The sequence below is a fragment of the Phocoena sinus genome, chromosome 7 (assembly GCF_008692025.1).
Source record: "Phocoena sinus isolate mPhoSin1 chromosome 7, mPhoSin1.pri, whole genome shotgun sequence".
Taxonomy (NCBI): domain Eukaryota; kingdom Metazoa; phylum Chordata; class Mammalia; order Artiodactyla; family Phocoenidae; genus Phocoena; species Phocoena sinus.
This window is the reverse complement of record NC_045769.1, coordinates 19,978,966-20,051,054: the sequence shown is the minus strand read 5'-3', so window position 1 is coordinate 20,051,054 and position 72,089 is coordinate 19,978,966. Positions and strand designations below refer to the sequence as shown.

The 72,089-nt window shown below is 44.6% G+C and overlaps 1 pseudogene; it reads left to right on the top strand.

The window, feature by feature from the left end:
* Positions 1-18,869: 18,869 nt before the first annotated feature.
* Positions 18,870-64,720, top strand: LOC116756330 (annotated as a pseudogene).
* The last annotated feature ends 7,369 nt before the right edge of the window (positions 64,721-72,089 follow it).

Sequence of the window (72,089 nt, the reverse complement as noted above, 5' to 3'; positions counted from 1 at the left end):
CATCTGCCCTGGACCTGGGTTGCTTGCTCAGTGGAGAGTCTTGGCTACCATCACCTCATCTTCTAAAACTGCCAGATGACTCAGGCTCCCCAAAGGGCAGGAGCTGGGTTTCAGTGAGGCCCCCAGCATGTCTGTTCTGGGGTGAGTGTTCTGGTGGTTATGCAGCCTCGGCAACTCCGGCACTCAGGTCTGACCCAGCTGGATTCATGGAGGGGTAAACTCTGAATAATGAGAGGCAAATGATGGAAAGGGTCTAGCCAATAAGTCTTCTTCTCTACTCTCCAGAGTAGAGTCTCCAAAGGACTGTTCCAAGATAGTCCAAGATTATTCCTTACATTCTCTCCAAAGACTTCGCATGTGCTTAGACGCCTCACTGCTTGTCTTCTCGTAAGGCTGTGGCCAACCCCTAATGCACCACTTTGTATTTTCTTTCCCTCCTTCCCTGCCTCATCTTTACCCCTTACTCTTGCTGGCCTCGGAGTGTACTCTCCAAAACAATGTTAGCATGCTTGCCTCAGGCTCTGTGTTTAAAGAATGTAGCCTGAAACAGCCCTCATTATAGCTTCCCTCTCCCTAGCTGGAAGAAGTAATTTAGGCAGACTGCCTCCCCCCACTTGGCTGCTCTATTTCCTCCTTCTTCAAATTGTGTGCCTCCCAAATGGAAGTAGTGTAGTATATCTCTCCCGCTGTTACACCAATGAATTATATTACTTTTTTTTTCACTTCATTTATTTTTGGTTTTGTACCTCGAACTTGGAGTTTTAGTATGCCCTTGGTGGATTTATCAAAAATAAGACATAAATCCATGTAGTTGCCTTTCCCAGGATCTAGAAAGAAGTAAAATCCCATTCCCATAGACCCTGAACAAGGTCTGCATCTGTGCAGCAAAGAAAGCCCAGACCAATAGCTTCCAATGGCAGAGTTCACCCTGGGGTAGCATTTCCCAAAGTCTGATCCACAGAACACTAGTTGTGTGAGATATTAAAAATTAAATGGTTCTATTCTCAAATACACTTGGGTGCTTAAAGGTTAAACCAAATTAAGTAGTTCCCCTTACCCTGTAGGATTTTTGAGATTTTACTACAGTGGTGAATAATATTACCCTCTAAGAGAGGAGTTTGAACCTTTTGCAGAATTTACTGGGACACACATTTTTTTTCCTGAGCATCTCATAGGATTGATGCTAAACAAAATACTCAGTTCCTATGCTTACTGATGTGGGAGAAACTCTAGACACACCAGCTTTGGGGAAGAATTCTCTCTACTCTTCAGACTTTAAATTACAGAATCTTTGTGTCCCTGTTAAAAATACCATGGCTGTATATAATCGATCTTACTCTACTGCTCCTTGGGAAAGTATTAGAAGTCTACTATCTAGAGACCTATAGAAATAAGAAAGGCTGAGGTTAACCATCAAGAACTAACCCTAGGCAAAGCCTGCTTCCTTCTGCCTATTCTCTCCCATCCACAGAACGATTTTTATTCATGATCCGCCCACTTCCTTTCCAAATAATGATACAGCTACTCTCGCAACAGCAGCCCCAATAATAACCACTGTCAACCTGACTAAGCAAATCCCAGCAGGAAGAAGAAACTGAAGCACAGCTCACCTTCCCAGCCTGCATATTTCCCACACATGTCCCCACCCTTACCCAACCCAACTGAGATCAGCAGTCAGTAAAGGTTCAAGGCGTTCCGTTCTCCTCCCCACCCATCAGTGCTCCCTAAAATCACTTTTCAGTTCTAGCGTTAGTAAAGTGCAACCAGAAATTTTGCTGCTGTTAGTCCTGGGGGTTAAACATGCCATCCCTACATGAAATCTTGGGAGAGAAAGCTCAGTAAGCAAAGCAAGGCTAATGACTCCCTCCCCTCTGGTAATAAGCAGCGGAAATGAGCGGGTGGGGAAGGCCAGTGCCCCACATAAATCCACGTGTTAGCAGGCCTGCGTGAAGGGAGAAGGCTGAAATGCAAGACCAGGGCAGAGCATGAAGCTGGAGATTCACAAGAAGGAGGGTCTATAGAGATCACCTAAACCAGCTCCTACATTTTACACAGAAGAGACAGAGGTGCAAAGAGGCACCCTTGCTCGCCCAAGGCCACAGCATGCACTAGTGGTTGAGCTGGAAGAAGAACCCCAGGCTAATCTTCACAGAGCAAAATCCAGGGCAGCTCAGCCAAGCTATTTTGAACAAAAGCGTTTCTTTTGGTCCCTTAGACATTAAAGTGTGCCACCTAAGTTTGGGGAGCCAGTGACATCAGCAGTGGAATAAAGATTGCAGAGTGCAGATGTTTTTTAATCTCCCTTTGGGTGCCCCTTCTCTAGAGGCAGGGGAGGTATGCAGTACTAAGATGGAAAAATGATGCTAACATTCTTAGGAGGAAATTTGAAAGACAATCTGCATTCTAGATTCTCCCATCACAGTCAGATAACTACGCCTGATTTAACAGTTTAATTACAAGGAATAACTGTTGGAATATAGAACAAAGAGGAGCGGAGGAGAAATAAGAGGAACTTTGAGCTAAATTCCTCTCCGGTCTAACTAAGCAGAATACTCCTCCTTTCAACACTCGGGGATCTGTAGTTTCCCTTGGAAACTAGGCCAGATCCCACTCCTGGGCACCTCAGAATCTAACCCAAAGAGAGGGAAGGACATTCTATTTTGTGGCTTTTATTTATTTATTTATTTATTTTTGCGGTACGCGGGCCTCTCACTGTTGTGGCCTCTCCCGTTGCAGAGCACAGGCTCCGGACGCGCAGGCTCAGCGGCCATGGCTCACGGGCGCAGCCGCTCCGCGGCATGTGGGATCTTCCCGGACCGGGGCACGAACCCGCGTCCCCTGCATCGGCAGGCGGACTCTCAACCACTGCGCCACCAGGGAAGCCCTGTGGCCTTTATATTTTAATGTAAATTCTTGCGTAGTCATGCCGGGCACGGGGAAGACAGGCAGTACTGTAGGGATAACCCGCACCCCCGCTAGTGGGAAAGTTGTGCGGGGTCCCAAGCAGTCCCTCCGATTCCAGCCATCTGGAAACCCTGCCCTGTCTTCTGACAGCTTCCCAAGCCCTGATGCACAGACTCAGCACAGCACTCATGCTCTGTGATTGAGCGGAGGGTGGAGGGAGCTCCGGAGCCAGGGTAAGCGACAGCTCGCACGGCCAAGGAGTGTTCCCAGAGGTCCATTCCCAAAGTCGGTTCTTATTTCCTGTCCTCCTGCGGGACTGGCATTCAGATGATCCTCTCATCTCTGGCTTTTGGAAAACTACAGCCAGGAAAAAAAAAAAAAAAGTTTCCTGCCAAGGCAGCATGCTGTCAGCACAGTCCCCAACCTAGTGTGGAAACTGAGCCTCACACAATGTTCCCCTGAGGAAGCCCGAGGGCTGGGGACCTCACACACTCCACGTGTTTTACCAAGGGAAGCCAAGGTCATTTCTATCTAATGTGCCTTCTGTTTCTGTGACTCAAGGACCCCATGATCTACGGTTTGATGGCAAACAAGACAAGACTGACCAACATCTCCCAGAGTATTTCATAAACCAAAACCTTAGATACGCTCAAACACATCAAATGGTACCTCTGCATGTTTTTTTTTTTTTTTTTTAACCTGGCAGATGTGGTTCTGCAAAGCTAATGGACACATTCCCATGATGAAGGGCCGCCAATCATCATAGGGCACTTTGCTCACTCTTCCCACCATGTCCTGGGTCCAGGAAAAGCCCAAAAGAATGTCTCCCCTTCACCATTCCAACCCTCTGGCAAATGCTTGTTTGGCAATATTGTCCAAGAAAGAGGAGGATTAGGCAAGTGGAACAAATTGGGGGGATGCTAGAAGGGGCACAGACTCTCTGCCTCATCTTTTTCTGCCTTCACCTCTCTTCTCTAATGCCCCCCGACTTCCCCTTGGCCCATCTGAGCTCTCTGGGGCTCCAGTCTGCCCCCAAACCAACAGACCATCCTCTCTCAACCAAACCCTGTCCAGCAACACCTGGGTCCTATTTGTTCTGCGGGGAAGGGAAGCTGGCCAGAGCTAGGGGAAGGATGAGGTCCTTTTCTCTTCTGTATGACATGAAGTTCAGGGCCCCAGCCCACCCCAGGCCAGGACACTAAGAAAAGCAGGCCGTGGATGTGGGGCTATGATCCAAGTTCCCAGGATCGAGATGCCTCTTCTTCCGGGAGCATCCCTCTCCACCTGCACCAGGCACACAGTGGTGATCCGGGGAGAGAAGATTCACAACTGTACAACAGTTTCTCAGCATACTTCCTGGAAGCTTTCTAGAACATATTGTGAATGCCTCCTGGGTAATGTCATAAAGGCACAGAGGTTGCACATCTGAGCCAAGTTGTCACGTACTGCACACACTTCAGGTGCAGTTCATCATTCCTTGCCCCCAAGAGTCTTCAGGGGACTGATCATTAATATCCTCAGAAGGCCTGGAGACTTCCGGCTGATTCCAAAAGAGACACCCAGCCCCAGAGCCTCTCCCAGGATGGAACAGGCTGACTCCTGAATCACAATCGATTCCGACATGCCTCCCACAAATCACAAACCAGAGTTTCTTAGGGCTGGAGACAACTCAGAAATGACATAGATTCTTTCCTAGGGCCCCCAACCAGGGCCATGTCTAAAAGATCCCCAGAAAGGTGACATGGTTATTTTGAAATACCTAAAAGATTGGTAATTCAGGCTCACTAGAGTGTAGGGAAAACACTACATAACGTCTACACTGAATGCCTACAACTTTTACTGCCACCAAAACCCACTTTCTCGTATCCTCCAAAGCCTTCCTTGGCTCCCTGTTGCCCCAAGAATTAATTCCAAGCCTGGCCCTTCATTGAAAGCCCGCCTCGATCAGTACCCAATCTACAAACCTAAGCTGAATTCCCATTAAGCAGCTCCACGCACTCTGTGCCCCAGCCACGCCAGTCTGGTCATTCGTCCCCAAGCGCACTCTGAACTTGGGCCCATGCTCTTCTCCTTGCCTGCTATACAACCACCATGACCACCACCACCGCTAGCCATCTGCTCTACTCCTTTCTAAGGAACCAGCTTAACTGTCACGTGTTCCATAAAGGATTCCCCTCTAAGTGACTATTAACCACTCCTACCTTTGTATTTCCATGAAAGTAAACACCAACTTAGAGAGCAAGACAGGACAAAGGCTCATTAATTCATTCATTCATAAACATCTACTGAGCAACTAGAGTATGCCAGGCCCCCAGCAGTTTGCTAAGAACGGTCCGTCTACCAAATTGAATAAGACACGGGCGTTTGGGCCACTCACAGTGCAACAGGACAGTCCGATAAAATAACACAAACCACAGTATAACAGGACAATTGCTCTAGTGGACATGCAAATATTGTGCTGGGGCAGAGGGGCCACTGGGATAGATGATGTACATGCTTGACAAATAAATTAATTCAAACCACAAGTGCCGCTGAAGAAGTATCACCAACCACAGAAAGGGTCTTGGGACTTACGTGACTGATGTGTGTAGAAGGAACTAGGCTAGTTAGAGATAAACTCAACAGCAATGCTGACTCTGCTCCCCCCCAGAGAGGTCTTGGGGTTCTCATGGCATCTTCATGAACAAAGTCTTCCCAGATGAAATCAGACTGGGGCTTACTCAAGGTGTACGGAAAAATTCTAATGTAAATTAAAAGCCTACTTCCCCAAGTTCAATGTAACTCAGTTCAACAAATATTCCAGGGCCCTGTTGAGTGGCCCTATGAAGTCATTCTTCTGCATGAAACCAAGCCCAGGCCTTAAAGATGGGGCTCTAATTCCAGAAATCCATAGTTATTCCCAGGCAGGCTAGGAATTTTGTTCCTAAAGGACTTCCTCTGTAGCCCACAGCAAGTGCCTTTCTGCATTCTCAATTTCTCCCATGATACTCTCAACTCCAAGAAGGACTGAATCGGCTTGGTTCATTGGATTTCATATTTTCAGCCCTAGAACTCCTTACCTGGAGTAAGGAGATTTACAAATGAGTAAAACACAGCAAAACAATGCTTGTTTTGCGAGGGCAGAGACTGTGCTATTGTTCTAAATTGCTGCTGTAACAAATCACCACAAAATTAGTAGCTTAAAATGACACAAATTTATTATCTTACAGCTCCAGAGGTTAGAAGTCCAGCACAGACCTCCTGGGCTGAAATCGAGGTGTCAACAGGACTGCGTTGCTTTCCGGAGGCTCTAGGGGAGAAACCTTTTCCTTGCCTTTTCCAGCTTCTAGAAACTATCCATGTGGCTCCTTTTCTCCACCTTCGAAGCTAACAGCATTGCATCTCTTAAAACTTTTCTTCCATAGGCATATCTTCTTCTCTGACTCTCTTCCACTTTTAAGGACTCGTGTGATTACATTGGGCCCACTTAGATAATCAAAATCAATCACCCTATTTCATGGTCATCTGATTAGTAACCTCAATTCCATCTGCAGCCTTAATTCCCCTTTGCCATGTTACACAAATCTGGGGGCACGTTTTTCTCCCTACCACAGAGCCCAATGCACCAGGGTCCGTGGGAGAAGACACATTCCAGGAGGAGCTGTTCACCTCTGAGATTTCCTTACACCAGGCTGCTTGAAGGCAGGGTATGTATTGCATCCGTTTCCGGGTTTCTTTCCTTTTCTTCCTCTGGGCATAAGAGCATGCTTGTCTCCAGGCAGGCAGGCCAGAGACATCACGGAATTAACACCTTAGGGAGCAGCCTTCAACCAACAGTGGACAGGAGCTGGTGGATAAACACCCCAGCTTCTTTGCCCCTCAGTGGGACAGTTCTAAGGCAAGGTCTACACAGTCACCCAGGTGATCCCTGTGGAATTGATTGAGCCCAGTTGTCCACAGCAGTGACCTACTTACTAATACAACTTGGGTGACCCACTTGTTCCAGTCGCCCTGGGACTTTCCCAGTTTAGCACTGGAAGTCCCACATCCAAGTGGGACTCAGTCCCCAGCAAACCAGACGGCTGGTCATCCTTAACCAACCTACTCACTACCACATCTTTCCTTCCTTCCTTCCCCATCTCATTTCCCCACTCCCCACTGGTACATCCTGGTATCACCTCCCAAATCAACAACTTATCTTGGCATCTGCTTCTAGGAACAGCCGAGCTAAGACAAGCCCATGGTCCAGTTTGTGTCTAGCTGGCAGGGCTAATGCTTTATGGCCACACATGTTGTGCACCTCAAAACTCCAGGGGGTGCCATTTCCGTAGACTATGATGTGAACCATCTCCCAAGTGGAGTGCGCTAGAGGCCCTTATAACAGCTGGTATCTTTGACCGGGCCATCTGTCAGGTTGTCCTGGAATGAAATTCTCTTTTCCCCACCTCCCACCACATGGGAAAGAAACAGCACACATTACCAGAGAAAATCTTACCATAAAGAAGGAGCAGGTTTAATCCTCCCCCACACCTCTCCCCGTGGCCCCAGCCCTGCCCTGCCCTTTTCCAGATGTTCCCACTTAGTCATGCTGGGAGACTAGCAGACAAATGGCATGACTGTGCCTGGACACCCTTCACAATCGATTGAGCTGTGGCAGCTGGGCTTGCCCCCAGATGGGGAGAGCTCTGTGCAGACAGCAATTATGCATGGGAAACCAGAGAGCCTTGGGGACCGGACAGCCACAGCCTGTGCCTCTGCGATTCCCACTCAACTTCAATTAGCAGCCCTGAAAATGAGGACGGGCTCTCTAAGTTCCGACATGCTCCCCACAAACAGAAGTTTGGCCTCACCTGGGGAGACAGCCCATCCCCAGGGATGGAAGGCAGCTCCAGCAGTGGACATCTGGACACCCCTAATGAGGCCGGCCCAGGATGGGAGCTCAGCTAATTGCTCAAATCGGCCATGATGTCTGGATTCCAGCTGCCACGTCTGGCAGCCTCATTTGGATGTCTTGAGTTTACTGTGAGGTTGGGACTGAGAGACCCTTAGGAATAGGGAATGTCAGCTGGGGTTCATGCTGAAGCAATTAAGGGGACATTTGTTGTAGGTGAAGAATGGCGGGATAGTAAAATTAAAATATCACAGCTTGCTGACATCTTACCAGGAAATCCACAGTCCCCAGCCAAAATGGTCCATTCCAGGAATACGGAGTGGTGTGTGATTGCAGAGGAAGTGCGGGAAGACCAGAAAATGTGCTGGACCCTGAATTGGGAGCCTGGGTTCTCAAGATGCAAATCGACCAGATCACTGCCCTTCCTCACATTCCTCATATCACCCACCCTGAGAAACAGAAGGGCCCTACTTATCCACCCTACGGCCAGACCAGATTTACCCTGAAGCTAATGAAGTTTAAGCTTCAGGGCCCCCCACTTGTACATACCAGTTTCAAGGCCCCGGAAACAGTCCTAGAGATGTTTCACATGGTGGACTATTTTTTTGCAAAATTTGCCGAGGAAAGATATTTTAACCATAATCAGTTATGACCACTGTCTCTTTCCATTCTGACTTTCCTTCAGTCACATATCCTCTAATATCAGGTGGTGTTGGTATTTGGAGGATTTAGCTAAAAGAGAATTGAATTTAAGGTACTTTTAGTCTTGGTTTAGTGGGATAATTTTATGTGGTTCACAGTTCTTCCTGCTTTCAATTCCAGCTGCCCCATGGCAGGAATGGCTCCCAGAAATTTTCCACTCTACTGACCCACCCGGTGTCATGACATAAAGGTGCCAGGCCAGAGGTGCTATCGTGACAAAGGTATCCTATGGCACTAGAATTGGAAGTATTTGTATAATGTAGAAGAATTAAGGTTTGAAATATAAGGAGCCAGAAGCTAGGCCGTGGAAAATTATACGATCATTGGAAGCATAGAATCGTACGTGGAAGGTTCAGTTCTCATTGGTCCCTAGGCAAAAAGGAAGTATTCTCTTACCAGGAGTGCACTTGACAACTCTATGTATACAGTTACAAACACATTATACATTTAAATTTGTTTTCATAGATTTCTACATGAAATCAGAAGAGGTAACTTTGACATCAACACATGATTATAACAAAAGTGTTTTTGATCATTCCAAAAGCATTAATTCACTAACAGAGATGCATTTTAAATAAGAGAAATGAAGAGACTCTTGGATGGTTAGGTAGTTCAACTTTAAAAGAGAAGAAAATTATATAAACACATTGGAAAACAAGTTTAATTTCTTGCTGATTGTGATGGCACTGAAAAATAACAAAACTCACAATATACTACTACAACACCATGAAAGGCAAATTGGTTAATGAGTGCAGTCAATTCAGGGGGCATTTAAAATTAGTCACTGCTCAAGAAAGATTATCAACGACAAATAACAACAACAACAGAATTCGATTGAAAAATGGGAAAAGGACTTGAATAAACATTTCTCCAAAAAAGATAATACAGATGGCCAATAAGCACATGAAAAGATGGTCAACGTCACTAATCATTAGGGAAATACAGATCAAAATCACAATGAGCTACCACCTCACACACTATAAGATGGCTATGATAAAAAAAAAAACAGAAAATAACTATACTGCTGGTAGAAATGCAAAATGGTATAGCCACTTTGAAAAACAGTATGGTGGTTCCTCAAAAAAATGTAAAATAGAATTAACATATTATCTAGCAATTCTACTTCTGGGTATATACTCAAAAGAATTGAAAGCACGGTCTCGAATAGATATTTGTACACCTATGTTCATAGCAGCATTTTACACAATAGCCAAAGGGTGGAGGCAACCCAGCTGTCCATCAATGGATGAACAGGTAAGCAAAATGTGGTTGATATATACAATGGAATATTATTCAGCCTTTGACAGGAAAGAAATTCTAACACATGCTACAACGTAAATGAACCTTAAGGACATTAAGTGAAATAAGCCAGTCACCAAAAGACAAATGCTGTGTGATTTCACTTAAATGAGGTACCTAGGGTCGTCAAATTCATAGAAACTGAAAGTAGAATGGTGGCTACCAGGGGATAGGGAGAGGGGTGAAGGGGGAATTTTCGTTTAATGGATATAGCGTTTAGCGCACTAAACTGTACACTTAAAAAATGGTTAAGATGGTAAATTTTATGTTATGCATATTTTACCATAATTAAGTGTTTTAATTGTAAAAAAGAAAAATTTGAAATGCCTTAAATCTTCCAGCTCATATATGACAGAAAAGTGATTGAGATGTTCCCAAATTTAGTATTCAAAACCCAAAAAGTGACATGACATTGTCAATAAAAAGTCATAAAACTGACAAAAATGTTTACTAAGTGATCAATCATTTAGAAAGTGCATATAATCAAGGTAGAAAAAAGCTAAATAATCTTTCTGGAATTATTCTTGCTGTCAAAAATGTTACCAAATTGTTGACATATAAAAACGCAATGAAACAATATGCAGCCACAATGTAGAAAAAGCATCATGAGATGGTCTGTTAATCAATAAAACTATAAGTGTTACTTTTAGATTCTGTTATGTTCGTGGTATTTTGTCTGCATTTTTTAATTTGCAATTTGTTGTGATTTCTTTTCTCGTTCTAATTGAATGTTCACTTTGGTACAGAATTTTGTATTCATTTTCTTAAAGAGGGACCCCAAATTATACACACATAAGGCCCCATAGAACCTGCATATCCCCTTCCTTATGCCCATTGCTCAACACAGCAGTGCTCTAGGGGAAACTTGAATTATGGTCTATAACTCTACCTGCTAGAGACGGGGCCAGAGAAACCACATGGCTGTCGCTCTGCCTTGAGTTTGCCCAGCCACAGTCTGAGTCTCAGTTCTCTATCTTAAAATGAGGGGAAATTCCTTGGAATTTCCTACTTCCCACAGGCAAGGCTGGGGATTCACAGGAAATCAACATGAAACCAAAAGCAGCCTAGAGACAAAGTCATAAAAGGAAAAAAAAAGAATAAACCAGTATTTCCTGAAGCCTGTACCTCACTTATTTGAATTTTCCCAAGGTGCCTTGTCCCATTTGAACTCCCATCTATGTTTGGGCGCGGGGGTGGCAGTGGAATGACAAAGGCCATGGAACAATGACTGAGTATAAGGGAAATGGGAAGAGATCCCAGGCTAACTTGGACCCATTGAACAAGGAGAAGCCCATTCGGGATCTGCTGGGCAAGAAGGACACTTTGGAGAACTTGGTGGTCTACTAGTTTGGAGAAGAGTCAAAAGAAAATCCAAGAGTAATTAAGTTGAAATCCCTCTTCTAGATTTTTCTCTTTGGTAAGTCAAAACAGAAGAATATGGACCCAGCAGACTGTTTCAGAGCTTGAGTGTAATAGAAGATAACCCTCAAGATCAAAGGGGGAAACAGAGTAAAATTCACTCATTCAAGACTGATAGATTGGATATGGAAGATAAGAAAAAAAGTTGAATCAAGAATGATTCCTAGATTTGGGGCTCAGGCAACTAGATCGAAGGAAATGCTATGAGATAAGGGAGGCTGAGGGAGAAACAGGGCAGATGGTACATCAGGTTCCTTTCTGCACAAGTTAAAGTTGAGAAACTTGTAAGACATCCAGGTAGAGATACTAAGTCGACTGTTGGTTATAGAAATGTGAGGTTCAGAGAAGAGGTATGATTTCAAATTATATTTTTGGGAGTCATCAGAATAATGGTGGTATTTAAACCCATGAGAATGGATTTGATCATCTAGGAAGAGGAGAAAGGAGGGGAGGGGAGGAGAAACTAGAGCTAAAGGACCCAAGGATTTAGATCGCAAGCGAAGAAGCCAACACCATGTTCAGTGATTTCATGCTGGCAGCTTGAAATCAGTCATGATGGGAGTATTTACACCATGGAAACCAGCAAACACTACTAATGGGGACTTTTACCTCCTCCTGGAGAGCCAGTTGTTAAATATTTCCAGCACACCACTAAATAGTGTCATGTAAGATGCGACACATTATGTATGCCAAAGGGGAAAAAAGTTAAGGTCAAATAAACTTTGGGGAAACACAACTTACCTCTCTTGGAAATTCCCAATGCACATTAGCATATTAAAGACTCAGAGGGTTATGCCCTCCGTCTGCTTCTCTGGGTGGGGTGCTGTGTCAGGACCTTGCTTCAGAGAGCTGTGTGGATGAAAGGCTCTTGGTGCTCCAGCCAGGAGTCAGGGCTCTGCCTCTGAGGTAGGAGAGCCAACTTCAGGACACTGGTCAACAAGAGACCTCCCAGCTCCACATAATATTAAACGGTGGAAATATCCCAGAGACCTCCATCTTAACACCAGCACCCAGCTTCACTCAACGACCAGCAAGCCACAGTGCTGGACAACCTATGCCAAACAACTAGCAAAACAGGAACACAACCCCACCCATTAGCAGAGAGGCTGCCTAAAATCATAATAAGGCCACAGACACCCCAAAACACACCACCAGACGTGAACCTGCCCACTAGAGAGACAAGATCCAGCCTCATCCAGCACAACACAGGCACTAGTCCCCTCCACCAGGAAGCCTACACAACCCACTGAAACAACCTTAGCCACTGGAGACAGACATCAAAAACAACGGAACTACGAACCTGCAGCCTGCACAAAGGAGACCCCAAACACAGTAAGATAAGCAAAATGAGAAGACAGAAAAACACACAGCAGATGAAGGAGCAAGATAAAAACCCACCAGACCTAACAAATGAAGAGGAAATAGGCAATCTACCTGAAAAAGAATTCAGAATAATGATAGTAAGGATGATCCGAAATCTTGGAAGTAGAATGGACAAAATGCAAGAAACAGTTAACAAGGACCTACAAGAACTAAAGATGAAACAAGCAACGATGAACAATGCAATAAATGAAATTAAAATCACTCTAGATAGGATCAATAGCAGAATAACTGAGGCAGAAGAACGGATAAGTGACCTGGAAGATAAAGTAGTGGAAATAACTACTGCAGAGCAGAATAAAGAAAAAAGAATGAAAAGAACTGAGGACAGTCTCAGAGACCTCTGGGACAACATGAAACGCACCAACATTCGAATTATAGGGGTTCCAGAAGAAGAAAGAAAGAAAGGGACTGAGAAAATATTTGAAGAGATTATAGTTGAAAACTTCCCTAATATGGGAAAGGAAATAGTTAATCAAGTCCAGGAAGCACAGAGGGTCCCATACAGGATAAATACAAGGAGAAACACGCCAAGACACATATTAATCAAACTGTCAAAAATTAAATACAAAGAAAGCATATTAAAAGCAGCAAGGGAAAAACAACAAATAACACACAAGGGAATCCCCATAAGGTTAACAGCTGATCTCTCAGCAGAAACCCTACAAGCCAGAAGGGAGTGGCAGGACATACTGAAAGTGATGAAGGAGAATAGCCTGCAACCAAGACTACTCTACCCAGCAAGGATCTCATTCACATTTGATGGAGAAATTAAAACCTTTACAGACAAGCAAAAGCTGAGAGAGTTCAGCACCACCAAACCAGCTTTACAACAAATGCTAAAGGAACTTCTCTAGACACGAAACACAAGAGAAGGAAATGACCTATAGTAGCGAACCCAAAACAATATATAAAATGGAAATAGGAACATACATATCGATAATTATCTTAAATGTAAATGGACTAAATGCTCCCACCAAAAGACACAGATTGGCTGAATGGATACAAAAACAAGACCCTTATATATGCTGTCTACAAGAGACCCACTTCAGAACTAGAGACACATACAGACTGAAAGTAAGGGGATGGAAAAAGATATTCCATGCAAATGGAAACCAAAAGAAAGCTGGAGTAGCAATTCTCATATCAGACAGAATAGACTTTAAAATGAGGACTATTAAAAGGGACAAAGAAGGACACTACATAATGATCAAGGGATCGATCCAAGAAGAAGATATAACAATTGTAAATATTTATGCACCCAACATAGGAGCACCTCAATACATAAGGCAAATACTAACAACCATAAAAGGGGAGATCAACAGTAACACATTCATAGTAGGGGACTTTAACACCCCACTTTCACCCATGGACAGATCATCCAAAATGAAAATAAATAGGGAAACACAAGCTTTAAATGATACATTAAACAAGATGGACTTAATTGATATTTATAGGACACTCCATCCAAAAACAACAGAATACACATTTTTCTCAAGTGCTCATGGAACATTCTCCAGGATAGATCATATCTTGGGTCACAAATCAAGCCTTGGTAAATTTAAGAAAACTGAAATTGTATCAAGTATCTTTTCCGACCACAACGCCATGAGACTAGATATCAATTACAGGAAAAGATCTTTAAAAAATACAAACACATGGAGGCTAAACAATACACTACTTAATAATGAAGTGATCACTGAAGAAATCAAAGAGGAAATTAAAAAATACCTAGAAACAAATGACAATGGAGACACAACGACCCAAAACCTATGGGATGCAGCAAAAGCAGTTCTAAGGGGGAAGTTTATAGCAATACAAGCCCACCTTAAGAAGCAGGAAACATCTCGAATAAACAACCTAACCTTGCACCTCAAGCAATTAGAGAAAGAAGAACAAAAAAACCCCAAAGCTAGCAGAAGGAAAGAAATCATAAAAATCAGATCAGAAATAAATGAAAAAGAAATGAAGGAAACAATAGCAAAGATCAATAAAACTAAAAGCTGGTTCTTTGAGAAGATAAACAAAATAGATAAACCACTAGCCAGACTCATCAAGAAAAAAAGGGAGAAGACTCAAATCAATAGAATTAGAAATGAAAAAGGAGAAGTAACAACTGACACTGCAGAAATAAAAAAAATCATGAGAGATTACTACAAGCAACTCTATGCCAATAAAATGGACAATCTGGAAGAAATGGACAAATTCTTAGAAATGCACAACCTGCCAAGACTGAATCAGGAAGAAATAGAAAATATGAACAGACCAATCACAAGCACTGAAATTGAAACTGTGATTAAAAACCTTCCAACAAACAAAAGCCCAGGACCAGATGGCTTCACAGGTGAATTCTATCAAACGTTTAGAGAAGAGCTAACACCTATCCTTCTCAAACTCTTCCAAAATATAGCAGAGGGAGGAACACTCCCAAATTCCTTCTACGAAGCCACCATCACCTTGATACCAAAACCAGACAAGGATGTCACAAAGAAAGAAAACTACAGGCCAATATCACTGATGAACATAGATGCAAAAATCCTCAACAAAATACTAGCAAACAGAATCCAACAGCACATTAAAAGGATCATACACCATGATCAAGTGGGGTTTATTCCAGGAATGCAAGGATTCTTCAATATACGCAAATCTATCAATGTGATAAACCATATTAACAAATTGAAGGAGAAAAACCATATGATCATCTCAATAGATGCAGAGAAAGCTTTCGACAAAATTCAACACCCATTTATGATAAAAACCCTCCAGAAAGTAGGCATAGAGGGAACTTTCCTAAACATAATAAAAGCCATATATGACAAGCCCACAGCAAACATCATCCTCAATGGTGAAAAACTGAAAGCATTTCCACTAAGATCAGGAACAAGACAAGGTTGCCCACTCTCACCACTCTTATTCAACATAGTTTTGGAAGTTTTAGCCACAGCAATCAGAGAAGAAAAGGAAATAAAAGGAATCCAAATCGGAAAAGAAGAAGTAAAGCTGTCACTGTTTGCAGATGACATGATACTATACATAGAGAATCCTAAAGATGCTACCAGAAAACTACTAGAGCTAATCAATGAATTTGGTAAAGTAGCAGGATACAAAATTAATGCACAGAAATCTCTGGCATTCCTATATACTAATGATGAAAAATCTGAAAGTGAAATCAAGAAAACACTCCCATTTACCATCGCAACAAAAAGAATAAAATATCTAGGAATAAACCTACCTAAGGATACGAAAGACCTGTATGCAGAAAATTATAAGACACTGATGAAAGAAATTAACGATGATACAAATAGATGGAGAGATATACCATGTTCTTGGATGGGAAGAATCAACATTGTGAAAATGACTCTACTACCCAAAGCAATCTACAGATTCAATGCAATCCCTATCAAACTACCACTGGCATTTTTCACAGAACTAGAACAAAAAATTTCGCAATTTGTATGGAAACACAAAAGACCCCGAATAGCCAAAGCAATCTTGAGAACGAAAAAAGGAGCTGGAGGAATAAGGCTCCCTGACTTCAGACTATATTACAAAGCAACAGTAATCAAGACAGTATGGTACTGGCACAAAAACAGAAAGATAGATCAGTGGAACAGGATAGAAAGCCCAGAGATAAACCCACGCACATATGGACACCTTATCTTTGATAAAGGAGGCAGGAATGTACAGTGGAGAAAGGACAGCCTCTTCAATAAATGGTGCTGGGAAAACTGGACAGGTACATGTAAAAGTATGAGATTAGATCACTCCCTAACACCATACACAAAAATAAGCTCAAAATGGATTAAAGACCTAAATGTAAGGCCAGAAACTATCAAACTCTTAGAAGAAAACATAGGAAGAACACTCTATGACATAAATCACAGCAAGATCCTTTCTGACCCACCTCCTAGAGTAATGGAAATAAAAACAAAAATAAACAAATGGGACCTAATGAAACTTCAAAGCTTTTGCACAGCAAAGGAAACCATAACCAAGACCAAAAGACAACCCTCAGAATGGGAGAAAACATTTGCAAATGAAGCAACTGACAAAGGATTAATCTCCAAAATTTACAAGCAGCTCATGCAGCTCAATAACAAAAAAACAAACAACCCCCATCCAAAAATGGGCAGAAGACCTAAATAGACATTTCTCCAAAGAAGATATACAGAATGCCAACAAACACATGAAAGAATGCTCAACATCATTAATCATTAGAGAAATGCAAATCAAAACTACAATGAGATATCATCTCACACCAGTCAGAATGGCCATCATCAAAAAATCTAGAAACAATAAATGCTGGAGAGGGTGTGGAGAAAAGGGGACACTCTTGCACTGCTGGTGGGAATGTGAATTGGTTCAGCCACTGTGGAGAACAGTATGGAGGTTCCTTAAAAAACTACAGATAGAATTACCATATGACCCAGCAATCCCACTACTTGGCATATACCCTGAGAAAACCAAAATTCAAAAAGAGTCATGTACCAAAATGTTCATTGCAGCTCTATTTACAATAGCCAGGACATGGAAACAACCTAAGCGCCCATCATCGGATGAATGGATAAAGAAGATGTGGCACATATACACAATGGAATATTACTCAGCCTTAAAAAGAAATGAAATTGAGCTATTTGTAATGAGATGGATAGACCTAGAGTCTGTCATACAGAGTGAAGTAAGTCAGAAAGAAAAAGACAAATACCGTATGCTAACACATATATATGGAATTTAAGGGGAAAAAATGTCATGAAGAACCTAGGGGTAAGATAGGAATAAAGACGCAGACCTACTGGAGAACGGACTTGAGGGTATGGGGAGGGGGAGGGGTGAGTTTTGATAGGGCGAGAGAGAGTCATGGACATATACACACTAACAAACGTAGTAAGGTAGATAGCTGGGGGGAAGCAGCCGCAAGGCACAGGGATATTAGCTCGGTGCTTTGTGACAGCCTGGAAGGGTGGGATGGGGAGAGCGGGAGGGAGGGAGACGCAAGAGGGAAGACATATGGGAACATATGTATATGTATAGCTGATTCACTTTGTTATAAAGCAGAAACTAACACACCATTGTAAAGCAATTATACCCCAATAAAGATGTTTAAAAAAAAAAAAAAAAAGACAACCCTCAGAATGGGAGAAAACATTTGCAAATGAAGCAACTGACAAAGGATTAATCTCCAAAATTTACAAGCAGCTCATGCAGCTCAATAACAAAAAAACAAACAACCCCATCCAAAAAAAAAAAAAAAAAAATTCACATTCAAACTTTTCTGAATGTCTTCAAAGCATTGTTTTAGAGTTGGATCATTCTAATCAGGATTCAAACCAGGTAGGCAGGAATAAAGAGGTAGACATAGAGAATGGACTTGACATGGGGTGGGAGGGCGAAGCTGGGGCGAAGTGAGAGTAGCACTGACATATGTACACTACTGAATGTAAAATAGTTGGCTGGTGGGAAGCAGCAGCATAGCACAGGGAGATCAGCTCTGTGCTTTGAGATAACCTAGAGGGGTTGGGATAGGATGGGAGGGAGGCTCAAAAGGGAGGGGACATGGGCACATGTGTATGCATACGGCTGATTCTCTTTGTTGTGCAACAGAAACTAACACAGTACTGTGAAGCAATTGTACTCCAATAAAGATCTATTTAAAAAAAAAAAAAAAAAAAAAAAAAAAGACTCAGAGAAATCCTTCTATAAAGAAATCTATTTAACTTTTTTTTTAATAAACAAAGAGTTTTTCAAGCAATAGAGTCCTTTTTTTGTAGAATCTCTGTCACTGTCACATGAAGTTCATGCTGCTTTGGACTTTTCTTTTTACATAAAACTAAGTTGTTAGCATTGACATAGAGATAGAATTGGCCATAATAGTTCTGCTGTTCATTCCCATGGCTATTTCGAGAGGTGTGTAGATGATGAATGTTTGCAGCCATTCTTGTGACTGCTGAAAGACACTTATTATTTACGGCCAGAGTTCTGGGTGGTGATTGCTGTCATTAATAATGATAGTTTAGCCCCAAGGCTGGGGAGACGGCAGATCTGGAGTCTCTCTGCTTAGCCTGACATTCCTGTGATACAGGAGTAGGGCCTGTAAAGCTCAAAGCACTTAGTACCAGCATGGGGAGTGCTAGATTTCAAATTCTTTCCTCAGTCAAGAGCAGGCGCTTGAGGGCCCAGGGCAGGGGTCTCATTCTAAATGTGGAAACCACCACTGGCTAACAGATTGAAGCAAGGAGCTCCTGGGGACCCGGTGGGACCGAACAACTATGTTCATTAAGGGATCCAGGAAGTGGCCATGGGGGTCTTGTCCATCGACAACTTGGCAGGACACAAAGTATTTTACCAAAAGGAATCTCACAGCTGGAAGGAGCAGGTGCGGGCAGAGCAGAGCCAGTGCAAACGCTGGAGAGAGATTAAGGCAGGAAGGAAATTGGATTTTCCCAAGTTCCAAAGGGGAGGAGGAGAAAAGTGGTGAGAGAAAGAGAGAGAGGGGCTGAAATTGATTTAGGACTCGAAATAAATATTCTTAACCAGCAAAGGGGGTTATCATTTTGCATTTTAACAATTTAACAGGCCCAAAGCCCCAGCTTTAACTGAATCCATGCCTTCAACAGAGGGGGAGGTTACCAGTTGCTGAACAGGAACAACTAAAACTAAACAGAAAATTTTCACATCCTCATTCCCCCAGGAGAAGGACCTGGTGCCAGGAAAATTGCCTCTCCCAGCTGACCCTCCACCCACCCAGTGTTCCCTGTCTCTGGACAAAGTGACTCGCTCCCAGCCCTGGCCTTGGTGGCAGCCCCATCCTGCGGCTCTGGATGGATATCAGCAAGTGGCAGGTTCTCCCCAGGGCAGAGAAGAAGAAGGCCAGTACCAGAAACCAACAAGCTGCAAGGCTTTCCTTCTAGACAAGGATAAAGTGGAAGGTGGCCGCGTTTCCAGAAATCTATGGAGTTCTGTCTCTAATCTCCTTAGGTTCAACTTGGGGCCATGTTTCCTCCCCCTCTTCCTCTAACTCCAATCATTTGGAAGTAATGTTTTATTTGCTAGATTTGATTCACAAAACAAAACAAAGCAAAACACACACACACACCAAACAAACAAAAAACATGAGAAGATCAGCTAGATATAATGGCACAATAAATCATATTTTAAAAACCAATAGAAGGTCATGAAATGTTGAAAATAAAGATCTGTTGCACATTCCAAAAAAAGGCAGGGTGCTTCATCCATACACTCATGAGTCACCTTATGGCTGAGAACACAGCCTTTACTTATAAATACTGAGGGTCCCAAACGGTCTTTTCCCTCCTGGATGTTTGCCCCCCGGATGTTAGCACCACAGAAGATTTTGGAAGGGGGTTAACGTGCTTGCATTTTAAGACAAAAGCAATTACATTGGAAACTTCTCGTTATTATTCATATTTAATCTTTAAATTGTGATTGACATTCTAAAAAGTCATTCTCACATACATTATTGTGTTTAGTCCTCGAAAGAATCCCATGAGTCAGCGGATATTATGATCCTCATTTTTCCAGTTGAAGAAACTGAGGCTCAGAGAGCTTGAGGCAAGCAGGGCCCAGGTCACACAGCTGGTAAACAGATCCTGTGTGACTCTAAATCTCTTGCCTCCTTCCCCTTCCCCTTGCCGTAATCCTTTGGAAGGCAAGCATCCCTGACAATGTACTCTCTGCAGGGCCCCCAACACAGACACTTGTGCAGGCAACTGTTTAGTTAAAGATGGAAGAGGAGGGCCCCTTTCCCACTGCCCCTAACGTTACCCTTGGTTTTTGTTCACCAACAAACCCCTATTTGCTCTGTCTCCTGTCTCTTCATATACAATGTTACCCTCCTCAACTCCAAAACCCATTCCATATGCCAGATTGCTGAATTTGCTGGAGCGGCCAGAAATGTGCAAAATATACAGCCCCAAGACCCAGACCCAGTCTTTCCTTCCTTAATAGTCCTGCCAGAAGCACAGGGCCCTTTGGGCTGGAGGGTGGAAGAAAATGACAGGGAAAATTGAGAGTACCCAGCAAATATTTGTTGAACTGATTATTTTCCAGACAAGTCCACTGAACACATCACATCATATATCTCGTTCTCTCAGGCTTCTAGCCAAGTTTTACATCCTTCTCTTTTTTTTTGCTGTACTTGGGCCTTTCACTGTGTGGCCACTCGCCCTTTGCCGAGCCACAGGCTCCCGGACGCACAGACTCAGTGGCCATGGCTTCACGGGCCAGCCGCTCCGCGGCAGTGGGATCTTCCCAGACCGGGGCATGAACCCGTGTCCCCTGCATCGGCAGGCGGACTCGCAGCACTGCACCACCAGGGAAGCCCCATCTTTCTCATTTTTGTCTGACCCCTTTTCAGCCAAGACCAGAACCTGGCTCCAGACTCAACCAGAAAAGAGATGAATTCAAGCTCACCTGTGAGACCTGTGAATGCACTGCATCTAGCCTTTGCCCCTTAGATCTCTCTTTATGCTGCCTCACTCTCCTTGAATCCCTTCCCACATCTAGCCACTCCTCATCCAGGAACTCTGCAGTGGCTCCTCACTGACTCTAGGCTTAAGATCAAATTTTCTCAGCAAGGCACTTTACAACTCCATACCATTCAAACACTATTCATGCCGTGCATACATGATTATATTGGATTGTATGTATAGATGCATGGATAGATGGGACAAATGAATGGATGGATGAAAGGACAAGTGGATCTAATACTCAATTTCCTGTTAGAATATTTCCTCTGTGCCCATGAGGGAGCAGCAGTCTTCTGCCTCTGGGAAAAATGAAGAACCTTATCCCCCCTTTCCTGCATACCCCTTCCCACACGCACACACATTTACCACATATGACGTCTTGGTCTCTATAGTTTTTATGGCTTGTAATCTATCTTACCAGCCAGGGAAAGAACCACCCCCTAAAAGGTGAACTATCCTGGAGCCTTAGACCCTAAGACTTCTAAGAGTAATAAACAATGTTGACTCAAGTAACTTACTCTCAAGCCTCTACTGCCTGGTTTATAAAATTGAGGTCTTCAGGGCTTCCCTGGTGGCGCAGTGGTTGAGAGTCCACCTGCCGATGCAGGGGACATGGGATCGTGCCCCGGTCTGGGAAGATCCCACATGCCGTGGAGCAGCTGGGCCTATGAGCCATGGCCGCTGAGCCTGCGCGTCCGGAGCCTGTGCTCTGCAACGGGAGAGGTCCCAACGGTGAGAGGACTCTTTGCTTGGAAATAAGCAGTATTCCTCAATTTCTTAGACATTAGCCATCATTAGACATTAGAAAATACAGCTGCTGAAAGATATTTGGAAAATCCCCCAAAGTATCGTATTTGCAAACGCAGTACCCTTGAGTGTAGCTAATGGATCATGACCTCTGCCTAAGGCTAGGAGTTCCAAACGGAGCAGCTCCTGAAAGGGGCCCCGGGGTGTACCGGTAGATGAGCAAGGTCAAGCTCACCCCGCTGCTGCTCCTGAAGCTGGGGCCGTGTAGGGAGGTGGTGTGAGCAACCTGAGAGAGGCACAGTCTTTCTTCACCCCCCTCTGCATTCCCTGAACTTCGGTATCTCTGGACCATAGTACACATTCTCTTCCATGGTCAAATTAACCTAATGTCTCTCTTTTACCATTCTTAATCTTTTTAGTCATTCTAATGAAGAGCTTTGGGGCCTCCTTACTGCTCCCCACTGAGCAGGAGTTGGATTTTTATTCTTGTGAATTGTGAACAAGAGCTCTATTTGGTGTTGCTTTTTATGAGTATACACTCCTTCACTGATGAGAGTTGCTTAATAGGCCAAGGTGAAGAAGTAAGTGATTCTACAGAGGCTCCCTTGTTTCCTTCTCAGACTTCTCACCCAACCACTACCCTGTGATGTTTCCATTTGTGAAACAGGAGAGACCCTTACATGACCCCTCAACTACCCCGAGCTCGAAGAAAGCCTGTTCCCGGGCTGGTCCAGCACTGTTCTAGTAGATGCATGAGCGTTGGCCTAAAACAGAACACTGCATCCTGAATCTAATGGAAGCTGGCCTAGAGGCTCTAAGTGGCCAAGCACAGAGCATGAGGGTTAGGAATCAGAGGCCTGTGTTCCACCAGAGCCTGCTCCCAGATAAGTCCTTTCCCTCCCCGGGGCCTGTTTTCCTTCTGTAGAGGAGGGAGACTCGACTTACTTCCAGTATCAGTGACAATTATAAAGCAGCTCTGAAAGACCTACGACCAGGAAATGTGAAAGCACATTATGAAGAAAGGTGCAGAGAAGATCTGGTTAAATGGAAAAATACTGTGTTCATGTAAAGATGTCAAGGGCCCCAGATTAATCTGTACATTTACCGCAATCACAATCTTCAGGAAACTTGATGATTCTAAAATCGATATGGAACAATTGCGTAAGAGTGATCAGTACAATATTGGGTAAAAGGAAGACAGAGAAGAACGCAAAAGGAAATCCTCCCCATCGAGTAAAATAATTATAACACCCTAGAAATGTTTAAAATGTGGTATTGGTTCAGGAATAAATGAATAGGTCAATGCAACAGAACAACTACAAATCAACTAATGTGTGCCCTCCCAAAGAAGCCCCTACCCATGTCTTAATTCCTGGAGCCTGTGAATGTGTTATATTAGGTAGTATATTAGTTTGCTAGGGCTGCCATGACAAAACACCCTAGACTGGGTGGCTTAAACAACAGAAATTTACCTTCTCACGGTTCTGGAGGCTGAAAGATCAAGGTGCCAGCAGAGTTGGTTTCCTCTGAGGCCTTTCTCCTTGGTTTGCAGGTGACCGACCTATTACTGCCTCTTCACTTTGTCTTTTCCTCTGTACTCATGCATCCCCGGTGTCTCTTTGTATGTCCAAATTTCCTCTTCTTAAAAAGACACCAGTCAGATCGTATTAAGGTCCACTCATATGACTTCATTTAATGTTAATTATCTCTGTAAAGTCACTTTCTCCAGATACAGTCACATTCTGAGATACTGGGGGTTAGTGCTCCAACATATAAATTATGGGGAGACAGGAATTAGCTCATAACACACGGCAGTGGCAGCGGGGAATTAAAGCTGAAGATGGAATTAATTATCTGACCTTGAATGAGGTGAGGAGACTATCCTGGATTATCTAGTTAGGCCCAGTATAACCACAAGCGTCCTTCTAAGTGAAAGAGGGGATCATGAGAGTCAACTTCAGAGTGATGCAGCAGGAGAAAGACTCTACTGGCCATTGCTGACTCTAAAATAGAAGGGGGCCATGAACCAAGGGATGTGGGCAGCTAGAAAGAGCAAGGAAACAGGTTCTCCAGTAAAGCCTCCCCAGAAATGCAGCCCTGCCAGCACCTTGATTTTAGCCCCATGAAACCACTGCAGACTCTGATCTCTAGAACTGTAAGATAATAAATTTGTGTTGCTTTAAGCCACTAAATCTGTGTAATTTGTTACAACAGCAATAGGAAACTAATACATCATGTATATAAAGGAATTAAGATATGATAAAAGCATCATTTCAAATAACTGGAAAAGGATAGGCAATTAGCTAGTCATCTGGTTAAAAATAAATCAATGGAATCAGATTTCTATGCCATGTCATTCACAAAAATGAAGTCCAGATGGATTTAAAAACCTTAACAATCTGCACATGAAAGTATTGGAAGAAAATATGGGAGAATGTGTTTATGACTTTGGAGTAGGGAAGAGGAAATACATAACAAAAATTAATAAACTTTACAATATTAAAATATAAAACATTTGTTGCAAAAGACACCATCAACCAAGTCAAAAGACAAGCAAAAATGGGAGAAACACATTAACAACATACATACCCTTTGAATTTTGTTGTTGTTTTTTCCTTCTTGAAAACAAAACCTCCATGGGAACACAAGGCTTTGTTTGACTTAAGTGAAAAACAAACTATGATTTCTTAGGGCATTTCTTCCCTCTATCTTTCCCACCTTCTCCGGTTCGATTTCCTTGCACACACCTGTGGAGTCAGCTAAGTTCAGTCAGTGTTCACAGGAAAGGACTGCGGAAAGGCTAACCTATCTAGGACCTGCTGAACGTGTGGCTGAAATTGGCTCATTATTTCCTCTTTTTCTCTTCTTCCTGGGCACAGAACTGGACTGCATTCCCCAGGCTTGCTTGCAGTTAGGTGTGTCCACCTGAGGCCTAGACAATGGAACGTGGGCACATGGTCTTTCTTCTGCTGCTGACTTGACGACGATGAGGGTACAAACTTGGAAGCCAGTGCTGAAGTTACAGAACCAGATGGAAGGAACTTGCATCCCTGACTCACTGCCTGGAAGAAAGTCACCCAGTGATCAGAAACACCCATATTGGACTTATGAGAGCTAGAAGGAATTATATTTAAGCGACAAGACATTTTTTAGTTTGTGTTTGTTTCAATCGCTGAATTACGTTAATTCAGAAGCCAACCTGACGTCGTTTGGCAACTTTCTTGGTCTGACATCTCCTCAATAGCCCAACTGAGCCTAACAATTCTTTGGGTTAAATTACCTCTTTGAGAAACCACAGTGGTGTTTTGTCTCATGACTGGGCCCTGGAGCTGCCTGCAGTTCCTCAGTCACTTCAATGGTCCCGATAAATCCACAGAATGAGCAAAAGAGATGATCTCTGTCTCCCTCCACCCAGCAGCCTTGCCCTCCCTACCTCTTGCCGCACCCAGACAAGAAGCAAACCATAAAACATGTCCCTGCCTCCTGCTGTCATTCAGTGGACCTCACCCAGGACTGCAAACTGGAGATATGAGGACCCAGCAGAGTATGTTTTGTTCCCTGTGTCCATGATGTCATTGCCTAGACAGCCACATATCAGACATCACCTCCACCCCAAGAAAGGACAGGTGAGCCACAGAAACAAATTCCCTAACACTACCCTCTGACACCTCTTCCAAGTGGTCACCTATTCACCTACTCCCTCTGATCCAGCTTATACACCAGAATCAGGGACACACATCCTGGAAAAGGGGGCTGTTGGAAGACTGGAAACTCCTCAAAGACCAGGCTTTGTTCATCTGTGTATCCTCCATCCCAAGGCACACAACTCCAACGGCACAAAGACGAACTTTCTTCTGTATAGCTCTTTAGAGAATGCCTCTTTGTGTCCAATCTCTTTGCCTTACACGTGGCAGACATTGAGTAAGTCTACCTGGACTGGATTGGAATGGAATTGGATTGGGACCGAGCTGTCAGCTGAAAAGGTACTTCTTTCCCTATTCTCCCAGGGAGAGCTGCTTCTTATTCCCTCCTCTGTGCATCCACAGCTCTTTCTTGATGCTTTTGTTTGGCCCTCGCCATGCAAAATTGCAATCAATCCGTTTCCATGTCTGCGTTCCCAATATACAATGAACTCCCCAAATACAGAGTCGCCGTGTCTTTTTCATTTTTATATCTTCAGGCCTGGTACCTAGGCATTCCAAGGACAAGTAAAAAAATTAATGAACAGACCCTGGCCTGATGGAGCCATCTTTCCACCAAAAAGGAATTATAGCTCTAAGTCCATTAACTTTTAGAGACATTTAGAAGAATAAGAAACAGAATATCTGAGCACTTAAGGGAACCTGAAAGGGCATTGATTCCATCCTTCCAATGCAGGAAATCCCTCCAAAGGATTCCAGATTTGAACCTTTGATTTAAATACCCCCCAAAATCAGAAGTTTACTGCCTTAATAAAACAGTCCCTTCCACAGTTAGACAGCTTTGGTTGTTAAAATGTTCTTCCTCCTAGTCGGCGAAAGCCTTCCCCCTGCTAACCTCTCTGTGGGATCAAGTTGTGCCCTCTGGAGAAATCATCTCTGAAATACTCCTAACTCATCACAGAGATTCTAGAAGCTGCCACGGTCCTGCTCCCTGGGCCATCTCAGATCTGTCACTTCTGGTAATTATCATGCACAGCCAGGGGGTTCCTTTCCCTGCCTCCAGCTAGGATTCTCAAATATATATCCTGTTCCTTTCGGAAGAATACCCAGAGGAAAGAAATCCAGCCTGTTCCTCTTTGTTTGTTCCTGGTGCTGAAACATCCTAGCGCGCACTTCTAACTTAAATTCTTTTTATTGCAGTCTCTGTTGCTTCTTTCAGTAAAGAAAGAGAACTTTTGGCCCCAGTCCACTACATAAAGCCTAACCAATCCCTCTCTTTTCTTCCTCCCACAGCACATGTCCTTGGCAACACAGCCTTCCCTTTTATGAGCTGATTCATAGGTTTTGGGTAAACAAAGCCCTCCCTTAAGCACCCTCCATGACCACGTGTGGCTGAGCCTGTAGCATCCCAGTGACCAATGCAGCCAGGAGGTCGTGGCTCTGTGCATGGTGCCAGCAGGCCCCAGGACACATCCCGAGGCCCCTGTGCCCACAGCGTCACCACTTGGACAGCCACGTGTGGGAGCGCCACTTCCACTAGGGGATGGAAGGACGTGAGAACCAGCAGGTCCCTCTGGGAAGACCTATTGTGGACTCCAAACTCTCCCCTGCTGACCAGCCCGAGGAGCACTGGCCCCCATGCCATGAGCTTAATTACTTTGCAAGAGGACATTTGTAACTGGACTTCCTCTTTGTTCTCAGAGGAAGCTAGGAGTGGGCACCAGAACAAAGGCGGGGTCTCTGCAGAACACGGGTGGAGGAATTCACCCATGCTGTGAATCTGGGTCCTGGGCCCACGTGTGCAGAGGCCAGAAACACGGGGGCTGCGGGGAGCATGAGGATGGAGCTCGGAGGGACTGGATCCCCACCTGAGTGGTCCAGCAGCCCGCTCCCTGGGCTCCCACTACACCCAGCCCTGTCTGAACTGATCTGTGGAGCCCTAAAGGAAAAAATGCCTTGAGGGTTTCTTTCCTCCATCCCCCTGATCCTGGTAGGCCATTCTCTTAAAAAGGAGTCACTTTTCGGTTTTTGGAAAATGCATTGGGTTGGAGGGAGTGTGAGATTGTGTTGCTCAGCTGATCTAGGACTTTTACTCTCATTATTAGAATAATCTTCTTGATGTCTGGCCTCCATCCCTCCAGCTACTTGATGATGGGAGTTCATGGGATTCATAAAAGGCTATCGGGGCATCCTTCAATGTACAGAATGCGATTGTGTGGGCCCCTCACTCCCCTTGACTCTCCCTCCTGACCTGTCTGAGAAGAGATTCCTTTGGTATAATAATTCTCTATTAGTGAGGGAGAGGTCTGGGTGTGATCAGTGCTTACTCTGAGGGACCTGAACAAGAAAAGCCTGCTTCTACTGAGGACTGAAGGGCTCCTCAGGCTCCAAGCGGCCAAGAGGGGTGAGGAAAGAGGCAGAGAGAAGACCTGGATGTGGGGAAGAGAAGCGAGAAAGAGGCGAGTGTGAGAAGGAATGCCAAGATGCCCATCCAGCACTGACAATCTACCAGCTGAAAGACAACACCTTAGAAATGGTCATCTTTGCCACCAGCCTCCCATTCCCTGGGCTCTATGTGTTTGTGGTTACCCAAAATTATTTCTTTCTGTGATGGACATACCTGCTCTCTTTTCTGAAGGGCACGGTCTGCACACCTGTGAGTCATCTTCCTGTGTATGTCACAGCCATTTCCAAATCGTGCGTTGGCTTGCTTTTCTCCAGAATGGCTCTCTCTCCTCTCACTTTCTTGCCAGAGATTTAAAAGGAAATTTAAAAGGAATGAAACTCATGAACTGAATGTTACTTAAGCTAGGACATGAGAGAAACGCTTTACATAAATGTTTTCATGTCCACCTGCTAGCTACCCCAAAGGTGTGTGTAATTTTATTATCTAAGGGGGATACACATTTCTCAGATGAGGAAACTGAGGCTAGGGGAAATGAAATGAGTAGCCCTGGGTCACAGAGGTTGGGCCCTGGATCTGTGAGACTCCAAGAACAGGCCTTCATGGTCCCTCTCTCAGCTCTGAGTCTCTGCTACCAACCTTGACCCACCCTCACATCTCCCATATTCCTTTAGGCCCGATACTGATCTGAGCACTTGAACCTGGATCTGAACAGAAGGGGAAAACAGCATCTTGTGGTCAACTTGAAAGGCTAGAGCTAGAAACCCTAGCTCTGGGTCAGACCCGGGCCTGAGACTATGGCGTGGAAGCTGCCAGGAAGAGATGAGGGTGTCCTGGATAGAAACGTTAGCCACAGCACACAAGGCTTAAGGGCCAGGAAAGGGCCCCAACTCACTAACAGTTGAGCTTCTCTAAAAATCATAGTGTGCAGTGGCCCGGACTCAGCCTCTGTAATAACCAAAGTGATGTCAGGAAGATGTATTTCCCAAATGTGGTAGATTCTCAATTCTCTGTTTTCCTCTTTAAAGCACAAATGTGAACCCTGTCTCTGAATACGAGAAACATACAGAGGCTATAGAATCACAGACTGCCAAGGCCAGACAGGATCTCCAAGTTCATCTAGCCAGACACCCCTGGGAAGTTAGCAGCTCAGGGAGGGACAGTCTCCCCCAGGTTAGACTGTAGCAGAAGGTGGACTGAACCCCGGGTTCCCTGAACTACATCCAATGGTCCCACCATCAAAAGACACATTTAGGTTCCCTCCAGTTGCAGGATCCCTGAACTGCCGTCCAGTTTTCCCACGATCAGATGACACATTTAGGTTTCCTCCAGCTCCGGGATGCCATGGGGGTAGTAGAAGTGGCTGTTACAGGAAACCCCGAGAAAGGCCCAGCACTCACCCCTATCTGGGAGCGAAGTCTGTCCCTGCCTCCCCCTCATGCTGCCCAGCTTCCTCCCAACCCAGCATCTCCTCTTCCACAGGACCCAGCCAAAGAGGACCTCTGTTCCCTTCCACATACACTGGGCTCTTAAATACACAGCAGAAGCTTGTCTGCTTCCCAGCTCTTTCTGTGTCGCCTGAGTCAAAGGAGACAAAACAAAGATTCTGTGTGTTGGGTTCAAAATGGGCAAGGGGTGAACTCGAGGATAGAGTTAGGGTTCATGGAGTATGATGGGGGAGGCCAAGGTCTCTACCCAGAGCGATAAGAAAATGAAGAACCGGGCTTCCCTCGTGGCGCAGTGGTTGAGAATCCGCCTGCCGATGCAGGGGACACAGGTTCGAGCCCTGGTCTGGAAAGATCCCACACGCTGCGGAGCAACTAGGCCCGTGAGCCACAACTACTGAGACTGCGCGTCTGGAGCCTGTGCTCCGCAGTAAGAGGCCGCGATAGTGAGAGGCCTGCGCACTGCGATGAAGAGTGGCCCCCACTTGCAGCAGCTAGAGAAAGCCCTCGCACAGAAACGAAGACCCAACACAGCCAAAAATAAATAAATAAATAATCATATTTAAAAAAAAAAAAAAAAAAAGCAAATGAAGAACCATGGAGGGGAATCCATCATACTGCAGTGAGCCCATTTCTCGGTCTCCAGCCAGAGCTTTCTGTTCCTAATCCATAAATGGTCCCTTTTTCAAGGCTCAGGAGCCCTTGGCAGACTCTGGCTTCAGTTTCTTTTGTTTTGTTTTTATCTCAAGAAGAAAAGGGACTAGAAAAGGACCAGCTGAGAAGAGACTCTTTTAATCCACCTGGGGAGGGACTAGACCACTTCACCAGGCCACTCTGCCCAGGGGGCCTTCCTGGAGTCTGACGCCCGAGAGCCCCCTCCCTGCCCCCAGAGAAGCCCAGTCCTCCTCTTCCAGAGGGCATGAGAGCCTCCAAGCTTGTCTGCCACCCACCCGCTGCCATGTCAGGGTATAAAACTACCAGCCAGCACAGTTTCCCTAAACATGCTCCCACGGAGGGGTTATCAAACAGAGACCTTGCTGCGTGGCTCAGGAAAGTATCCTGACAGCCACAGAAAGGTAAATTGAGACACAAACTCAGGCCAGCCAGGGCCAGTAGCAACATGGCCCTTGGCCTGGCAGTTCTCGCCTGTAAACAGCTCTCCTCTTCCTCTTGTTTTCCCCCTCTCTGTTTTCTTTCCTGAGGATTGAGTTGTCATCTTCATTGTTCCATAGATGGAAAGGGAGCTCTATCTGAGCCGATGCCAAGCACTGTGTGTTCCCTACAGTTTGGTTTGGAAATAACTTGAAACTCTCTGCCCGCCGCCCTCCCCGCCCGCCAGACATCCTCCGCAGTCCCCCCAGCTCCTGTGATCTCTCCTATCAGAGCCCCATGAAGGCTGCTGCAGAAGCAGGGAGGGTTTTTCCAGTCCACCCTGACCCTATGCAAGCCGGAGCGGGCCAGTGGAAATATTGCCATCCTGTCTGAGATTGGGGGAGAGAGTTTGTTGGGAAGGGGAGCGCTGGGAGGGAGACACAGCTCTGCTTACAGCCTCTCTGGGAGTCCTGAGGTCCCTGTGCACAGTTGAGGTAGAGTCCAGAGTCCCAATTTACTGAGTGAGGGCTGAGGATAACTACAGGCATGATGCCATCCCTCTGCTCTCTTGGGTCAGCTGGCTCCTAGTAAGCTCCTGGAAGAACCAAAGGTGGAAGAGATGGGGCGTCATGAGGGAGAGGGGCGGGGTCTCACCTGGTGTGTTGGTCATTCTCCATTCGCCCTCCACCCACCCCAGGTCTACGCTCCGCTCTGTTCCGTGCCCTGGGACCCCTGCAAATGACTTCAACCACTGCTTTCTGGCACCCAGCAGGATTCAGCCACTGGGACACTCCAGGAGGCAGCTGGAGAGTAGAGAAGCAGAGGTCTCTTCTCGTGCTGCATTTCTGGCATATCCCACCACCCTCACCCCACCCTCCGGCCCCGGCGCCCCCCAGACAGTCCTCACCCAGCCCTGGAAACACTGTCCCCTCCCTTGTTTCTGCAGCCCTAAGGTGGTCACCGCTCCTGCTGCTATGGGTCTCCAGGTGCCTCAACTTCCCTTGCGCACCCCTTTAATATCCTGCCCACACTCCTGTAAGCAGCCCCTCAGCAGAGTCATGTTTGAACCATCCAAGATGGCTCTTGCCAGGACCCCTGACTGAGGCACCCGGTATGTTCAAGGCAAGTGTGGAGGTTAAAGAAAGAGAGAAAGGGGCTGTTCAGCCTGAGAGATCATGTGTGGTCCCGGAAACAGCAACATCAGCACCGCCTGAGGACTGGGTAGAAATGCAAACGTGTGAGCCCTGCTCGAGACCTAGCAATTCTTCCTGAGCCCTACTGATTGCGAAACTCTGAGAGCGGGTCCCACAGCCTCAGTTTTAACAAGATTGAATTTTAACAATCTCATTTAACATCTCAGGTTTAGCAGTCACTTCTGGGTGATTTTGACACACAGAAAAGTTAGAGAAATACTGGTCCAGAACCTCAGAAGCTGTGGGTCCCAATGAGAAACACCTCTCTCTCTCTCTCTCTCTCTCCTTTCCCTGCCTATTTCTATCCCATCCTGAAGGAAGAAGATAAGGGAACAGAGCATCCAGATTTTCCAAATCATGGAAATTGGGTTTCTCTCCCTTAGGTCATGCAAAGATGACCCTGCAGGTGGCATTTACCACCTGGATGGTAGCTTAGGCTAAAGGGGTCATTGTGAGTAGACGGTCCCTTGCTGTACTGTACAAAGGGGATAGATGCTTTTTGATGCAGTCAGTAGCTGGTACTTGCGTGCCTGCTACTCTCTCAGATTCTTGGCACATAAACACTGAAGATCAGCCCAGACTCTTTGTTCGCAAATGCATGAATCAACAGCACATTGGCCGCAGAGACTGCCTAAATGCTATCTTCCAGCTGTGCCCGGCTGTGTCACATGGACTGAAATGCTGTGCTTTTTCATGGTGAGGAAAGTTTTCTTAGGCTCTTTCTGCTGGCATGTGGCTCATTTTCACTCTCCTTATACCAGCCGCTTGAGATCTAGTTCACATTTGCAATGGAAACACGTGGATTCCAGGAGAAAAACAGACTTCAGTTGAAATCTGACTACCCATTGTACCAGCTGTGTGCCCACACCAGCTACTTCATTTTGCATCCATCTCCTTCTTTTGTAATAATCTGTCTTTCAGAGTGGGGTAAGGATTAATTGAGATGACACATGTACAGTGCCTTAGCACAAGGAATGGCACATACTAGGTGTCAATAAAAACTCCCTTTCTTTCCATTCCTTCTCGGGGAACACTCTAAACCTGTATTTTCTAGAATGAAGAAGTGGTATACGATAAATAGGGCAGAACCTGGAGTCAGATGGCCTGGGCTTGTCCCAGTGCTGTCACTTACTCTCTGTATGTCTTTGGGCAATTTACTTAACCTTTATGCACCTCAATTTTCTCATCTATAAAATGCGGATGATAATAGTACCTACCTTATTGATAATTGTCGTGTTTAACTCACGGCACAAATAAAACCTGGCGTATCTATTTCCCTCTGGATGTCAGCTGCTATTATCCGTTGTTAATAATATTATTATTGTGTATTCTAAGTGAAAAACTGAGATGCAAATTCTATCGGGGGAGATCAGCAAATAGGGACAGTGGGGCAGAATATTTGCAATTGGGACAGCGTTAATGTGCCTCTTTGTATCTTGCCCATCTCCAATGTTTGGGAAGAAATTAATATGTATCTTGAGTAAGAGTTTAGGACATTAGAGGCAAGAAGACCAGCAAAGAAAGGGCGAAGAATCTGGAAATTAGAGGAAGAGAGCCTGGATTGGGCTGGTGGTAAGAGAAATGGCAGAACTGGGCCAGATCCAAGGACGGGGTCTTTGAAAGGTCTTTGTCACAGGACACTTCCCATTGGTGAGTTTTTCCATTGCCTAGGGAAGAACCAGTCTGTTTTCCTTCTCTGGGTCTCTGCAGAGTTGCTGTCACCACCAGCCACTTTGTTCACGCCCCTCCCTACCTTGTAAAGTCGTTCCTTCCTTCTTCCCCTTCCACACCCTTCTGGACCCAGCTCCATTCCCACTTCCTCTGGGACACTCCCTAGTGGATTCATTCTCCTCTTACCTCCTCCTTGTCCATAGACCCCTATGTGGGCTGTGGTCAGCTCCAGGCCACTTAGCACAAATTTGTCTTCATTCCTAGCCAGTTTGCTGTGGTTTCACACATGCGAGTCTTCTTGTCCAAACCATTATATGGTTCTTCCTGAGGGCAAGGACCGCATCTTCCATTGCTTCTGGACCAAGACTCTAAAAGAGGTTAGACTGAGCCCCCAAGGAAACATAAGAGGTCCATGTGAAAGCTTTGAATAACAATAGGATCCTTTGCACAAGGTCTTTCCATTCGGATCTCCATCCCTGGAGACTTCCTTGTTCTCAGATCCCTGGGACAAGTGAAAATGGAAAAGGAAAATACAACACAGTGTTATTTTTCCAGTGTAGGGACTCGCTGTCAGCATATTTGCCTGGACCCTAACCTCACTGTGACCCCCACTCCCCAGGAAGCTCCAATGCCCTGAAGTTCTTCCTCCAGCCTCAGAACAACAATGGACAGAGGCGCCAACTAAGAGGACTTTCTCTTCAGTGCCCCTCCATTTTCTCCCCTAGCCACAAATCAGCAGCAAGATGTAGATGGCAGAATCAGGTTGAAATATGGGTTATATAACAAAGATATACGTTAATAAGAATTAATATAAAATTCTAAATTTCAAATCCAAAAACCAAGTGCAGAAGTATAACATGGTAAGACCTAATGTAAGTTGACTTCAGTCTCAATATAAAATAATAAATGTTATTACAAAAGTTAATGCAACCTAGATACACTGATACATACCTAATGTCCACAACAATGGAAGTGATACTTCCACTCTACTAAAGGCATTGGTCAGAGCAGAACTAGAACACTTGGGATTTTTTTAAGAAGGGCATCCACCATAGACAAGGGAAGACAAAGCCAACAAAGGGTCTATAAGCTGAATCACAAAAAGAATGCTAGAAGGAACTGGAAGCATTTAGCCTGGAGAATAAATGTCTCATGGGGATATTATCCCTGTTTTCAAATATTTGAAAAGTGTTCATGTAAGAAAGAGGTTATTCGTTCTGTTACTCCAGAATAAGGGAAAGCAGATTTCAATTCAAGCAGAAATTTCCTTTTATGTTCCTAAAAGGATAATGGGTTACTTGGTGAGGTGGTGAGTTTTCCACCACTGGAAATATTAAAGAAACACGGTTCCTTTCAGAAACCTGTTACTTTCTCCAGGAGTCCACTGTCTTCTTGCTGCTCTTGGACTGTTCAGGATACCCCCACGGGGACACCCAGGGACAGGAGAGCAAGGTTGCTTCAGCAGAAGTGACTTATCCAGCTCTCCATCCCTTGGCCCATGAGGATGCAGAGTTGCTAGATAAATCAGACAGAATTAGGCCTGCTGATCGACAAGCTGATGGAAGACACACACACTTCTGCCCCCAGGAAACAAAGAAGCATAGACAAGGAAAAATGTTTAATGGTGACCTGAAAAAGATTTCACATTTGGGAAGAACTCCAGGCAACGAGCAAGGTGATGGTAGAGACTTTCAGAGGTCTGAGATGTCCACTTTGGTCTGAGGAATCACACCAGGAGTAGTTACCTAGTCCCCCTTCCATGAGAGAGAGAGTAAGGTCAAAGCTTAAGCAAGTCAAGCAGTGGCTACATAAGCTCAAACTCCTGCTCTGCAAACTACTGCTGTGTGACGTTGTGCACAAGACTTCACCCATCCACGCCTCCCTGCCTCTTCTACAAAATAAGGATGCCGACGCTCTTAGTACTTGTGATGCTTAACTCTATGTGTCAGCTTTGCTGGGCTACAGGGTGCCCAGGTATTTGGGCAAACTTTATTCTGGGTGTTTGTGTGAGGGCGTTTTTAGAGGAGATTAACATTTAAACCAGTAGACTGAGTAAAGCGGAATGTCCTTCATTATGTAGATGGGCCTCATCCAATCAGTTGAAGGCCCGAGTAGGACAAAAGCCTGACCATCCTGCAAATAAGAGAGAAGTTTCCTGCCTGATGGTCTTTGAACTGGGACTTCAACTCTTTCTGATTCTATAGCAGCCTGCTGGCCTTGGGACTTGAACTGGGGCACCAGCTTTGCAGATCTTAGACTTGCCAGCCTCCATAATTGCATAAGCCAATTCCTTATAATAAATCTTTATTGTTACATGATAGATAGATAGATAGATAGATAGACAGATAGATGAGAGAGACCTTATTGGTTCTCTTTCTCTAGAGAACACTGGCTAATACGGTATCTATCTCAAGACATTATATTAAGATTAAATAAGATAATGTAACTGAAGCTCTTTTGATATATATCTGGTATATAAATGCTCAATAAATGCAAGCTTTTTTCTATAAGCCCACTCTTCAAGAGCAAAATCATCCAATCTGGTTTTTTGTTCTTTTTTTTTTTTTTTTTGAGGGAAAGAGAAAGGCTTGTAGACAGGGCTGTAAAGACTATGGACACTTGTGATCACTCCCCTAGGAAGGGAATGGCTGCAGTCTGGACATCAGCAGTGTCCTCCAGAGCTCCTAAACTCTCCTGTCCAAGGACTTTCCTCAATGACAGATGTACCCACCAGGTCTCTGGGGAGTTGCAGTCACATGCCCTGGTCTGGAGAAGGTCCCTCTTTGAGAAAGATAACAACACAGCCCTGAGACAAGGAGGAGACGAGAGGTTCCCCAGCAATGCCTGGCATCCGTCTACTACATTTCCCAAAAGACTTCCAGCTGTGCCCGTCCTCCCTGACTCCAACACCAAAGCCCTGGTCCGAACTCTGGATACATCACACCTTTACCCCATAACCTCCTCCTCCTTTGGTTGAGTCCCTCCCCACTGAAATCGTACCCATCATTCCAGAAAGGCTCACATCTACCTCACCCCTCCCCTGACAGGTTCTGACCATCCCAACCACTATAATCACTTATTTGCCACTTACAAGACCCTCGTGTATGACTTACACAGTCAATTCTCTTTGAATTTGCACCTACCGCCTTTTATGAACCCCTTTACAAGCCCCTTAAGGATAGAGACCCCTGTGTCTTACACCTTTCCCAACACCTAGTGTAGTTCCAAATCTAGTCAATTTCTTTGACTGAATGATCAGTATCCTTGCCACTCCACAGCCATCAGCACCTCCTCAGTTTTTTCTAATCTGGGACACTGATACCTAAACCTGGATGAATATCAGAATCACTGGGGAACTCTTGTGAACTGAAGATTCTTGGACCTTACCCCAAACCTATAGAATCAGAACCTCCAGGGATGGGGCCTTGGAATCTGAATATTTTTAAGGGGCTCAGATGATTGTGGTAGTGGCTAGGTTTGGGAACCACTGCTCTTAGAGATATAGAAACATTTTCCTATAGCTATGGACCTCCTCTCCAAATGACTCAACTCATCCAAGACTGTGTTGTTAAGCCAGCCTCCTTATGGCACACACACACCATTCTCCTGTCCCTTGCCTTTTTCAATTCACCAAACAACCTTTTTTTTTAACCTCCTTCCTTCTACTTCCCTTCCTTGCCATGAACTTGCACATCCCTCCCCACCCCAGCACCCCAGCTCCAGCTCCTCCTGAATGGACCCTCATGTGGGTACTGTCTCTGCTTTAGCCTTCTAACTAGCATGCTTCAGAGGAGCTACAGAAAATTCCTTAGTTTATATGCTGACTATTTAAGGATGGTTCATCCATGTGTTTGTTCCAAGATAAACACTCAAGAATATGGCTGATTAGGTAGAATATGCCTAAAATTCTACTTGTAGTCTGTCTCTTATCTTGCAATAAATCCTCAAATGGGATTTTTAAAATCCTCGTTTAAAGAACTTTAGTTCCTTTGAGAGCATGAGAAGAGTTTCATAAAGATGTAATCTTCCTAAATTAGGTCTCCCATCCAAAGAGCCAGCAGCCTTAATCCTTGCCTTTCAAGAAATATTTACTGGGCACTAAGTTCTAGAATACCAGATTTGGAAGGAAACTTCAATGCCATCTTCTCTGAGGGCTGACAGAGTCACAAAAAGTTCTTAGGACACAAACCAAGTGTTTGCAACTTTCTTTAAAATGTCTGTTGTCAAAGGCCACACCCCTTGTCTGTCCACTCAGACGTGGAAACATTTAATGCTCTTCCCAGACTGCATTAACCCTTCACACATTTGCGTCAGCTGTTGGAGGAATTTGACCACGGGTTATTGACCCTCTATGGCAGATCCCTCAACAGTGGTACTATTGATATTTGGGGCCCAAAAAGTATTTATTGTCCTGGGTGTTGTAGGATATTTAGCAACATCTCTGAAATCTTCCTGCTAGAGGCCACTAGCGCTACACCTCTCCCCCTCAGGGGGTAGGGGACAAAATGGTCCCCAGTGAGAGTCACTGCCCTTTAGTGTTCTATACAGTACCCATCCTCCAGGAGCTCACAGTCTAGCTGGGACATCAAATCCCTACACCATTACCCACCAAAACCCAGGACAAGCTCTCTAACAGGCCCAGGAAGAGAAAAGAGGGAGAACCAGCTCTGCCAAGGAGAGTCAGAAAAAGCTTCACAGTGGGGGTGACTTTGGGGGCAAGTCTCAAAAACATAAGGCATTTCCAGAGGAAGGGTGTTTCAGGCTAAAGGAACAGCTTGCACCAAAGTCATGGAAGAGCGTGGTGTATTCAAAGAACAGAAAAAGGTTCGGAGGACCTGGAGTTCAGAGCCCCTGGTGAAAACTGACAAAGCTTGAAAGGCTTAACCGGATTGCTGCCAGGCCCTCTGACCCTTAGGTTATCCTCCCACACCTGATTTTTAAAGTGAATTTGTTTTGGAGCAAACGGAGCATGAGTACTAACGACAGTAAGTGGAGATCAGCAGGGCTGCATCACACGCTGTTAAGTCAAGCCTTAGAGTTTCCATCCATCAGCCTCCTCCAAACCAAAGAGGTTGGAACCACTATACTGGGTGTTAGAATGCTGACCTTAAACAACATCACAGTGAACATCAGCTCCATTCAAATACCTTTCCAGGTATTTCTGTCAATTCTTGGGGGTTGGGAGTGAAGTCTGGGACAGACAGGCATTGCTGCTGCTTGACACGGATGGGGAGGTTAAGGAGGCAGCAGTGGCACAGCAGGAAAGATGGGCATGAACAAAAAGGAGGCTGGGCTGAGAGCCAGGCTACCAAATCTAAGCCTGGCTCTGCTGCTGGCTGTCTGAGTCACTAGAATTCCCCAGGCCTGTTTCATTGTCCGTAAATGGAAAGAATTACAATAACTCTCCACAAGGCCTTAGTTAAGCCACATCACCTTGCTGGTCCTCAGTTCCTCCAGATGGTCAGTCTAGGGGCTGAACTGGACCAGTGGTTTGAGAATATCTGGATCAGAGTCTCTTTCAGGAGTGATGAAGGCTATACCTTTTCCCCACGCCCCAGAAAAAAATGAACACTGATGTCATTTCTTTCATTTAAGGGCATTCTCAGAACTCAGAAACTCCAGCTTAAGACCCCAGAACTAGATCATCTTTCCTAAGATCCCAGCGAACTCTGGAATTCCAAAGAGCTTGCATTCAGGTCTGCTTGCGTGGGGCAGTTACCTGCTGATAAAAGGATGGAGCTACCCTGATGGAAGGCACTAAAGGTTTTTCCAAAAAAGAGAAGCTCCCTGTGAGTAGCCATCGCCACTGCCCTTCCCAGCATCCCTGTGCTCCTTGCTATCAAACCATCCCTGCCCTCTTCACAGCCCCTTCTACCAGCCTAGCGGGCCGGCCTCTGTGCCCCTTCCTCTCGTCACCCACTCACTCTGTGTCCCCCTGCGCAGGACAGATCACAGTAAAATAACTGCATATCTGTATCTGTACATTTTCTCCATGTGTTTAACTCTCCTTTTCTTTGTCTCCTCCCTAACCCCTCACTCAGTCCCTACCCAGCTCGGGCCCATTGGCCATGTGTCCAGGGCAGAGAGAGGTGACCTCTGGAAGACACCATCCAACTGACACATCTGATTCTATGTCACTGAGGAAACCTAAGACAGGAAAATGTTTATTAAAATCAGTGAAATCTAACAAGGGGGTGGGGACAAGCGAGAATGCCTGAATTCCAGCACTCTCCCCATGGACAGAGGGTGGAGAAACCCAGGCCTTCCTGCCTGGACGTCCTCAGATCCCACCCTCCCCAGAGCCAGAAATCAGTGGAAATGTATATATATTTTAATACACCCTCATTACAAATAAAAATAGTGTTACATCAGTTCAGGGGTTGGTTGAAATGCATTCCAACTTTGCTAAACAGGGAATGCATCAAAATGCCTATAATAATAACAAGCAAGTCAGTCCCTCTGCCAAACTCGGCCGGAAGGGAATTCACACAGCCAGGGAAAATCTGTTCTTCATCAATGTTTCAATATTTGAGGAAGCCGGGGACATTTTTCTGCGATTGAAGCAGATTGCCAGCTGCCAATACTATGATTTAATTCCTTCTCTTCTTCCTTCTCACTTGAAAAAATTGCCGCAAGCATTTGGTGGGCCATCGAGGACCTTGTGTAGCACAGATCGTACCTAGATGGGGGGATGGGATGCGGGGGGAATAAGGAAGAGAAAGAGAGGAGAAGCAAGAAAAAGCAATGGGGGACATTGAGAGAGTGGGGAGGAGAGGGAACGAGGGCGAACGTGGAGGAAGAATGAGGAGGGGGAGGGGAAAGTACCAGCAAAGCAGACAAACGAGAGAGTGAAGGACTGAGGGAAATAAGAAGGATGTGGGCTGAGGGAAGGCGAGCAGAGGAAAAGGCACGTACAGAGAAGGGAGAACAAAGTCTTAAAGACTTTGGGTAGGTAGGATGTGCAGGGGTGAAGTTATTTGCCCTGTTGAAGTACCAGGCCCTCCTGACTCCAGCCTGATTCTCTCCACTCTTCAGCAGGTAGAAAGCAGAGTGAAGAGAGGGGAATTAAGAAGACCAAGATGAGAACTTGCATGTATGTACATCTGCATGGGGTGTTTGGCTTCTTCAAACACCCACATTATCTAATATAATCTAATACTCTAAAATCTAACAGGATCTGATATTCATAGAGCCCTGATTCTTAGACCCTGGGAGCTTCTCATGAAACGTACCTCAGACCTAGAAGACACTACTTGCTCCCTCATCAGTTCATAAATAGTAGAATCAGAGAGCTGAAGTTTATTAGGTTTTCACTGAGCTAAGGCCTGTCCTCTGGGTGAACCTCCAAGCCTCATGTCCAAGCCTCTGGTTTCCCAGGATGGTAAATATGCTGACAAGATGCACCCCTTGGGTGCCTGGAAATCCCAAACTCCAGGGTGCCAGTTCTAGCTTTGGAAGACTCAGTCACCCCCTCAGAGATGAGGGACTTTCTAGCTTAGGCATTAATTACCAGTTTTCAGTCTGTCATTTAGTTAATAGTATTGTCCAATGTTGATTTATCTTGTTCATGGTATTACAGCTGTGTAAGACATTAATATTCAGGACAACTGAGTCAAAGACACACAAGATCTCTCTGTACAATTTTTGTAAGTCTTGTAAAATTCTCTCAAAATTTAAAAAAAAAAAAAAACCTTCATAATGATCTCAAAAGCCAGGTTTGAATTGAGAAGTGTCTATCAGTATCTGGGCCCTCAGACTCTGGACTCTGGTCAGTGGCTCACCTCTCTCCTCTTCCCTCCCCAGTTCCTTCCCATACAACAAGGAGACTTACACAGACACATGTGGACGCTCAGGGCTTCTCTTTCAAGCTCAGGCCACAGCCCCCTGACCCTACATATAGCCTCTCCTTGGCCACCCTGGGGTCAAGGGATGTGCACAATGGCTGTGCCACCCCTGGGAGAACAGAAAGTCTCCGGGTCATTTGGGCAGGGGATTTCAGAGTCTTGGGGGCCAGGAACAGAAGCAGGTGTGACTCACAGGCTCCAAGGAGTCACATTTTTAGCATCAGTCCCTGAGAAGGGGCACAGGAAAAGAACCTGGAGGTTAAGGATGGCTTATCGGCTTTCTCTGTCTCCATAAAGACAGAGTCTCTGCATGCGGTGTGAGGGAGTAAGTCCCGTACCCTTCAGACCCTGCTCAGACATTCCCCCTCCACCCCATCTGCTTTTAGGAAGCATCCCCAGTTTCACTCCATCCCCAAACACAGAGGTCCATGCCCTTCCGATTCCACATCAACTCCTTGAACTCCTATTGATGCCCTGATTAGAATTATTTGTGTTCCAGTCTGTGTCTCATTCACTAAACTGAGAACTTCTCAAAAGTAGGGACTCTATCTCATTCATTCCCGTGCTACCAGCCCCACATTTAGCACATAGGTAGCAGATGGTTAAATTGTTATAGCCTCAGAGAGTCAGGAGAGCACAGCAAAGAGGTCAGATTACATTGTCTGGAATCAGGCAATCCTGAGTTCAAATTCTGACCCACACACTTAATCACGATGTGACTGTGAAGAGTTATTTAATCTCTCCGAGGCTTATCTTCCTCCTCGGGGTCATCATCAGAATTGAATGAAATATTGCTGTTGAAGCGCTTGTCAGAACATTCAGTAAGCACTCAATAAATGTGTTGAAAAGGCAAGATCAGGCTGCCAGTATCATGGGCCAGTCCACGGATGAGCCAGTCTGCTCACACCTCACTGGCTGTCTCACTGTTATCTTTTTTAGGTACAAGGAGAGCCTCAGCAGAGAGATGAGGTAAATCCATCCAAGTGACCAGAAAAACTAGAAAATCAGCCCCCTACCCACTCCCAGAAGAAATAACCCAGAGTATGTCCCAGCCCCAGCAGCTGCTCAGCGGTCTCTCTCTGTAAACTCAGGCCAGCACAATGCCGCAGGCCCTCCAGGCCCTCTGCTGACTGATGGGGCCCCAGACACTTTCTAGAGAGCTGACACTCCATAATCTCTGGCTGCGGCCCCCATATCTCAGGGTGGCTGGTGACAATGGGGAGATACATCGGGGAGCTGACAAGGAAGAAAAAATTGTTTTCAAGAGATCAACACATCAACACCTGCTAGTCAAAGCTAGCTAACTCTGGCAGCCTGGAATGCCAAACAAGAAAAAGGCATGAAAGATGGATCCCAGGATGGCAATCACAAAGACTGAGGTCTCAGAGCAGATGGCCCTGTGTGGTCACAGAAGGGGAAGGTGTGACAGTTCAAGTCTGGACCAAATCCATCCCAAATGCGATTAAAATGACAAAAAGCAGAAGGAGTAAGAAAGTAAGGGGTAAAAATCCAATCAAATTCAAACCCTAAAGCCAAAAAAAAGTTTTTTAAGAGAAAAACATCTAAGCAAATTAAATTTACATGCAAGAATGTAACAGGATAAAGAGCATTTCTGAAATGTAAAGTTTAAAGATTACAGACGTAACTAAGTATAAACAGTCAGGGTCTAGTTCTGGGAGAGTAAAGCGGTGGTGTTCTAAAAAAGTTGTTCTCCCTCCAGGCATCCTTCTTCTGGGCCCCATTCGCACATTTGTAAATGTGCTAGTCTACTGTGACCATATATTTTCTAGAACAAGTTCTGATTTCAAATATTCTATCCTTTTTTGTCCATGGGTACCAAATATTTCATGAGATCCTGATTTGGGAGTCCAGAAAATGTATCCAATATGATATAATACTGATCACATTACAGATTGACATTTATATACAGATCTGTCTCCTCCTTTAGGTCATGAGCCCGTTGAAGGCAAGGATATATGCTAGTCTCCTTTTTATCCCCAGTTCTTAGCCTGGGACCCAACATACAGCGGGTTCTCAATAGACGTTAACTGAAGAATAAATGAATGAATGAATGAACCATTTTGTCCCTGTAACAGGATATTAGTGGATAGACAAGACACTTTGGGATCAGATAAACCTGGGTTTGAACTCTGATTCTGTCTGGCATTGGCCAAGCTACTAAGTAAAACAGTATATCTGTAAAATGAGATAATAATTTTTGACTCACGAGATTGTTGTGAAAATAATGAGCGTGTTGTATGTAAAGCACTCTGCAGAGATTTTAAATTGCAGTGTAACTTACATAAAGTAGGCAGATCTCAAGTATATGGCTCAATAATTTTCTACACACTCGTAACCACCATACCACCCAGATCAAACTATAGAAGATTCCCATCAGCCCCAGAAAGTTCCTAGGGCAGTTTTAAAACATGATTGCAAATCCTTTGACACTTCTGCCATTGAGAGGTGGGATCCGTGTTGCTCTCTCTGAATCTGGGCAGGCTTGTGATTGCCTTGATGTGGAATCCAGCAGAAGTGATACTGTGTGACTGCCAAGGCTACACCAGTTAAAGGCCATGGAGCTTCTGCCTTAGTCTCCGAACACCCATTCTCAATGCCCTAAGCCCAAGTAAGAAGTCTGACTGCCTGAAGTCACTGACTGCCTGAAGTCACCGTGGTGATCCAGTTAAGAGTTCAGCTGAGCCCCGCCTTTTAACCAGCTCTGCAGGTGTCAGATATGCCAGGAATCTGTCTGGGACCCTCAAGGCCAGCCTACACATCAGTGCCACACGGAAAAGAAGAATCTCTCCGTCAAACCCTGCCTGATTTCCTGACCCACAAAACTGTGGGATAGAATGAGCCAGTCATTGCTTTAAGCCATTAGTTTAGGGGGAGTTTGTTACTTGACAACAGACAACTGGAGTTTATACGTGCCCCTGCCCGGTCAGTAACATCTTCCCTCCCTCTCTGAGGTAATCATGTTTCTAACACTTACCATCATAAATTCATTTTGGCTGCTCTCAAACTTCATATAAATAGAATCATCCCACATGAAGTCTTTGTGACTGGCTTCTTTCACTCAATATACTGCTTCTGAGACTCCTCTATGTTGTTGTTTGTATCAGCGACTTTTCATTGCTAAATAGTATTCCATGTTATTAATATACTATAACTTGTTTACCTGATCTCCTGTTGAGAGACATTTGGATTGTTTCCAGTTTAGGGCTTTTACTAATAAACCTGCTATTGAACATTCCTAGGCAAGTCTTTCTTAAACATATATTTCCGTCTCTCTTGGATAAATGCTTAGGAGTGGAATTGTTGGGTCGTAGGGTAAGTATATGTTGATATTTATTAGAAAATTCCAGTTTTCCAAATGGATTCCAGCATTCTGTACTACCACCAGCGGCGTATGAGAGTCCCAGATGTTCCACACTCTCACCAGCACTTCATATACGTATACTTCATATACGTGCCATTCTGACACGTACACTGTAATACCTCTCTTAATTTATTTTGCTCTTCCTGATGTCTAATAATATTGAGCAACTCGTTGGCCACTTGGATATCTTTGCGGAAATCCTGTTCAATCTTGCGCACATGTTTTTACATTTTTATTGGCGTATAGTTGATTTTGTGTGTGTGTGCACATTTTTTAACTGGGTGATTTGTTTTGTTATAAATGAGCTGTAAGAGTTCTTTGTACATTCTGGGTACTAGTCCTTTGGCAAATATTTTCTCCCACACCGTAACTTGCCTTTTTTACTTTCTTAATATTATCTTGTGATGAACAGAAATTCGTTTCTGAGTTTTGATGAGATCCAATTTATCAATTTTTTTTGAGGTTTGTACATTTGTGGCCTAAGAAGTCTTTGCTCACCCCACGGTTACAAAGATATTCTTCTATGTTATCTACTAGAAGTTTTAACGTTTTTGCTTCTGCATTTAAGTCTATGACTCATTTCAAATTAACTTGTATGTATGCTGTGAGGTAAGGGCTAGAGTTTCTTTTTTTTATACTCCATATTAACATCCAGTTTTTCTAGTACCACTCACTGAAAAAAGCTTCCTTTCCCCATTGAACAGCATTGGTGCCTTTGTTGAAAAACAAGTGACCATATATATGTGGGTCACATATATATGGTCACTTGTCCATCATTCGAGATAATTATCTCTGTACTTTGCATGATTTGAGTCTTTAAAATCCCAAATATCTGTCCATGATATAACAAATTAAACTCTGTTCTCAATTTATACCTTGGGGTTCTGGAGTTCATTAAGTCTTGATAGCAGAAATGCCCTGGGCTAGAAGTCAAGAGACCTGGGTTACAGATAATTCCAGTTCAACAAACATCTGCTAAGGGCCTTCTCTTTGCCAGGCAGGATGTGAGGGTGTGTTAGGGGAGGGGAGAGTGTAGAAAAGAAGACACGTTCCTTGTCCTTAAGGACTTCACAGCTGGACTGCAGATTGAATGACCTGAGACCACTTTTACTGATCCCATGTTGCACAAAGAACCCTGGAACCCAGAGTGGGGAATTTGGCGGATTTTCTACTCCTCAGTAGTTACAGAAATTTTAAGACACTAGTCAGTTGTCTATCAGTTGATGTTGATCAATATGTGTCTTAAATTTCCCTGTTGTTGAAGAGGGATTAAGAATAGCCTCACTCGGGCTTCCCTTGTGGCGCAGTGGTTGAGAGTCCGCCTGCCGATTTAGGGAACGTAGGTTCGTGCCCCGGTCCGGGAGGATCCCACATGCCGTGGAGCGGCTGGGCCCGTGAGCCTTGGCCGCTGAGCCTGCGCGTCCAGAGCCTGTGCTCCGCAACGGGAGAGGCCACAGCAGTGAGAGGCCCGTTTACGGAAAAAAAAAAAAAAAAAAAGAATAACCTCACTCCTGCGGTAATTCATGTAAATGCCTAGCTCTGAAGTTGACATCTAGTAAGTGCTTAATATGTCAGCTGTTATTATCATTATGATTCCTCGCAGGGCTGTGATGAGGATAAAATCATAGTATCACATAATCTCAGGGTTGGAAGGAATCTTCCAACTGGAGATAAGCAGTTAATTTTCAGAATTGCCTGGAAATATTGTTTAAAAATACCAGGTCCCAAGGATTCCCTTCTTTTGTCCCCTGGTGAGGCCTGTATTTGGAACAAAAATCTCTGGATATCCTGTGACCAGCCAAGTTTACAGATCACCAACTTCTGGCACAACTGAAGAGAAGTGGAGATGGGAAATGCTGTTATTGTACAAGTGTAATAGGTCTAATCAGATAACGTGGTTATACTGGTAAATACTTCCAAGAGAGATAGCTAGCACTGGACAAAGCTAGGGAAGGATAAGGTATGAGATAGGAAGGGGCTGGAAAAGGAGGCAGTTGGGTGCCAGAGACACATTTCAACAATTTCACAATTACTTAAGGCCCAAAACCAATTTACATCAAGCTAGTGATGGAGGAAACCAACAGGTCTCTTAGCCAGTTCAAATTTCAATATGAAAAAAAAAAAAAAATCAGAGCCAGAAACAAATTGAGTGCAAGGTAAGTCAAGCTGACAGGGCAAACCCCTAGAAAAAATGATTTTAAGAAGAATGGCAAATTTCAAACTCTGACTGAGGCATGGCAACCCAGCAGGACTGCTGGGAGTCAGGGCAATTCCAATGTTGGGAAAACCTGCAGATGACAAGCCAAAGAAAACTGACTTTGAGATTGCTAATGGAACAAAGCAGGGAGGGGCTGGGGCTGGTTTTGTCTGCAGTGAAATTTTCCATGGGTCACACAGATTTCTCTTTTCTTTTCTGAGTTTCAGGGTGGCTGAGCAGATGGCTGGAGCACCGAAAGAGAGCGAGTAAAGAAGGGTCTGGCTGAGAAAAGCAAAGTGGTGTGAAAGTCTCTAGGTCAAGACTGAGACCAGGAGCCAGAATGACTCCACCCCAAAATCTCCAGAGGACATTCCACAAGCACACAGCCTCATGGTGTAGGAAGAGAAGTCCAGGGCTGGAAGGCGGGAGGCCTTGCTTCTGCCGCTGGCAACCAAGGTGACCTTGGGCAAGCCAGCTCCATTCCCTCGGCCTCACCTTTCACCTCATCACTGGCCACGTGTCATTAGATCCTATAGTCATGACCTAGAAGTTCCCTTGAGTACTAGATGGCATTTTATGGCTCCCCAAGTCTTACTGAGAGATCAGGGGGCCCACTGGGGTCACTAAAAAAATGCTTTGTCCACAAAGCTTCACCCACTTTTCCTCATATCCAGCTGTGCCTCTCAGAATGGCTAGCTGAGCCCACAGTGGGAGCTGGGGAGGGACGGTGGGTCCTCCCCAGGTCTTTCCCCAGCAGCAAGCCTTCTCTATGTCTGAGTATCAGAGGACCTTGGAAACACTGGTGGGGTCTCTGCTAACATTTCCCCTCCTCCAGCTCCACCCTCAGTCCCCAGCATCACCTCCTCACCTGGGCTGGGAAAATGAAGACTTATCCACCAGGGGCACTTCTGCTCTGGAAAAGTCAAAGAAAGCACTGTCCTGCGTGTCCAGAAAGCCAGTAACATAAAGTGTATTTCATCTGACAGTCTGAAAATGCTTGGGCAGGTACTAGAACGGCAAATCCACAGTTACGGGAAACTAGAGTATTTGGGGGATAACACCCAATCCTATTCTTTTGGGATTCACATTAAGAATGAGAGTTATCTCTAAGAGTCAAAACTTGGCACTGCTGTTCTCTCTCTTTCTCTTACACACACACAAACACACACACACACACACACACACACACACACACACATACATTGTCGACACCATGCTTCACCACAGCCACAAAGTCCAACAAGACTCCCCCACCATCCAGTAAAGGCTGAGGAAAAAGTTGATTTTGTTCTTTTGAGAGTTTTCTCTGCCTTGATTTAATGGCTTCATGGTGAGGTGACATACATCTTAAAGAGTCCAATTACTGACTAGGTTGCCCGGGGGACTTCCTAAACTCTCTCAGCTTTATGAAAAGTGACAAGACAAACTTGCTCAGTCAAAATCTCTGGAAATGGTGATGCCTCTTCATTCTCCCTTCCCATAAAAAGCGTGCCACCATTTTGGAGGCCTGGAGTTGAAGATCAAATGAAACATAATAATAGTTACCGTGATCGTGATGTTATGGATGATTCATTTAACCCAGCGTTTCAGAAGAAACACTCTCTGGACCCCCTTTCACCCTTGAAAATGTTCCTGTATTTCCCTGGATCAAGCCCACTGTCATATGTTGGGTGGGACACAAGGCAGAGCAGTTCCATACTTTAAGCCTCAGGGCCCTCTATTGGCAGGTCACCAATTTGACTCAACTTAGAGAGACCTGAGGTCAAATCGATCCCTGTTTTCAGCACCTGGCACAATGTAGGCAGGCAATTGTTTGTGGAACCAATTTTCAAGTTCAAGTTGATGACCAATGTTTTTGGACACATAAATGCACTATAATTTCAGAAGACATTAAGACAGACAAATCTAACCTGTGTGGAGTAGACACAAAGGCTACCAAACCAAGAATAGATTTCTGGCAGAGTCATCTTTTGTGCTTTTGTCCCTCTCTTAAGAGCAAAGTTACAGTATTTTTCCTTGTTTTTAATTTGAATATTCTGACTATCATAAAAGCCCACTTTCTCCTTTTGAGGGAAGGGAGGGGGTTTCCTAGTAAACAGAGAATAACCCAACAAAACCCATAACGTGAAATAATTCATAACCTAGAAAGACATACAGAATTCCTCAGACTATATTGCCTATAACTTGCAAAATATCTATAGGTTCGATCTTCTAAAATTACTTCTTTTCCCATGTTTTGAGAGATAAATCCCCCAAATGCCTTTTTATAGTCACAACCATGTCCAACGTGTTCCTGAGGTCTCAAAACCTCAAATCTAATACTGTTGGTAGTGAACCCAAAGGTTCTTCTTCCTCTACCATGAGAAGGTCTACACAGATCAGTACCACCAAATAAGCATTCTTATCCAGGAAAGACAGGATTTACTGTACACCAACAGCGAGCATTGAGTATTTTATACATTTGCCATTTTTTCGGACAAGAATTCAGCCAGCTAATTTCATACCACACCCAGTCTTCTTCATGTAATAACAACCAAATGGTATATAGGCATCTAAATTGTTGGCACTTGGTACAAGATGCCCCACCCAATGGAGATCGTGTGTGTGTGTGTGTGTGTGTGTGTGTGTGTGTGTGTGTGTGTTTGTGTAATGGTGAAGACAGAGAGGGGAATTTTTGCCATCCTAGACTTTCTGGAAATGCTGTGATTTGTTTTGTCCTCATCTTAAGTAAACTGAATTACAAGCTGGAAATATGTCAGTTCCTTGAAGAAGGAGGTGTACAAGGTACATTCCATCCCCAGATCAAATTAAACAATTTGCTCCAAAGAGATCCACTTTCACATACACTGAAGCTCATCTGAACTTCCCTGCAGTAAGCAAGGACTTTGCTGGGCAGAGAAAGCCATATTTTCCAAACACCCAGTCCCTCCTCTGAATCATGTTCATTTTTCCTTGAATATTTTGCCCATTCTTACAATTGAGGGATTATTAAACTAATATTTTCTCCTGCTTCTTTTTCCCCCTCACTCTACTTCTTTTCTAAACCACAAAGGAGAAATTTATTCTCAAAGTTCAGAGAAACTAGGCAATCTGAGGAAAGTTCTTCTGACTTTGAAAAGTATGCCAAGCCCAGGAGAGTTCTAGAGAATTTTCACCACAGTTGAATTCACATGTGGCTAGAGCTGAGTGCTCCAGTTGGCTTCACTTGCCTTCACTCTGGGTTTCCCACATTTGAGCTACTATTGGAGTGTAGGAGACCTCTCCCAGCCTTTTTGAAAACCAGTTCTGAGAGCTGGGTGACTTATAGGACTGCTTTAGACAGCTGCACCAGGACATGAAAGCTCCCTTGGCCATGTGTGATTGGCTCCACCATTTTAGTCCATTTGATGGTTTTTCAATCCATGTTCAAACATCTTTCCAACCTACCAGTTTCTAAAGTTGTAAATTTCAGCATTAAAGATTCAATTATATTCAACAAATCATGTACATACAGTTTGATTCCTTAGCATCAGAGAACTTCTCTGCTGGACTATGAACACTCTGAAGATTGAGAGCATGGCTTTTATCTCTGTATCACCAGAGCTTCGCCCAGTGACTGGTACATAGTAGGTGCTTATTAAAGACAGTTTAGTGAAAGAATAAAGCAATGAGTGAAGGCTCAACATAGACCCAGCACTAGCTAGGCAGATCCTGTAGAAGGAAGTAGAAAGGAAGAGAGGAAGGAAGAAAAAGAGGGAAAAAGGGAAAAAAGGAAAGGAAAGAAGTAGCAGCAAAATATACAGCACTGGTTCTCCAGAAAGATAAGATTTTCCTGCATGAAATAATTGGGTAACAATGAAAGTCAGCATATATAGTTCCCTGAGCTGAAAGATAAATAAATCAAATGAGACAGTAAAACTGAGTTTTTGCAGGCGTGTGTGTGTGTGTGTGTGTGTGTGTGTGTATGTGTGTGTTTTAGGGGAGGGATGGGTTGGGGAAGGAAGGTAAAGACCACATAGGCTACTGACAAAGGGCTGCTGATCTGATTTTGCCAGGTCAGCTATATCTATTCATCACACTCAGTTAATTGCTATAGTCTGGACTCCTTTTTGCCTGAGTAAACAAAACCTAAAAGATTTTTAAAGTTTATACCTTTGTTTTCTTAGCTCTTCTGAATGTGCTGTCAGCCAAAGGCATTGGCCGCACCCCTCTCTTTCAACACTCCCCAGGACTTTGCTCTGTTTATCAAGCAAATAACTGGTGTGCAGCAAAGACTGTCTCCAGCTCTGGGGAAGCCGTTCTGTTGACTTGCTAACCTGTTTGAGAAACTGACAAAATCAATCTTCTCTGTAGGAATCCACAGAGGTGATGGAAACTCCTCAAGTCTCCCTCACTCTTTGTCTCTTTGAATGGATTAATCCAGCCCCTCTCCAGGTGAAGGGCACAACTGATGAGTTTCCCTTCACCATTTCTTTTTTGGCCTCCTCACTGTCATTGCCATGCTGTCAATTTAATTCCATCCCTAGATCCTGAAAATTTTGCTGCGTGCTCGCGGCAAACCCATCTATTTGACTTGCATTTCTTACACAAGTGTTGGGTGTAAGGGCATTTCACTTAAACATCTAGAAACCCATCAAATGTCACAAGTGCAGGCACACACACACATACAAACAACCTGAAAAATCCCATTCTTAACAGAATTCTGAAGTCCTGCTTCTCCCCAAGAAACCCTTACACACTACACAGGGCTTCTGCCTCTATGCCCTAGAAATCGCTTTGAAAGAAACTGCTTTGAAAATTGAGCAAACCAAGAAGATGCTGGTAAGGAGGAAGGTCCCCTTGTACTATAGACTAAAAGAGAATGTGTGTTCCAATGAAATGCCAACAGAGTTTGTCATTGTCTAGATTGATTATGACATTCCAGTAACACAAATATATCTTTGCGTTCTGCACAATGTATATATAAATCTTACACATTTGTTCAACATTTACTGCCATTATTTATAATGGTCTGAGAGTACTGCAGATGTTAAGACCATGCTACCTGTTTTACATCAGAAACTTCTGGAAAATAAGGACCCAACTCTGAGCAATGTCTTCAGACACAGAGGTTTGTAACCCCAATCACACATCAGATTCATCAGAAAGCTTTTTTTTTTAATATTGACTGCCAGCCCACCCGCAAATTTCTGAATCGGGAGGTCTGGGAGGGGGAGGTCTTAGGATCTTTGCTTTTAACCACATCCCTCAGTAATCTTCAGCACCCAGCTCAGTCTTGGTGCACGGAGTAGAGTCAGGACTCACAAGCCAGCTAACGCAGCTGGGTTTGTTATGAGGGTCTTCTACATGGCAAAGCGTCTGCCAGCCTCCAGATGTCTCTGAAGGCAGTACTCCCCACAGTACTTATGAAGACTAGGTGAGGGAAACCCCACGTTCCCAGGGAGCGGAAAAGATCTCAAAGAAGGCATTTCCTGAGTTAAGAATCCAAAAGATATTCATGGTAGAGATCAGCGCACCTTCTCCTTCCAGCAATGTCAACCCCTTCTCCCACCCACGCTTCCCCCCACTGTCTTTCCACCTGTGGGCTTCCTGTGGACACTAGGGGGGAAATCCAATCCTGAAAGGTTGTTCAGGATTGCGCCAACGACCCACCCAGTTTCCAAAGTTACCCCTGCTGATGTTTGCTCCTATCCAATATCTACTCAAGCTCTAGCTTCTCACCTCTTCTCCATCCGCAAAAGAGATTGCTTCAGCTCGTGCCATACGCAGTGAGGATAATCTTGAGCTGCACACAAGTCTCTTCCCTTATTTCATTCTGTTATAGAACCCAGGGGAACCCTGGAGGCTAAAGCCACTCATCCCCCACCCTCTATATCACCCTCCTCCTGGACATTGAAAGAGAATAGACAGGATGGGCTCTGAGAATCCTTCTAATTCTCACTTCTTTATCCTCTACTCTGGCAACATTAGTCTCTCTTTTGCTGCCTTGGTTTTTTTCTGCAGTTTTCCCTTTTTATGCTGTGCAGACCCCCAGCAAATCCTAAAATGCTATCCTTTAGCAAAGCAAAAAGACCTCAGTCATGATGCTAAACTGACATGCTGGGCTTTCAGACCCTTTCCTCTTTGCAACTCTTCCAGAATCTATCACTCCAGGGACATGAACTCTTGTCTCTAAGTTCTTTACAGCTATGGTCTCATTAGCGTCTACAAGAAGATCACTTACTGCCCTTCCCCATGACTTCAGCTACATTTGTCTGCAGCCCTAAATAGTACTGGCTTCTCCTTCTCCTTCGCCCACCCACCATTCCTCATCCCTCAGCCCTGGGTCAGCCAGTGGTAAGTCAAGGGCAAGTACGAAACAAATTTACAGTCCGCCCCTCCTGCCCCAGGTCTCTCTTAGTGCTAATTTTTTCCAGCTTTCTCCCTACTGTTTGCATATTTGTATTTGGGATTCTTGTCTCACAGATATATTTGTTTGTCCAGTTCCGGGCTGGACTTTGTTAAGTTCCTGTCTCTTCCCACCAAGGAAGGATCTTGAAATTTGGAAAGTTCTGTCCACCAACACCTCATGTTCCGGAATCCATACATGGCTTGGAAAGGAGGTTGGAGAGAGGTGAAGCTCTGCTCTCCAATGGTTCAGTCTGCAAGTAAGCAGCCAGTCCCCTCCACCACACACACCAGTATTGGTGACCAACGTTGCAGCTGCTATGCTCACTCCTCCTGGCCTCTGGCCATTTCTCCGGCAGGGAACTGGCTGCAGTGCCTCCCAAAATAATCTGTCCACATCGCAAATTGAAATTTACAAGGAATCCTATCACATTTTTCCTAAAATACCAAACCTATAACATCTACAGAACTCCTTTCATCCTATTATTGAGTAATTCTGCAAGTAGAAAAAGAATAATGGAAAAGAAAACTAACCCATCCTCCACCCACCCACTGAGGTTTCGAAATTTACTCTTTAGTTTGTCTGCAGAACTGGCCTACTGGCCAGGCCTGCCTCTCTCCCTACAGAGGCCTTTGCACTTTCCCCTTTGTGATCCCAGTTCTGTTTTCCATGGCGCTCTGGTGCATATAGCAGAGATCATGTTTGATTAGAGCTCCAAACATTCACCATGCTCTTGAAAATTTATGACACCTCCAGGTTTCCACACTCCCCACCAGCTAGGGTCTTGGTGCCTAATGTATTTATCCATTAGGTATTCTCTGAAATGTGGCACTCAAGGCATGGCCTGAGGGTCTGGGCAGGTGGACGTGGGCCTCTGAAAAGGTGGCTGCAAATTGCACTGACTCCCGAGCTCTCCCTTGTGACATCGGTGGGGTTCCAAGTTCTTTTGTACTAATCCTTTTAGCTAAGAAAATAAAATACAGCACTTTTAGAGGAGAGAAAGCACAATGAATCCAGTCTCTACCATTTCACAAATTCGGAAATTTGGGGAATTTCTGTTCTCTGGAATGTCAGTGGACCAAGCTGACAAATGGATTGTTCTCTGCCATCTGGATAGTTGGCATCCTGGGGACATAATTGGTATCTGATTCTACTGTCTTGACAAGTACTGAAACTATGCAGATCAAATCCTCTTATAGCATCCTCCAAGGCCTGTATATATATATATATCATGTTGAATTTTGCTGCATTGAAGGCTTTATGAAAGAGGCCAACTGCTTTGAATTCTTGCTGCTGCCCAGAGAGTTTCTAGGAGAGCAGGGAGGGTCCCCTGAGAAGCTAGACTCCTGGTGCCACTTACCCTCATGGGCAGACCTACGAGGCCTTCAGAAGAGCAGCACATACCAGCCACATTTTCCAGCCCACGAGAGAGAGAGACAGAGAGATGGAGAAACAGACAGAGAGATTAAACGCAAGGCATTCAGACCCTGGGCTCAATCGTCACACCCCAGTTACCTGGAGCAGAGTTTAACAGGCTATTCCCTGACCCAGAATGTGTCCCAAGTATTCTGGTCTAAATTCCGTGGGTTACCTAATTTTCTTATGCTTAACTAGAAATCCCAAACTCATCCCAAGCTGGAACTCTAGATTCTGGGCCTGTGTGAGGCCTGGTGACTGGTGAGCACCTCTGGCCTGGAGCGACCCCCACCTTTCTAGTTTGGATCCTAAATCTTGCCTGTCTCTTCCAACTTGACAGGTTTCCACCTTGCCCTCAGGACTCAAGGCATCCATGCAAATCCAGACTGTCCAGGACTCCCAGGCCTGAGGCTACCTCAGTTCAGTGACCTGGAACTGGTTATTTTTGATGAAGGCCTTAAGTTGTGTCATACCTTTCCTGTATTCCAGCCAAAACTGTTGTTTTTAGAAGCTCAGTGACAAAGAATACACAACTGGAGAAAAGTATCTCCTTTCTTCATGTTTTATCATTTCCAAATTAAAAATTGCAAGTCACAGTTCCAGTGAGGTATCTTGGCCTCTTGACAGGGACACACACACATACACACACACACACACACACACACACACACACACACACACATTGTCCATTGTGAGATGCAGTATAAAAAATGCAAATGTTTCTAGATGTCTAGAAACCTGGGTTCCACTACTGGCAGTACCTTGCTGGGTGAACTTGGGAAAATCACTTCACCTCTCTGGGCCCAGGCATTCTCTTTCAAATCCAAGAAGTTATAGCCTTGCCAACCCGACCACTCATTTAGCCTAAAAGCATGATCATGATTTGCATAAAATCACTCATAGTTCCTGTAATCGTGAATTTGTGTGTCAACTTGAAGGGCATGGGTTGTTGTTGTTTTTTTGGGGGGGACAGGTTTTATTCATTGAATGCAGCTTTACAAAGTATTTCTTATGTGCCAGACACCACTCCAAGTGCCTTAGAAATATTTGACTCATTAACTCCTTATAACAATTGAAGGGTGCTTCTAGATGAGATTAACATTTAAATTTGAGTAAACAGATTGCCCTCCATAATATAGGTGGGCCACATCCAATCACTTGAAGGCCTGCATAGAACAAAAAGAGCTGCCTCCCCAAGTAAGAGGGAATTCTTCAGCAGACTGCCTTCAGAATTCATCTGCGACATCAGTTCTTCCTGGGTCTCCAGCCTGCAAGCCCACACTGCAGATTTTGGACTTGCCAGCCTCCATAATTGCCTGAGCCAATTCCTTACAAAGATCTCTTTCAATATAGGCACACCTTATTTGTTCTGTTTCTCTGTAGAAGGCTGACAAACACAGTCCCCAAGGACTGAGCATTGGTCATGTACTTAGCCCCATGGCAGTCACTGAGACAAATTGTTCTGCCACCAATAAGCACAGCACCTAGTTGGAAAGAGAAGACTAACTTGGCTAAAATAATTCATAGCAACATACACAAGTGGCAAAGGGTATGGGCTAGTTCCTGGTGCTATGGTTCAGAGGAGGGTTCAGAGGGAAAGTCAAGAAGGAGATGGCACTTAGTCTCTAGGGCAGTTGGAATTTCCCAAGGGAAAGAGGAAAGAAAGGGTGGCTCAAATATGGTGACATACTTGGTATGTCTCCTCCCCCTGGCTCTCCCATCTCCATGAATGCCATCACCACCCACACAGATGCCCAAGTAAAATGGGTCTCATCCTTATCTCTACCAAAGCCTCACTAAGCACTCCAACACTCCACTTTCCCTCGTAGTCAATCATCTATCTTTAGACCCTGCTCCTAAATATTAATGAACCATTCCTATGCTCTCCATACCCAAAGCTACCTTCCTAGCCCAGGCTGCCATCTTTGCTCTCCTGGGCCACCAATATACCCTTATATGTTTACCCTTTCTTTAGTCTTGCTCCTCCAATCCCTTGCTCCCCACAAAGCAGAGTGATGCTTCAAAAGTGAACATCAACTCATGCCTCTCTCTACTTAATAACTCTTCAGTAGCTCTCCATTTCCTACAGAATAAAATGCAAATCTAGTATAGCTTCACCATGCTGTGCTCTAGGCACTGCTGTGTCTCCATCCTCATCTCTTGCTGCTAGCCCTCTTATACCTACTAAACTTCCAGGTCCTCAGAAGTGCCATCATTTTTCCCACCTCAAGGCCTTTGCACATGCTATCCCTTCTGCCAGAACTCTTTCTCTCTTTCTTTGGTTAATTTCTACTTTCTTTGGGTCTCAGTGCTTCTATTTTCCAGGAGGAAGCCTCCTCTAACTTCTGCAGACTTGTTTGGGTGTTTCTCCAGCAGCTCCCTGTACTCCCTCTCTCAAAGCACTTATCACAAGTGCTACTGACAAATTTTCTGTCTTCCCAACTAGACCTTAAGCTTTAAGAGTCTGGGTCCAACTCACATCCCCAGAAATTACCAAAGTACTAAAGTGTGCATGATAGACTTAAATATTCTAATTATAATAGGCTGGTCCTGTACCCTGAAAATACAGCAGTGAACAAGACAGGCTTGCCTTCATAGAGCTCACACTCTGAAGACAACAAACAAGTGAACAACACATAAATGCAATTAGAGTTGTGAAGAGGGTCAGAAAAGAAAGAACTAGAGGGCTGTCCTAGAGCATATAGGGGGAGGTAGAGCTGAACACCTATTTTAGACATTGAGTGGTCAGGGAAGGCTTCTTTGAGAAGCTGACCTTGAGCAGGGACTTGAAGAATAAAAACGAGCCAGTCGTGCAAAGACCAGGACAGTGGAGTGTGTAGGCAGGAAAAATCCTGGTATATTCTAGGGATGTCAGAAAGTTAAGATGGCTGAGCAAAGAGGGTAAATAACGTATTCTTCATAGTATCAAGCTTACTGCACCAGAAACTTAGACCACAGCCACTTTGTCACCTGCAGGATGAGTCACTTCCGAGGAGTGGTTTCGTTCCCTCCAGCGGGAATGGCATTTGGTAATAGAGGAGCCCTTACAGCAATGCCTTTTCTACAAAACTTTTCAAAGTCCTAAGGTCCTGCCTTTCAAGCCCAAATTACAATTCAGTGAGGTGAACCTGTCCTTATTAAAAATGTTCCATAAGCTAAAATTAATTAACAATCAACAAGGGAAAAGGAATGAGATTATTCGTGGTCCTTTTTTGCCTGGATGGGGAAAGGCTGGGATGGGGAGAAGACAGGACTTCTAGTGTCCTTCTAATCATCAAATTAGGATGTGTCTCTTTGCAAGATAGGCCCTGAAGGTATCCTTGGGATGAACATATCTCTTTCCAAAGATTAAATTTAGGGACCTCCTATAAAGTTATGACATCCCCAGCCACGTCCACTGTATTCCAAGGTCAAGTTTATACCTATGTACCAGATCTGGAATGTGCCTTGTCATTTGCTCCTGGTTTGGCTCCACTCTTTCCCTGCCCTAGAACAATACCCACGATACATTAACTGTGAGTAACTGTGGATAACAGCAAGGGTGCTGGATTCAAGGACTGCTTACATGTCCTTCTAGACAACCTGTTCGCTTGTTCCACCACCGGAATCAGAACTCCCTCCCTCTATTACCCTCTTCCTCCAACCCTCAGAGACAGTCCATATTCCTAGCTTAGGCAATGCATTCTTGCTGCCCTGACACATACCACCAGCGTGGGCCAAGCAAGCTATTGAGAGAGCCAAGCTACCCACCCAACACTTGGCTTTGGCTGAGGGCATCAAGCCAGGCCATGGTGTCATAGTAGCTAAGGTCCCTTGATAAGCCACATCAGCTCAACTCTTAAAATGTATCATGGCCTGTTGATGAAGTTGATAAGGGTTACATCAGACTGTATCCCTCCAGAGCCCAGATTGAATGACTTTTAATTAGAACAAATCAGATGTTTAACTCTCTCTTCCCTGTGGAGGCAGCTGCTGGATCCAAATCTGGAATGGGTTCAGTGGGCACAAGTTTGCTAGTTGCAGGATACATCATAACATAATGAGAACTTCCCCATATGGAAAGGTCTCTAAGGAAGTTTTGGGGTTCAATTCCATCGCTTCTAAATCACCACTGATTCTGAATTATTTTGAACCAATGTTCAGTATCAATGCCTTCCATGAATAGGATTCATTCATTCATTCAAAAGTGTATTTAGGGTTGTCTTTTGGTCTTGTTTATGGTTTCCTTTGCTGTGCAAAAGCTTTTAACTTTCATTAGGTCCCATTTGTTTATTATTATTTTTATTTCCCTTTCTCTAGGAGGTGGGTCAAAAAGGATCTTGCTGTGAGGCTTCCCTGGTGGCGCAGTGGTTGGGAGTCCGCCTACCGATGCAGGGGACACGGGTTCGTGCCCCGGTCCGGGAAGATCCCACATCCCGCGGAGCGGCTGGGCCTGTGAGCCATGGCCGCTGAGCCTGCGCGTCCGGAGCCTGTGCTCTGCAACGGGAGAGGCCACAACAGTGAGAGGCCTGCGTACTGCAAAAAAAAAAAAAAATGATCTTGCTGTGATTTATGTCATAGAGTGTTCTGCCTATGTTTTCCTCGAAGAGTTTCATAGTTTCTGGCCTTACATTTAGGGCTTTAATCCATTTTGAGCTTATTTTTGTGTATGGTGTTAGGGAGTGTTCTAATCTCATACTTTTACATGTAGCTGTCTAGTTTTCTCAGCACCACTTATTGAAGAGGCTGCCTTTTCTCCATTGTATATTCTTGCCTCCTTTATCAAAGATAAGGTGACCATATGTGCGTGGGTTTATCTCTGGGCTTTCTACCCTGTTCCATTGATCTATATTTCTGTTTTTGTGCCAGTACCATACTGTCCGGATAACTGTAGCCCCTCAGAATGGGAGAAAATATTTACAAATGAAGCAAATGACAAAGGATTAATCTCCAAAATTTACAAGCAGCTCATGCAGCTCAATAACAAAAAAACAAACAACCCAATCCAAAAATGGACAGAAGACTTAAATAGACATTTCTCCAAAGAAGATATACAGATTGCCAACAAACACATGACAGAATGCTCAACATCATTAATCAATAGAGAAATGCAAATCAAAACTACAATGAGATATCATCTCACACCAGTCAGAATGGCCATCATCAAAAAATCTAGAAACAATAAATGCTGGAGAGGGTGTGGAGAAAAGGGAACACTCTTGCACTGCTGGTGGGAATGTGAATTGGTACAGCCACTATGAAGAACACTATGGAGGTTCCTTAAGAAACTACAAATAGAACTACCATATGACCCAGCAATCCCACTACCGGGCATATACCCTGAGAAAACCATAATTCAAAAAGAGTTATATACCAAAACGTTCATTGCAGCTCTGTTTACAATAGCCAGGAGATGGAAGCAACCTAAGTGTCCATCATCGGATGAATGGATAAAGAAGATGTGGCACATATATACAATGGAATATTACTCAGCCATAAAAAGAAACGAAATTGAGTCATTTGTAGTGAGGTGGATGGACCTAGAGTCTGTCATACAGAGTGAAGTAAGTCAGAAAGAGACTAAGACAAATACCGTATGCTAACACATATATATGGAATCTAAGAAGAAAAAAAAATGTCATGAAGAATCTAGGAATAAGACAGGAATAAAGACACAGACCTACTACAGAATGGACTTGAGGATATGGGGAGGGGGAAAGGTAAGCTGTGACAAAGTGAGAGAGTGGCATGGACATATATACACTGCCAAACGTAAAATAGATAGCTAGTGGAAAGTAGCCGCATAGCACAGGGAGATCAGCTCGGTGCTTTGTCACCACCTAGAGTAGGGGCATAGGGAAGGTGGGAGGGAGAGAGATGCAAGAGGGAAGAGATATGGGAACATATGTTTATGTATAACTGATTCACTTTGTTATAAAGCAGAAACTAACACACCATTGTAAAGCAATTATACCCCAATAAAGATGTTTAAAAAAAAAAAGCAGAAACTAACACACCATTGTAAAGCAATTATACCCCAATAAAGATGTTTTTAAAAAAAAGCAGAAACTGACACACCATTGTAAAGCAATTATACTTCAATAAAGATGTTTAAAAAAAAAGTGTATTTAGCATCTCCTGTGTGTTCTAGGTGTGCAGGATAATGAGATGAAGGGAACATGTTCCTTCCTTCAAAGAGCTCCATAAAGGGTGATGCATATATTTGTTTCTCTTGAGAAGGTGGCTGAAAGACCACCATATGAACCTTCCAGACTCAATAACTACCAAAAATGTCATCGTGAGCTAGAATGAGTACTCTATCTGCAGGGACGAAGATGCTGCTGCTGGTGGCTAACCATCTCTGGGTTAGTAAGTTACGGTAAATCAGACAAATGTTTTTCCTCCTCCACAATTTCTCATGTGTCATAGGCAGTTAATAGTTGACAAACAGAATGAAATAGAGCTACAGAATCTACAGTCCCTACAAGACATTACTTTTTTATTATGATCATGTATTGTGATATTAACATTAATAACTAAATTTGAGTGCTTACTAAGTACAAGGAATAGTTCTAAGTGCTCTATGTGCATTATCTTATTTAATTCTAACAACCCCAAGAGGTAAATATTGCCTTTCCCCTATTTTCATCCTGACTTTACAGATGCAGAAACTGAGGCTCAGATTGACTTGTGTACCTCATTCCCTGCAAAGATTTCCAGAGGCTTCAGCTGAGAAATGCTGACCTGGTTCAAGCTCCTCTCTTTATGAAGCACATTCGTCCAGGCTCTATCTCTTCTAATCAGAGGCTAATATTACTTTGTCAAGAGATGGCCAAAACCCACAGGTCACAAATTATGAGATCATTTAGTCATTCAACAAATATCTATTTTGAATCCCCATGTGTTGAGAATACAATGGTAAACAAACACAGGCTCTGCTCTCAGGAGGATTTCAACCTGGTAGAGTAGATTTTTAAACGAGCAGAAATAAGATAGAAAACTATGAGCAGGCACTGAACCCACTGGGCTTCAGCAGCACAGGGTCCAGTCTGAGACTGGCCCTTCAGGTCTCCCACCTCAAACTACTGCAGCTGGACCCCTTAGTTCCAGGCCCTTAGTACAGCTCACACCCTGGAACTGTGCCCTTCTGTGACCAACTTCATTCCACAAGCACCCATGTCATCAGCATCGTGGGCAAAACAACACCAAAAACTTACTCTGTGAAGCTCAGTGGAACTAAAGACATAGAGAAAACAGCCAGTGGGGATGGCCAGGAGAAGTACCAGATCCCGAAGTACAACTGCTAGGAACTCATAAAGAATCACTAGAAAGAGGAACGCAAGAAAGAATTCACGTAGAAGATCAGAAATTGAGCAATAAGGAATTGGAAGAGAACTATGGTCCAAATGAGATACAGTGCTGTCCAGCATGAGAGCTGAAGAGCTCTTGGTTCAGGACAGCCCCAGTACACTCAGGCCTTTCAAAGAAACATGAGGGATTGTCAGATTTCTCAGTAGGTGCTGTGGGGTTTCCCCATCCTTCTATGGATGGGAGCTGTCCTATGCTGGCTTGCATTTGGAATCGAGTACTTCAATGGTAAGTGTGCCTGCTTAGACAGTGTGTATTTGGGTTCTGTGCTTGCTCTGGTTGGGGTGATATTTGCTTATTTCCAATAAGTGAAAAGCACCAGCATAATGTTAAGATTCAGTAAATTATTCCTCTCCAAGTTTTTGTCATCTGGGATGCAAGGGAGAGTACAATCCCTGAAGAGTAGCTAATGGTCCGGAACATGGTGGAGATTAAGGGTGGAGACCAAATTCCTAGGGAGATCAGGTGGCTGGCTTCTCAGTGAGCTAAAACAGATCATTTATCTCTCACTAGGAGGTCTGAGCCTCACTCCTGTTCCCGTGACTTTACTCATGGCAATCGCCTTGAAACAAAGAACACTGGCTTCTCTTCTACAACTTATTTTAAAGGTGTGGCAACTGGCACAATCACCAACACAGGCAATGACACCATCATTGGACAGATTGCCTCAATGGCTTCAGGAATTGGCAATAGGAAGACAGCCATTGCCACTGAGATTGAGCACTTTGTTTGTATTGTGGCAGAAGTGGCCACTTCACCAGCATCCTTTTCTTTATTATCACAGTGTCCATGAAGTATGTCCTGGACTCCACCACCTTCCTCATTGGTGTCACTGTGGCCCATGCACCTGAGGACCTCCTGGTGATTGCCACTGTCACTCCATTAATGACAGAAAAACAGGTGGCCAAGAACTGCCTGGAGATGAACCTGGAAGCAGTGAAGACCTCAGTTCCGCCTCTATCATTTGCTCTGACAAGATCGACCCTCAGACTCACAACAGAACCCATGTGCGGTGTGACAAGCAGATCTATGTGGCTGACACATGACGAACAGAAAAACCAACTCCTTGCCTGAAGCTCTGGAATCTGGGCCTCCTTATTCAAGATAATAACACTGTATAACCAAGTTGAGTTCAAACAAGGACACGAGAAACCATCATGGAGAAAGTTGTGGTTGGAGGTCATTTTCAGAGGTCATTTTGGGGGATGTGATAGAAATTAGGAAATGAGACTGCAAAGTGCCTAGAATCCCTTTTGATTCTACCAACAAATTTCAGCCCCCGTACATGAGATGGATGACCCCAGTGACAGATGCTGCCTCACGATGATGAAGGGGCCCCTGAGAAGACCCTAGAGAAGTGCAGCACCATCATTATCGATGTCCTAGAGCAGCCTCGGGTCAAGGGCACAGCTAAGGCCTTCCACACCATGTACATGGAGTTAGGGGTTCTGGAGGAGCCACATTCTGGGTTTCTGTCACCTCTTCCTGCCAGCAATCAAGTTCCCAGAAGCCTACTCATTTGACAGATGTCATGACCTTTCCCACCTCCAGTTTCTGATTTGTGGGCTCTTGTCAAGGACTGATGCCTTTCGGTCCACTGTGCCTGAGGTACTTACCAAATACCAGAGGGCTGGGGTCAAGGTTGTTATGGTCACAAGTGATCATCCCTTCACAGCCAACACTATTGCCAGGTATCATTCCAGCCAACAGTGAGATAGATGGTGGAAGACATTGAAAAAGCCTCAACCTTGCTATAGAGCAAGTACACAAAGAGGGTAAAGCCACTGTGATGTCCAGTATGGAGCTGAAGGACATAAATCAAGAGCACCTTGGATGAGCTCTTAACCAAGTACTTGGAAACCGCATTTGCTCAGACATCCCTCCAGCAGAAGCCAATCACTGATGTGGGCTGTCAGAGACAGATGTACTTGTTCCCGTGACAGAGGATGGACTTAACGCTTCTCCAGCTCTAAAGAATGCAGTTGTTGGGATTGCCATGAGGGTAGCAGGTTCTAATGGATCCAAAAATGCAGGCCATACAGTCTTACTGGATGACAGTGATGTCTTTGCATCTCTAACCACAGGGTAGAGGAAGGCCACCTAATCTTTGACAACCTAAAGAAGATTATTGCTTATACTCTGACCCAGAACATTGCCAAGCTTTGCATTTTTTTTGATCTACACTGTTGTCGGGCTTTCCCTGATCATTGGCATCATTACTATCTTGTTCATCAATCTGGGCACAGACTTAACTCCCTTCTGGCTCTACCCTATGGGAAAGCTGAAAGTGTCATTTTGAACCAGAAACCCCACCATAAGGAAATGGACAGATTGGTGAACAAGTCACTTGCCATGTAGTCCTGCCAACACACTGGCCTCATGCAAGCCCAGGAGCTTTCGTTGTCTATGTCACCATGTATGCACAGAGGAGATTTAGGCCCAGCACTCTCATTAACCTCTGGAGCAATGGAGGAATAACAGCATGAATGACGGGGGCGATTGCTATGGACAAGAATGGACGAGGTATCAGAGGAAATACCTATAATGTACAGGCTACACAGCTGCTCTCACTGGCATCATGAACTACCAAATAGCATATCTGATCATGAAGAAGACCTGGAGCAATTTCATCTTCCAACAAGGTCTTTCCAGAAATAAAGCCATCTGGCTAGGGATTGCCTCACAGCTTATCATAGCAGTAATTCTCTCCTATGGCACTGGAAGTGTCACAGCCCTAGATTTCACCAGGCTCCTGGCTCAGGATTGGTTTGTAGATATATCACATCCATATCTTCTGCTTTGGGTGTATAATGAGGTGTGAAAACTTTTTATCAGACTTTACTGTGGAACCTGTTGGGATAATATATCACTAACACCATCTTTTTGCCCAAGTGTCCCCACTTCACATCGGTGATGATCTTCAGTTCTCTTGTGTAATAATGACATCATCCAAATTTATACCAGAGAAAGACAAAAACTATACAAAAGGCACTCAATTGATGTTTTGTACTTTACAGCTGAGATTTGACTATTTATGTATAAATTTTATCTCTATCTCCGGTTTTTAAATATGTAAATTTCAAGGTGATGATGTAGAGAAGAAACACTTATTTGTACATACATAGATTTCCAAGATATTAAGTAATCTTGTATAACCCAGATATCTGCTGGGGTCTCCCTGATTTTAAGCTCTAGGTAGGATTTCTCATACCTCTATTGTACATCCTGTTGAAGATCAATGCCTTTCTCAAGATGTCTATGAGTTCCTGGGGAAACTGTCCACTTTGCTCAAAAATCCAACTCAAGGTTTGCAGGAAATGGAGAAGGGGGTAAGGTTACATCATGAGAACATGGACATGCCCCACTTTGACTCTCAGATGTTGCCACAACATGCTTTCCCTGCCATGTCACCCCTCACCCCCAACTCTCAGCATCTCACTGGCCCATCTATTTTTGCCTCACCTCTTCTCCTCCCTCCCAGATGGCCCTTCACCGCTACTACTGGAATGCCAGTTGGACTTCTTCCAATTCCTGCTCCAAATCCAAACTCCAAGTCCACTTTGCGTATCCTAACTCAAGGGGCTGTACTGAACAAAAGGGTCTTTCATTCACCAGGAAGCCATATTGGTTTGAAATAGTAATATCTATTTCTTGTTAAACATTTGCAAAGCACTTTCCAGCACCAACGCCAATCATGTTTCATGCTTTCAACTTAGGTTTATTCATGTGTGAAACAACATCTATGTTGACAGGTCCAGAGAGACCTCATTTTAAAGTAAAAGGGAGATCAGCTCATTGCTTTGTGACTGCCTGGAGGGGTGGGATAGGGAGGGTGGGAGGGAGGGAGATGCAAGAGGGAAGAGATATGGAAACGTATGTATATGTATAACTGATTCACTTTGTTGTAAAGCAGAAATTAACCCACCATTGTAAAGCAATTATACTCCAATAAAGATGTAAAAAAAAATAAAATAAAATAAAGAATAAAGTAAAAGACATTTTAGAAAACAAACAAACTAAGATAGAAAGTATTAAGTGACATAAGAAAGGTCCAGGAATCAGATTATCTGTAAGTGACTTTTTTTTTAATATATAGTGAACTTTTTTTTTTAATATATTTATGGCTGCATTGGTTCTTCGTTGCTGTGTGCGGGCTTTCTCTAGTTGCAGCGAGCGGGGGCTACTCTTCCTTACGGTACGTGGGCTTCTCATTGCAGTGGCTTCTCTTGTTGCAGAGCACGGGCTCTAGGCGTGCGGGCTTCAGTAGTTGTGGCAGATGGGCTTAGTCACTCCGCAGCATGTGGGATCTTCCCAGACCAGGGCTCGACTCCGTGTCCCCTGCATTGGCAGGCAGATTCTTAACCACTGCACCACCAGGGAAATCCCTGTAAGAGACTTCTAATGTCCCTTCTCAATCCTAATTTTCCGTGATTCTAGGTCATGTACCATGATGTCCAGTCAGGGACATAGAAGAGGCTTCAAGGAGCAGGTGCCTCGGGGCTGGACTTAAAGAAGAAACAGTGTCAAGATAAAAGAGACAATGTTTTAAGGGAAGTTTAACAGATCCCATTTTCCTTTGAATGAATCAGAAAGCTTTACAAGAAATCAATATTGAGACTTTGAAGTTTCTGAGACAGTCTCAATTATCTTTTACTCTTTATTACTTGCAAAATTAGAAGATTTTACTTCCTATCTTTCCATCCTTCTTTCTTTTAAACAACATTGATTGAGGCCCTTTTATGTTTCAGGCAGTGTGCTAGGCACTGGAAATGCAAAGGTGGAGCCACCAGAGGAAGGAGTTCAAGTTCAATGGGTAAAAGAAACAAAGAAACAAATGTAACTCAGGTTCAGACTGATAGTTCCTGCATCCCTGCCACAGTCTCTGGCCTCTACCCCTCAAGTTTAGGCAAAATATTCAACCCTTCTCTAGTCTACTCATCACTAAGTCCATAATGTGAGTTTAATAACTTACTTATACATTAAACCTTCCAGGAGTTAGGAGCACCCTCCAGGTCTCTTCCGTATCCTGGCTTCTCTCTCACCTCTTTCTACTCTTTTCTCTCCTCTCTCCCCTCCCAGGAACAACACAAATCCCCCCCCTTGTCCTACATTCACGAGTTCCGAAGGCCTCTTTTGTTACTTGAGCATACCCTTGGGTGTCACCCTGCACCCACAGTGACTCAAAAAATTTCTTCCAAATAAACACAGGGCCCTCTCCAGGAGAGAATTTTGAAGAGGGAGGAAAGGGGGTCTCCATCTGTGCTCAGACAACATTGCTGTGCTCAGAATGGGGTCAGTCTTGTCCAATAAAGACAGAAGAGGCAGCCTGGGTGGTAAAGACTAAGAGGAATTCTGATCCATAAAGTGTATTTCTAATTCTCAGTGAGACCATTCCAGAAATGTAGGGAGTTGGCCCCTGGACTCACCAATGTTTGGGTTATATTTCAACCTTGATTGAGCACCAGAATTGCACACACAGTGCCAACTCCCAGGTGCTTTGAGGAGGGCTGGGTACACTACGCCTCTCTGTTTTAGATTTTGGGTCTTTTCCCCATGTGTCTGGGGTGTTTCTTCCATTAAAACCAGGACTTTTCCTCCTTCTAAGCCTCTACCCCAAATCCAGCCTAAGCTGATACTCCTAGGAGATGCTAAATTCACTTTGGGGCCAAAAAGTAAAAATAATTTATTCAAAAACATGCCAATAACTCCATGGAAAACTTTCAGGGGTAGTATCATTTCACTCTAGATTCTCTGATGGGAAGGAAATTTTTTGCTCAGTAATGACGTGGCAAGGACAGGTTGTTCCTGCATAGGAAGCAAAGGTGGGTCCAGGGCTGTCCCTCTTCCGGGGCTGCTTGTGTGGGTGCCTCTGCTTGTCCTTTGCTGAGCCACCTCTCCCTCTCTTTTTTTCTATTTTCTTCTCTCCTCCAGGGTCCACGTCTTAGTTCAGGGCTCCAGATGAAGTCTTCTCAACAGATATGGCCTTCTTGCTAAGCCAGCCTGGATAGAAGAGTCCAGAAAAACATGACCATTGTCTTCAAGTAGCTGAAGCCCTGTCACCAGAAGAGGCATTAGATTTGCTCAGCTCAGCAGAAGAGGAGAAGAATGGGGACAATACACAGAAGATGCTAGAGGCAAAAACATCTTCACTATAATAAAAAAAAAAAAGGTTTTAGCCAAAATTAGAATTGAACTATCGCAAACGTCTGAAGTTAGGTATACTCCTCCAAGCCCAAAATTTATTTACAACGCTAATTTGCATAGAGTGTTAGAATATTCTGGGGAAAGAACTTGAACCGTAGAAAAACTTGGTGTTCAGACATAGAAAAGGGCATGCTGAATTTGGGGTGTGCGTGAAGCACATGCCAAGAGAAGCTAAATTTGAAAGGAAGAAGCAAAGGAGAATCTGCAACAAGGGTAGAAAAACCCAGGAGTGCTGGACATCACCCCGGGGTCTGGGCATCAAGGGTGAGAGTGGAGGTACTGGGAATAGCATGGTGGTGGCCTTGCTTTAATCTGCCTCAGTCCCAGGCACCCTGGTGACATGTGTATAAAGAGCAAATTGTCTTGTGTAAACATTTAAAAAGCCATGAGATTTAAGGACACAAGCAATTCTTCAGAGAGAACTGCAAAGTAGTAGACAACCAAGAAAAAGAAACCATTTCCATCTTGGCAGGAAAAAAAAAAATTACAATCAAGAAGCTTGGGGCTTCCCTGGTGGCGCAGTTGTTGAGAGTCCGCCTGCCGATGCAGGGGACGCGGGTTCGTGCCCCGGTCTGGGAGGATCCCACATGCCGCGGAGCGGCTGGGCCCGTGAGCCATGGCCGCTAAGCCTGTGCGTCCGGAGCCTGTGCTCCGCAGCGGGAGAGGCCACAACAGTGAGAGGCCCACGTACTGCAAAAAAAAAAGAAGCTTGGAGCACAGGGAGCACATCAGCAGCCTGGGGTGGAAAGGCCTTGACACAGACTTCAGACCAAATGCAGCTTCAGAGATAGAGCCCCGGACAGAGCTGCTGGAACATCAGAATTATTGGCCCATAAGAGAGTAGTGGCCAGGTTTTGCAGCGGCTGCATAGATTCAGGCCCTCGTGGACGGGAACCCTTGTAGATTTCCAGAGCAGGGGTCCTCTCATTACCATTCTCACCATGAGGACCAAGCTTTTGCAGCCACACAGATGGAGGCCATCCAGTGATTCAATTCTGTATCTGTATCTTTTTTCAATACTTTCCTTAAGTCAGACTTAAAATTTAGCTTTTTAAGATGTACAATTTAATAAATGTTCACAAGCGCATAAAGTTGTAAAATCACCTGCACAATCAAGATACAGAGCATTTCCATCACCCCGAAACATCCCCTCGTGCCTCTTTGAAGTCAGTACCTCGCTTGCATCCCCAGCCCCTGACAACCACCAATCTCTTTTGTCCCAGTATATGTATACGTTCTGTTTGTTGTCTCTTCCAGGATGTCATATAAATGAAATCATAGCATATGTAGCCTTTGAGTGTGATTTCTTTCCCTTAGGTAAGGCTCTTGGGATTTATTCATGACATTGTACCTATCGGTCCCATGTTCTTTTTTTCTTGCTATGCTAGTACTATCCCAGGTACGGGCACACCACAGATTGTTTATCCATCTGCCAATCGGCGGACTACTGTTGTTGATGTTTCATTGTTTCCAGTTTTTGATGATGAAGAATGAAGCATTCGCATACAACTTTTAGTGTGGACACATGTTGTCGTTGGGGAAATACCTAAGAGTGGGACCACTGGGCCCTATGGTAAGCAAAGTGGCTAGACCATTTGGCATTCCCAAAGGGTCCCAAAGTGTTTGACTCTTATCGTGGCCTCATTTGCACCTAAAGGAACTCAGGCTGAGAATACTGAAGTTCTACTTCTATTGACCAGAAGTCAGAATGTCCAGAAGCAGAATTCACAGTCCCTGAAAATGTGAATTCCCTTTCACTGTGTGTTTTGGGCAGGAGCTGGGTGATGGCTTGTCAGGGATGCAGTAAGGGCTCGGCCCTCTGACTTTCCAGATCTCTCCCTATTCCGGAATCTGTGATCCTATGAATAGAAGCATCACCCTGGCCAGCATTCGAAGACATCATCCACCCACATTTCTTACACTTGGCTCACTAGACAAACACGTGTCTTGATGTTTGACGTCTTTATCAGTTTGACTGACGTGTTTCCCTGAGTTGATATTTTTCATGCAATCGATTGGATCTCTTGGCAGTTTTTGCAAAGAGGGAATGAATTAATGAACCACCCACATCTTGCTTTATTCTGTTGACCTGTTTGGGACCGTAGATATTTCACTCAAAATCTCTGTGCTCTAGCTTCTCCATCTGGGGCTAACAGCACCCAGCACGCAGAATCCCACAGATCACACCAAGCACAGGGATAACTGAGCAGTGATGTTGGTATTCATGACTAGAAAGACCACTTCTACTCTGTCCTCTTTGCTGTGGGTTCTGGAACCCATCAGACCTGAATTTGGATTCTGACTCTGTTCCTAGCTGTGTGACCCTGGGTAAGTCGCTTAACCTCTCTGAATCTCGGTCCAGTAAAATGGACGTCCACTCTCTGCAGAGGGTTAGAGTTAATGTACATAAAGCACTTTGCAGGCCTGGTGTGGAGTCCACCCTCTGGGGAACATTATTTTTGTTTTGACTGTCCTTTTGACTGTCCTGTTCTCTCCCTGTCACCACTACTTAAGGGGACTGTGGTCATCTCAGGCTAGTACAATGGGGAGACTGGGGCCGTGAGGTAGCACGAGTCGTAAAGCAGAAGGCAGGGCTGGGAGTGGGGAAAGAGGCAGACAGGGCTGGACAGGGGAGGGTCCAACGTGCTGACCAATCAGCAAGCGTTGAAGATTTTGTCCCTCGTGGTGAAGTTGGCCCCAGGTTCCAAATCTGCAACCATGTCCTATCACTGTCTCTGAGCTCCTGGCTCAGGACATCTTTCTGGTTAACGGCTTTACATTTCTTCCCAGGGCTCCTTGACTCCTCCCAACCATATGGGGCCTTTGGGAGATTTCCCCCAAATTCTCTGGGGACACCAGAACCACTGGTGGTGGCTAAAAGGGCAGCTGCGCAGTTCTAAAATGCTCTTACAACCCTGATATATAAGTGAATCTGACCGTGCCCTGCTGACCAGTCTTCATCGGAGAAATCAGAAACCTTTAATACCTGTAAATTTTGTTTTTAAAGACAATTCCCTAGGCCAGGCCTCCATCATCTCCGAGAACACAGGAAAGACGGTGAACATGCCCCTCACCTTGAGAAATATCTGTAAACAGTCCTCTAAACCAACACAGCCAATTTCTCACCTCCCATCTCCACCCCCGGTTCCTCCCTTGGCATCCCTCTGTCCAACCACCTCTACCTTTCTGAGGTTTGGAAGACAAATTAATCCATTTCCTCTCCCAGCCAAGCAGTAGACCAGGACAATGGATTCCAGCCAAGAGCTGTACACTGCAGAAGCCAAGAGCTGGGTGAGCAGTGGACGTCTCTCTTCCCTGATCCTGACCTGTCATGGATCTGGGGGAAGATGGAGATCGTGAGTCTGCCCAGAGCACCATGAGGAAAAGCACTCCTGACTTGGAGTGAAAATATGTCCACCTGGATCCCAGTCTCAACATTTCTGAGTCATGTAACTTTGGGCAAGTGACAACTTCTTCTAGACTCTTTGTTCAGACCCTTCGTCTATAAAATGAGGGTAATGACAACTCCCTCGCAAGAGTGTTTGGGGATTAGAGATTATATGTATAAAGCGTCTGGTGCATAGTAGGTGCTTAATAAACCATAGATCCTCCTGTTGTTATTGTCTTTCTTCTTGTGGTAAGAATTAAACAAGACAATCCATTTGAAATTCTAGCACCAATTTCACCAGATTCTCAGATGTACACCTGGAAGGAAGGGTAAGGGCTGGGCTCTCTCTCCTGTCTCTATTGCCTGAAGAGGGGCAGAAACATTCTTTGCTTCTCATCAGCTCTGTCCTTGGAGGGCAGCCTCAAAGTGATGGACGAGTTAGAACTGAAATCGTTTGAATGTCACTTTTCAGCTACTTGACTTTAGAAACATCTTATTCAGGGGGAAGTTAAGGTAGCTGGCTGAGTTTTCATAACCATTATTAATTCTGGGTTACAGACATCATTTTTCTGGGCTCTTCACATGTTCCCTCACCCTCCCACACCCACCCCAAACTGTAGAAAATCAGGAGTTGGCCCTGGACACCGTGTTCTGCGTCTGCTTGCAATCCACAGGCAATACCTGTTTGTGG